We start from the raw sequence: 72,089 nt of genomic DNA on the forward strand, positions 1-72,089 counted from the left end.
CATCCCCGGCAAGGACGCCAGACATTGAGCCCACGCGCATGGAGGAGGAGGAGGAGGTGGACTTGGGTGCTGGCGGCCCCGTCCCGACAACAGATGTTGGCGGGGAGGAGGCCACTTCTTCTCAGCCCAACACGAGTGAGTCATCTGTATTCCTTTGCTCTTCTTCCTTCTTTTTCTTATTTTGATTTTGCCCCTGCCTCACTCTCTCTTTCGGCATCCAGACCCCCCACCCCCGGTGGACCAAGAGGAACCCGACACCATCATCAAGGAGGTCACCGCGGACGCCGTGGCTGAGGCTGACAAAGTCGCCGCCAAGGAGGCTGCCGAGACCGCGGTCGAGGATGCCGCCAAGGGGCTTGCCGGAGAGACCGGTGAGGGTGCCACCGAGGAGGAGGCCGGCAAGGGAGCTACCGAGGAGGAGGCCAGCAAGGCCGCTGCCGAGGATGAGGTGGTTGATGACCAACCCTCCTCGTCCGCTGCCTCCGGCTCAGGCAAATACTTAAAGGTGGGATGGAGAGCACCAGGGCGCCGGCTGAGGGGGAGGTGTTCAATGAGAAGAGCTCGCCGCCGCTGGGCTTGAGGTCGTCGAGGAACCGAGCGCCAGCGGCGGCGGCACCCAGGAGGAGAAGCTTCTTCAGGCCATGGGTGCCAGCTTCTGGAAGCTGCAGGCGCTCCATCGCGCTCGCCTGGACAAGGCGAAGTCCAGGGAGGCGGTGGTGGTCCAGGCGGAGGCGGACATTGGGAAGTGTGTCACTGAGGCGCAGGCCTGGTTTCAGCAGGCCCACGAGGAGCTGAAGTCCTCCCAAGGCCAGCTGGCGCAATGCAAGCTGGAGCTTCTCCTGAAGCAGGCCGACATCAAGAAAGCCCGGGAGGAGGCGAAGGAGGAGGCCTCCAAGGCTAAGGCCATCCGGTCCCAGCGCGAGGCCGAGCTGACCTCCCAGGAGGAGGATCTCGCCGCCCGTGAGGCGATGCTTGCCGCCACACTCCACGGCAAGGATGAGGAGGTCGAGAGGCTTGCCGCGGCGCGGACTCGAGAGCTGGAGCATAAGCACAAGGAAGCGCTTGATGCCCAGGCTCTGGCCCACGACAACAAGGTGAAGGAGCTGGAGGTGGAGGGGACGGCCTGAAGGCCAGGGCCGATCAGCTGGTGAAGGAGAGAGACTCGGCCCGCTGCACCTTGACGGTGGCGCAGGACGAAAACCTTGCCAAGGCCGAGCAGCTGTCTCGCGCCAACGACTCCATCTAGGACCTGAAGCTGAAGCTGGAGGGTCTTGAGAAGATGCTCACGGAGGCCAAGGCCCGGGAGGGAGCCTTGACCAAGAGCCTGGCGGAGGAGAAACAGCTGCGGAAGAACGACGCCGCCAACCATGCAGATTTCATGAAGGGCGAGAACCTCTGGATCAGCCGCCTCGCCGACGTTGCCAACAGGATCACCAAGCAGTTGGCCGACATGAAGATGCCGGAAGTGAGGTACGCCCCGGAACTGGGCACGAGCCCCAACGCTAAGCTGACCTTGTTCTTCGAGGGTGTTCTTGGAGCCCTAGAATGATTCGACTCCAACCGGGCGAGCTCCCTGGCCAACGAGGCCCGGATACTTTGCCAGGGCGCTATGACCAAGGTCCTCACCAAGTTGGCATACTGGAACCCTGAACTTCACTTCGACGCTGCGTTGGATAGCTTGCTGGGCGATGTAGACCTCTCGGTGCTCAAGGAGCGCATCGAGCCCATCATTAGCCGCGTCGGTGGAATTCAGAGAATACAGGGCCTGCGCCAGGATTAGGCACCCAGTTTCTTGTTGCCGTTGCGGGTTCACTACCAAGACAATTCATATCTTTAGTTCGAACCGTAGCAACAATTGATGTAATATAACTCTACAATGTTTTAAATTTAATGCATGTTATTCCCCTGCTCAACCCTTCCTTGTATGTCCACCCTACGCTAATTGGGCAGGCTTGCCGGCGCGCAAACCCAGACCACAACGCCTTGAAGGACGGATCCTTTAGAGGCCGACAAGGTGTGCTTGCTGCCATGCGAACCACCTTGCCGTTCTCAGTGCGGCCGGTTGAACTGTCGAGCAGACTCGAGACAGAGCGAGAGCGTTGCCAATAGCAGAAGACCACCCTGCCGTTCTCGACACAGCCGCTCGATCTGTTGAGCGGACTCGAAATAGACTTAAGGCGTTGCCAATAACGGAAGGGCCCCACTGCATGCAGGTTTCTTGTACAAAGGAAGATCTCCGAGGAAAACAACCTTATATAAAAACGAATTACTCAAAGTTTTGCACGACTTAGCTTTCTTGTCGCACGAGCGCTTGCGGCATCTGCCAACGGTGCTGCTCGTTCGGTCGCCTTCTTCTCTAGAAGCCACAGCGACGAAGAGCTGTTCGACCAGCTGCTAAACCAGATTCTCACTACTGCGCGGCCCCTACCTGGCGCGCCAAAGATGTCGGTGGGAAACGACACCTATGGGATCATAATAATCCCTACTACGATTGCGAGACACGGGGTGGTGAGAAGAGCAGGATTAGAAGTCAACACAAGCGAGGATGCGTAATAACCTAGTCCTGCTTTTGTGTGTATATCTGTGTTCTTGTAGTTCTTGAGCTAGCTACAATGAGTGTAACTTGTCCAAGGGTCTGAATCCTTCTCCTGGATGCCTAGGGCCTCCTTTTATAGGCAAGGGGATCGCCACAGTGGCACACATGAGGTGGCATCGGGGTACTATGGCTAAGCCTATCGCTTGCCATTACGGGACAAGATGCATTTAATGCGCCTCTGACGTGTCCCCTTCACTTTTTTCGCCGCCTCGCCCTGCCTTGACACGCGCTTGGGCCAGCGAGGCGGTCAGTGCCATGTAGGCTGGCAGGCTGCTGAGGTGGCACAGTGGTAGGGCCTTCACGAAGGTTTGCATGCTACCACGTAGGCATGCGCTGAGTTGGCTTGGAAGCCTCACGTCGACACGCAGGTGCCTGCCTAGCTGGTGGGCTGGCAGCTACATGGGAGCGGTGGTAGAAACTTGGCGGGTGCGGGCCTGGCTGTGGCCTCACGGATGTTCTCGGCAAGGGTCTTGTCGCGGCGTTGTGGTCGTCCCCGGCAAGGATCTTGCCGGGGGTCTGGTGGGTTTCCTCGGCAAGGATCTCGCCGAGGTTCGTCGTCTTCTAATCCTCTTCTGATTTGAAGTGTTTCTTGTCTTCACGAAGATCTGCATGCCATCATGGAGGCGCCTCCCGAGCCCAGGTCCCAACGTGGTTGGTGGTGTTGGAAAAACTGGGCTCAAGGGTGGCGCGCTCCGCTGGCGTCGGGTAAGCTGCCCCGGCAAGGTCCTCGCCGAGGTCGTGGGGGTCGCCCCGGCAAGGGTCTTGCCAAGGGAAACCACCTCACCTTCTTGCTCTTTATGCCTCCGTCTTGGCGTTGCTTTGGCCATCTTGCGGCTTTGATTCCCTGTCTCTGCCTTGCTCAAGTGTGGCCGTGGGCGTGGCTCTAACTGCCCGTGCACAAATAAGGGGTACAAAGGAGTGCCCCTACTTTAGTACACCGATAGCGGGCTGCGTACCGGCCATGAAGATTGCGACCCTATTTAGCGGCTCATAGGGGTCTGGAATACTGTCGCCATTGGAACAGCCCCCAAGCCTGCCGTCTTGCAGTTGATATAATGAAGTAGTCTCGCTTGTGGACGACTCGCCGTCAAAATAGATGGCCGTCTCATCGCCAGACATGGATCCTTCCTCAAATTCCACCCCATGGATGAATCCCATGAAGGCACGATTTATGGCGGGCTGAGCTCGGGCGGGTCGTGCACGCTGAGCCGTCTCGATGATGTCGGTACAGACGTCCGGCTCAAGGTCCGGCTCGCTGATCTTGCCGATGAAGATGTGAATTCCACCAAAGGGACCTGGTACCCGTACTGAATTGAGCCTGCCTCGGGGCCCGAGCCTGCATCGTCGATGTAGAGCTTGCCGCGACGACTCTTGGTCATCCGACCCACAGCGTATCCCTTGATCCCTTTGACGCTGTCCTTCAAGAACTCGAAACCACCGTGCGCTGGCCCCACGGTGGGCACCAACTATCATGGAATTGTCACGGCAGATGTCCTAGTGTGAGGACTTTGTCGTGGAGACATCGCAACTTGGTTAGTTTAAAGGGGTTAAACAGGACAAAGGACACAGAGAATTTATACTGGTTCGGCCCCTTGAGGTGAAGGTAAAGGCCTAATACAGTTTGAGGTGGTATTGCTTATGTCTTGATTACCAGGGAGCGAATATGCTTGACCTAGCTTTCGATCTCTTGTTTCTTGCCCTGAACTGCCACTAGGTCGTCCCTTTATATACACAGGTTGACGCCCAGCGATTCATGGAGTCCTGGGCGGCTCATAGACAACGTGTCCGGCTCGGTGACTAAATATGTTTGCCTTACAATATAAGTCATACACATATGGCGGTTTACCCCTATGGGCCTTAAGTCGCCCTTGGGCCTTGGGCCCTTGCTTCATGAACCATCATCTTCAACATCCTCATGGGCTTCGTATTGATGAACCACCATAGGTATAACCCGGCCCCTCCTGGGCGGGTCATATCTAATAGTCATATCCCCAACACCCTAGGTATTTGATACATGTTCGGTTGCTAAGATTAGTAACTCGAAATAAGAGTTGCAGAATAAATAGAGACTAGTTGAGGGTGAAGTGACGATGTGTGTTGGAAGTGGTTCCAAGATTGATATGATCATCATCACACACTCCCTATACTTTTGGGATTAGTGTTGGACCTAAATAAATGTTATTTGGTGTTTGTGTTGAGCATGAACAAGATAGGATCGTGTTTATTGCAATACAGTTATTCATTTAAGACAGAGAATACTTGTTATTCTGTTTACATGAATAAAACCTTCTATGGTCATACACCCAATGTTAATGGTTTATTGAATCTTGATCTTAGTGATACACATATTCATAATATTTATGCCAAAATATGCAAATTTGATAATGATAGTGCAACATACTTGTGGCACTGTCGTTTAGGTCATATTGGTGTAAAGCACATGAAGAAACTCCATACTGATGGACTTTTGGAATCACTTGATTATGAATCATTTGATACTTGCAACCATGCCTCATGGGAAAGATGACTAAAACTCCGTTATTTGGAACAATGGAGCGAGCTAATAACTTATTGGAAAAAATACATACCAATGTATGCGGTCTGATCAGTGTTGAAGCACGCGGCGGGTATCGTTATTTTCTCACCTTCACTAATGATTTAAGTAGATATGGGCATATCTACTTGATGAAACGCAAGTCTGGAACATCTGCAAAGTTTAAAGAATTTCAGAGTGAAGTGGAGAATCATCTTAACAAGAAAATAAAGTTTCTATGATTTGATCATCGAGGCGAATATTTGAGTTACAAGTTTGGCATTCATTTAAAACAACGTGGAATTGTTTCACAACTCACGCCACCTGGAACATGACAGGGTAATGGTGGGTCCGAATGTTGTAACCACACTTTATTAGATATGGTGCGATATATGATGTCTCTTACCGATTTACCACTATCATTTTGGGGCTATGCATTAGAGACAGCCGCATTCACGTTAAATATGGCACTGTTTAAATCCATTGAGATGACATCATATGAACTTTGGTTTAGCAAGAGACCTAAGCTGTCGTTTCTTGAAATTTGGGGTTGCGACACTTATGTCAAAAGGCTTCAGCCTGATATGATCGAACCCAAATCGGAGAAGTGCGTCTTCATTGGATATCCTAAGAAAACAATTGGGTACACCTTCCATCACAGATCCAAAGGAAAGATTTTTTGGAATGGGTCCTTTCTAGAGAAGGAGTTTCTCTCAAAAGAAGTGAGTGGGAGGAAAGTAGAACTTGATGAGGTGAATGTACCTTCTCTCGAATTGGAAAGTAGCGCATCAGAGAAAATTGTTCCGTGATGCCTACACCAACTAGAGAGGAAGCTAAAAATGATGATCATGAAACTTCAGATCAAGTTACTACTGAATTTTCTAGGTCAACCAGAGCACGATCTGCACTAGAGTGGTATGTTAATCCTGTCCTCGAAGTCATGTTACTAGACCAAGGAGAATCTACGAACTATGAAGAAGCTATGATGATCCCAGATTCCGGCAGATGGCTTGCGGCCATGAAATCTGAGATAGGACCCATATATGAGAACAGAGTGTGGACTTTGGTGGACTTTCCCAATGATCGGCAATCCATAGAGAATAAATGGATCTTCAATAAGAAGACTGACACTGATGATAATGTTACTGTCTACAAAGCTCAACTTGTTGCAAAAGGTTTTCAACAAGTTCAAGGGGTTGACTACGATGAGACTTTCTCAACCATAGTGATGCTTAAGTCCATATGAATCATGTTAGCAATTGCCACATTTTATGAAATCTAGCTAATGGATGTCAAAACTACATTTGTCGATCCTAAAGGTGCTAACAAGGTGTGCAAGCTCCAGTGATCCATCTATGGACTAGTGCAAGCATCTTATAGTTGGAATATATGCTTTGATGAGGTGATCAAAGCATATGGTTTTATACAGACTTAAAGTGAAGCCTGTATTTACAAGAAAATGAGTGGGAGCTCTGTAGCATTTTTGATATTATATGTGGATGACATATTGTTGATTGGAAATGATATAAAATTTCTGGATAGCATAAAAGGATACTTAAGTAAATTTTTTTAATGAAAGACCTCGGTGAAGCTTCTTACATATTGGGCATCAATATCTATAGAGATAGATCAAGACGCTTGATAAGACTTTCAATGAGTACAAGATTTTGAAGGAGTTAAAAATGGATCAGTCAAAGAAAGGTTTCTTTCCTGTGTTACAAGGTGTGAAGTTGAGTCAAACTCAAAGCCTGACCATGACAGAAGATAGAGAGAGAATGAAAGTCATCCCCTATGCCTCAGCCATAGGTTCTATAAAGTATGCCATGCTGTGTACCAGACCTATTGTGTACCTTGCCATGAGTTTGGCAAGGGGGTATAGTAGTGATCCAGGAGTAGATCACTGGATAGCGGTCTTATCCTTAGTTACCTAAGAAGACTAAGGAAATATTTCTCGATTATGGAGGTGATAAAGAGTTCGTCGTAAAGGGTTATGCTGATGCAAGCTTTGACACCAATTCAGATGACTCAGAGTCTCAATCTAGATATGTATTGAATGCGGGAGAAATTAGCTAGAGTATCTCCATGCAGAGCATTGTAGACATAGAAATTTTCAAAATACATACAGATCTGAATGTGGCAGGCTCATTGACTAAACTTCTCTCATAAGTAAAACAAGATCACACCTTAGTACTCTTTGGGTGTTAATGACATGGCGGTGTGAACTAGATTATTGACTCTAGTAAACCTTTTGGATGTTGGTCACATGATGATGTGAACTATAGGTGTTAATCACATGATGATGTGAACTATTGGTGTTAAATCACATAGCAATGTGAACTACATTATTAACTCTAGTGCAAGTGGGAGACCGAAGGAAATATGCCCCAGAGGCCATAATAAAGTTGTTATGTTATATTTCCTTATCCATGATAAAGGTTTATTATTCATGCTAGAATTGTATTGATCAGAAACCTTAATACATGTGTGAATACATAAATAAACAACATGTCCCTAGTGAGCCTCTACTAGACTAGCTCGTTGATCAAAGATGGTTATGGTTTCCTAACCATGGACATGAGTTGTCATTTGATAAAGGGATCACATCATTAGGAGAACAATGTGATGGACAAGACCCATTCGTTAGCTTAGCATAATGATCATTCAGTTTGATTGTGAAAGGATCGAGAAGAGGTGTCTAGAGGGGGGTGACTAGACACTAAGGACCAAAAGATGCAGTTTTTAACTTCTTTAAGTTTAAGTGGAGTTTAGGCACAAGTTTAACACTCACAATACATAACAAGCAAGCATGCAAAGAGTATATGAGCAGCGGAAAGTAAAGCATGCAACTTGCAAGAATGTAAAGGGAAGGGATTGGAGGATTCAAATGCTATTGGAGACACGGATGTTTTTGTCGTGGTTCCGATAGGTGGTGCTATCATACATCCATGTTGATGGAGACTTCAACCCACGAAGGGTAACGGTTGTGCGAGTCCATGGAGGGCTCCACCCACGAAGGGTCCACGAAGAAGAAACCTTGTCTATCCCACCATGGCCGTCGCCCACGAAGGACTTGCCTCACTAGCGGTAGATCTTCATGAAGTAGGCAATCTCCTTGCCCTTACAAACTCTTTGGTTCAACTCCACAATCTTGTCGGAGGCTCCCAAGTGACACCTAGCCAATCTAGGAGACACCACTCTCCAAGAAGTAACAAATGGTGTGTTGATGATGAACTCCTTGCTCTTGTGCTTCAAATGATAGTCTCCCCAACACTCAACTCTCTCTCACAGGATTTGGATTTGGTGGAAAGAAGATTTGAGTGGAAAGCAACTTGGGGAAGGCTAGAGATCAAGATTCATATGGTAGGAATGTAATATCTTGTTCTGAACACATGAGTAGGTGGTTATCTCTCAATAAATGTATGCTGGAAGTGTAGGTTCATTCTGATGGCTCTCTCCATGAATGAATAGGAGGTGGAGGGGTATATATATCCTTCACAGAAAATCTAACAGTTACACACAACTTGCCAAACTCAGTGGGACCGAATTGAGAAACTCGGTCAGACCGATTCAGCAAATCTAGTGTCCATTAGGATTTTCGGTGGGACCGACATGCAACTCGGTAGGACCGATATGGTTAGGGTTTGGGCATAACGTAATCTCGGTGAGACCGATTACACCAACTCAGTGGGATAGATTTTGGTAATAAGCAAACCGGAGAGTATTGGTCAAGCAAACTCGGTTGGACCGATTACACAAACTCGGTAGGACCGATTTTGGTAATAAGTTAACTAGAGAGTTTGCATTGTAATCTCGGTAGTACCGATTACTCAAACTCGGTGAGACCGATTTTGGTAATGGACATACATAGAGATTACAATCCCATCTCGGTGAGACCGAGATCCCTATCGGTGAGACTGATTTGCCTAGGGTTTGTGGCAGTGGCTAAGACATCTGAACTCGGTGGCCCTAGATAGAAAGAATCGATAGGGCCGAGTTAGACTTTTTGGTTTAGTTCATATGTGTGGATGTGAGAAGGTAGTTGAGGGCTTTGGAGCATATCACTAAGCACTTTGAGCAAGCAAGCCATTAAGCAACACCTCATCCCCTCTTGATAGTATTGGCTTTTCCTATAGACTCAATGTGATCTTGGATCACTAAAATAGAAAATGTAGAGTCTTGATCTTGGATATTGAGCCAATCCTTTGTCCTTAGCATCTTGAAGGGGTTCCACATCCTTTAGTCCATGCCACTACATTGTTGAACTTGTCTGAAACATACTAGGTAAAAGTGTTAGTCCAACAAGAGATATGTTGTCATTAATTACCAAAATCACCCAGGGAGCACTTGTGCTTTCAGTCTCCCCCTTTTTGGTAATTGATGGCAACATACATCAAAGCTTAAAGATATAGAGAATAACAAGTAAGGCTTTGGAAAGACATGTAACATGCATAGGCTCCCCCTACATGTATGCAATCATGTGAATATGGAATATAGAAGCATGTGAGAGCATAACCATGAAAGAGTAAGCAATGTGTTACATGTATCTTGTCTATGTGCATCAGAGCAAATGATGTGAATATGGGAAATGTACCATCATGCTCATGAGTCCTTCTTGCAAACAATATGTACATCAACAAGAATTCCTCATACACATGATTGTGATGCATATACTTACCTTGTGGTCTTGAGTTGGCTTAGGATGGAATGAACCTGTGAAAATAAGGTTAGATAACATAGATAGCTGGCCAAAGCAAACAAAAGAAACCACAAGAGTACCAAGACTAGGATGACATGTAGAGAGTGAGTACTAAGTACCACATTTAACATAGACATGTCCCCAAAGGTAAAGATGTGCAATGAATTTAAAGAATTTCTTTCCCTTAGATGTCTTTCTCCCCCTGAATCTAGCATGGGATATGGGGGAAGATAGGGAACAGAAAATTAGAGCAAAATGCAAAATCATGCAAAATCAGATCTCAAGGAAGCAAATGAACATAGCTAATGCAAATAGGCACATATGAACATGTCTTTCCCCTCAAGAAGACATGTGGCATCTCTCCTCTTGAACACCAAGCATCTGGGATCCTTGAAGATTACTCTCTCCTTGAGTATTCTCTCCCCCTAGAGATATCTCTCTCCCCCTGTTGAACTGATTAAGCTTTGATGTGATCTCTCTATCCCCCTTTGACATCAATTTCCAAGAAGGGCCTTCTGGAATTTGTCGTGAATGGGTTTTCTCCTTGAGTCACAGCACAAAGCACAAATATAAATGTGATGCTTGTAGAGGACAAGATTCATTGAGTGGAGCTGGATCAAGAGCAGTGCAGGAATAAATGGCAAAATGTTTTTCCTGTTGTGAAATCGGTGGCATTGAGTTGTATGTTTCGGTTGTACCGAAAGGAGTCGGACGGACCGAGGGCATCAAATCAATGAGACCGAGTTCATCGCAGAGAAAACACTTGTCACCTCAGCTCACTAGACAAGTAAGATCTCACAAGGATTTGCAAGGAATTAACTGAAAGAATTTGCAATGAATTGATGCAGGGAATGCAGAACAAATAGAAAAGAAAAGAAATCTAGACGAAGTTTTTTTTGAAAGCGGAAATGAATATGCATGAGACAAATGCAAGAGCACAAAAATAACGCAAGAAAACTTCATCTAGAATTGGTCGGCGACAAGGTCACCTATGTTAGAGTATATTGACTTAGGAGTCAAGTGAGATCACTTGATCATAGGTCATACTCATCGTTTAAGCTCAAAATGGGGTTACCATTTTTCGTTTAAGCATCTTGATGTATTCACATCTTGTCGAGTTGCTTTGACTCATGACTTGGAGTAAAGCTTCTCTAAGATGGAATAACATACCTTGGGTGGTGGTGTTGATTGTGATCATGTAGTTGAACTTGTGTGGGTTGCTCAAGGTTGATGTAGCTCATCAAGAGTTGGGAGCACCACTTAGAATTTGATTTCATCTACCTACATGGGTTAGTTCTTGCAAGGAAGAGCACTTGTGTATCCAAAATCATAGAGCGATAAACCTTTTGATCAACCGGTTCACCATCTTTGTTCAAATCAAGATGTCCACTAGTAGGCATGGGTGTAGTCATACCTTTGCATTCTTGCATATTGAACTTCTTGAATAAGTCCTTGGTGTACTTCATTAGAGAGAAAAAGGTACCTTCCTTAGTTTGCTTGATTTGCAAACCAAGGAAGAATTTGAGTTCACACATCATAGACATCTCAAACTTCTCCGACATTAGCTTTCCAAACTTCTCACTAAAATGAGGGTTAGTAGATCCAAATATAATATCATCGACATAAATTTGGCATACAAATAGTTCTCCATTGACCCTTTTAGTAAAAATAGTAGAATCTGTTTTCCCAATTTCAAACCCTTTTTTGATAAGGAACTTGGTCAAGCATTTATACCACACTCTAGGAGCTTGTTTAAGACCATAAAGAGCTTTGTGAAGTTTGTAAACATGATCAGGTTTATTAGGATTAACAAAGCCGGGAGGTTGTTTAACATAAACTTCCTCCTCTATTTCACCATTTAGAAAATCACTTTTAATGTCCATTTGGTACAAGGTGATATCATGTTGATTAGCATAGGCAAGTAAGATGCGAATGGACTCAAGTCTAGCAACGGGAGCATAAGTCTCACCATAGTCCATACCTTCGACTTGTGTGTAGCCTTGGGCGACGAGACGTGCTTTGTTGCGAACTACTTGTCCATCTTCATCTTGCTTATTGCGAAACACCCATTTGGTATCGATGATGTTATGGTTGTTGTTGGGCTTCTCAACCAATGTCCAAACTTGATTTATCTCAAAGTTGTGTAGCTCTTCATGCATGGTGTTTATCCAATCAGGATCTTCCAATGCTTCTTCAACCTTCATAGGTTAAATGCTAGAGATGAATGAATACTGTTCACAAAAGTTAGCTAAACGAGTTTTAGAGCGAGTGATTCTCCCGGTTTGGATATCTTTGTAGATTTGCTCGACGGGATGGTCTTTAGCAATTCTTGCTCGAACTCATGAAAGCTTTTGCTTGGGTCTTGGTTGAACATCTTCTTCATCTTGTTCTTCTTCTTGGCATTCTTCATTGTTGGCGTTGTCGTTCTCTTGTCGTGGTGGAGAAGGAGGTCGTTGACGTTCGTCTTGCTGCACTTACTCGTTTTCTTCGTCTTGGTGTGTCCCACTTGTGGATGCTTCCGTATCAACTCTTGGTTCACCTTGTCGTGAGGTAGAAGCTTCCACTTGGACAGACGAGGTACTCTCCTTCACCTCTGTTGGACGAATCTTTCTAATAGACAAGTCTTGGATTGCTTCCGAGGGGTCTTTTTCTCCTACATCAATTGGCAATTTCTCTACTTGCGAGCCGTTAGATTCATCAAACTTCACATCTACCATTTCTTCAACCTTTCGGGTGAAATTGTTGTACACACGGTATGTGTGAGAGTTTGAGCCATAACCAAGTAGGAAACCTTCATGAGACTTAGGAGCAAATTTAGAACGATGATGCTTATCAAGAATGTAGCACTTTGAGCCGAATACTCGAAAGTATCCAACTTGGGGTTTGTTACCGGTGAGAAGCTCGTATGACGTCTTGCCGAATAGCTTGTGAAGATACAAGCGATTTGTTGCATGACAAGCTGTCTCAACCGCTTCCGCCCAAAAGTGCTTCGGCGTCTTGTACTCATCAAGCATCATTCTCGCCATTTCGTTGAGCGTTCGGTTCTTCCTCTCAACAACTCAATTTTGTTGAGGTGTGTACGTAGCCGAGAACTCATGTGAAATCGCTTCTTCGTCAAGAAAGATGTCCACATTTGCGTGCTTGAACTCCGTTCCATTGTCGCTGCGAACCTTCTTGATCTTCACTTAAAATTGATTTTGGGCCTTCCTAGCAAAAATTTTGAAGATCTTTTGAACCTGTGATTTATCATCGAGAAAGAACACCCACGTAAATCTTGAAAAATCATCAACTATAACTAGACCAAAAGAATTTCCACCGAGACTTTTGTAGGCGTTGGGACCAAAAAGATCCATGTGAAGTAGCTCGAGTGGACTCCTTGTGGTCATGATGTTCTTCACGGGATGCCTCCCTCCAAACTATTTACCTGCCTGACAAGCACTGCAAAGTCTATCCTTATCAAATATGATTTCCTTTAATAAGCTTGTCAAGGTTTCGCATGCCAACATGATTTAATCGTCTATGCCATAACCAATCTTTAGAAGATTTAGCAATAAAGCAAGTTCTAGGTTGAGCCTTTTTAGTGAAATCAACAATGTATAGATCACCTCTACGTACACCGGTAAAGACCATTTTATGATTATCTCTATGAAACACTTGGCAATCTACTTCAGTAAATAGGACATTGAAACCGAAATCAGCAAGTCTAGATACTGAAAGTAAGTTGTAGCCAAGAGATTCAATGAGCATGGCATTTTGTATGGAGCTATCATGTGATATGGCCACCTTACCGAGGCCAACCACCTTACCCTTTGAGTTGTCACCGAAAGTGACATACTTTCGAGGACCATCATTTTCAGCAAGCTCACGAAACATATCTTTATCTCCGGTCATGTGATCGGTACATCCACTATCAAGAAGCCATTCCTTTCCTCCTGCCATATATCACCGAAGATTTGCCATAAGACCAAAGTGTCTCATTGCATCATCAAGATCAAAGTCACTACCATCATCCTTATCATAGTATCCATGTTCAACATCGTCATGTGGTGGATCAAATCCTAGAGAGGGTGATTCGTTAGAGTGAGTTTGACAATGATCTTGTTTATGATTTTTTATAGCTTCGGAAATAATATCACTAATTATTCCAACATCTCCTTTGGCACACATAAGGTTTGTAAGCTCAAATAGACAATCACCAAACATAGGATCATTGGAATTCATCTTACTCAAGGCAAAAGACTTATGGAGAATTTCATCTAGATTTTCCAAGGAATAATTCGAAAAGCGTTCCTCAAGAAATTTCCATATGGTGTAGGCACACTTAAGAGTAGGCAAACATCCAATCAAGTTTCTAGGCAAGCCTCTAGTGATAAGTTCAACAGTTCCAAGATTGCGAATCATGTCAATTGACTCATCAAGGGTAGGATGCACATGATCAACATGTGGTGCACAAGGGCTAGCAATGTACTTGTTCAAATGATATTGACTGAAAATCACAAGAATCTCAATTTTCCACTCATGAAAGTACTCTCCATCAAATATAGGCACTCTATGTCTAAGACTCCCGATAGTAGACTCATCCATCTTCCTCCAATGGTGTTTAAACCAAAGCAATGGAGACCAAAGCTCTGATACCAATTGAAAGGATCGAGAAGAGGTGTCTAGAGGGGGGAGGGTGATTAGACACTAAGGACCAAAAGATGCAGTTTTTAACTTCTTTAAGTTTAAGTGGAGTTTAGGCACAAGTTTAACACTCACAATACATAACAAGCAAGCATGCAAAGAGTATATGAGCAGCGGAAAGTAAAGCATGCAACTTGCAAGAATGTAAAGCGAAGGGATTGGAGGATTCAAACGCAATTGGAGACACAGATGTTTTTGTCGTGGTTCCAATAGGTGGTGCTATCGTACATCCACGTTGATGGAGACTTCAACCCACAAAGGGTAAAGGTTGCGCGAGTCCATGGAGGGCTCCACCCATGAAGGGTCCACGAAGAAGCAACCCTGTCTAGCCCACCATGGCCGTCGCCCATGAAGGACTTGCCTCACTAGCGGTAGATCTTCATGAAGTAGGCGATCTCCTTGCCCTTACAAACTCCTTGGTTCAACTCCACAATCTTGTCAGAGGCTCCCAAGTGACACCTAGCCAATCTAGGAGACACCACTCTCCAAGAAGTAACAAATGGTGTGTTGATGATGAACTCCTTGCTCTTGTGTTTCAACTGATAGTCTCCCCAACACTCAACTCTATCTCACAGGATTTGGATTTTGTGGAAAGAAGATTTGAGTGGAAAGCAACTTGGGGAAGGCTAGAGATCAAGATTCATATGGTAGGAATGGAATATCTTGGTCTCAACACATGAGTAGGTGGTTCTCTCTCAGAAAATGTATGCTGGAAGTGTAGGTTCATTCTGATTGCTCTCTCCATGAATGAAGAGGAGGTGGAGGGGTATATATAGCCTCCACACAAAATCTAACCGTTACACACAACTTGCCAAACTCAGTGGGACCAAATTGAGAAACTCGGTCAGACCGATTCAGCAAATCTAGTGACTGTTAGGATTTTCGGTGGGACCGACATGCAACTCGGTAGGACCGATATGGTTAGGGTTAGGGCATAACATAATCTTAGTGAGACCGATTACACAAACTCGGTGGGACCGATTTTGGTAATAAGCTAACCAGAGAGTTGGTCAGGCAAACTCGATTGGACTGATTACACAAACTCGGTAGGACCGATTTTGGTAATAAGTTAACTAGAGAGTTTGCATTGTAATCTTGGTAGTACCGATTACTCAAACTCGGTGAGACCGGTTTTGGTAATGGACATACATAGAGAGATTACAATCCCATCTCGGTGAGACCGAGATCCCTATTGGTGAGACCGATTTGCCTAGGGTTTGTGGCAGTGGCTAAGACATCTGAACTCGGTGGCGCCGGATAGAAAGAATCGGTAGGGCTGAGTTAGAGTTTTTGGTTTAGGTCATATGTGTGGATGTGAGAAGGTAGTTGAGGGCTTTGGAGCATATCACTAAGCACTTTGATCAAGCAAGCCAAGCAACACCTCATCCCCTCTTGATAGTATTGGCTTTTCCTATAGACTCAATGTGATCTTGGATCACTAAAATAGAAAATGTAGAGTCTTGATCTTGGCGTTTGAGCCAATTCTTTGTCCTTAGCATCTTGAAGGGGTTCCATATCCTTTAGTCCATGCCACTACATTGTTGAACTTGTCTGAAACATACTAGGTAAAAGTGTTAGTCCAACAAGAGATATGCTGTCATTAATTACCAAAATCACCCAAGGAGCACTTGTGCTTTCAGATTGCTATTGCTTTCTTCATGTAAAATACATATTCCTTCGACTATGAGATTATGCAACTCCTGGATACCGGAGGAATGCCTTGTGTGCTATCAAACGTCGCAATGTAACTGGGTATTTGTTCTACAGGTATCTCCGAAGGTGTTTGTTGAGTTGACATAGATCGAGATTAGGATTTGTCACTCTGAGAATCGGAGAGGTGTCTTTGGGCCCTCTCAATAATACTCATCACAAGCTTGCAAGCAAACGACTAAGGAGTTAGTCACAAGGTGATGTATTACGGAACGAGTAAAGAGACTTGTTGGTAAAGAGATTGAACTAGGTATGAAGATACCGATGATCGAATCTCGGGCAAGTAAAATACCGATGACAAAGGGAATAACGTATGTTGTCATAATGGTTCAACCGATAGAGATCTTAGTAGAATATGTGGGGTCCAATATGAGCATCCAGGTTCCTCTATTGGTTATTGACCGGAGAGGTGTCTCGGTCATGTCTACATAGTTCTCGAACCCATAGGGTCCGCACGCTTAACGTTCAATGATGATATTGTATTATATGAGTTATGTGATTTTGTGATCGAATGTTGTTTAGAGTCCCGGATGAGATCACGGACATGATGAGGAGTCTCGAAATGGTCGAGAGGTAAAGATTGATATATAGGACGATAGTATTTGGACCGGAAGTGTTCCAGAGGGTACCGAGTACATATCGGAGTACCGGAGGGGTTACGAGAACCCCTGGAGGGAAGATATGGGCCATATGGGCCATGAGAGGGGAGCACACCAGCCCACAAGGGGTGGTGCCCCCCTATGGAAGGAGGCCGAGTGGGAGAAGGAAAATAGGGGGTTCGACCCTGTCGGATTTCGGGTTCCGGCAGACCCTCAAGGTTCGAACTCTGGGGTGCGCACGGAGATCACACCTACTGCCTACCCGTGTCTCGTCGCCTCGCAAGAATCTAAACTACACGAAGAACAACACAAATGACACGAGGTTTATACTGGTTCGGGCCACCATTGTGGTGTAACACCCTACTCCAGTGTGTGGTGTGGTGGATTGCCTCTGGGGCTGATGATGAATAGTACAAGGGAAGAACAACCTCGCGAGGGTCTGTTCTTGGCTAGTGCGATGAACTGCTAGGGAGAGTCCAATTGCTTCTCTCTCTCTCTCTTGCCTCTCTTTCTCTGTTTCTACCCTGTGGGTGGCTAGTCCTATTTATAGGTGGAGGCCCTGGGCCTGTTCCCAAATATTGAGCGGGAAGGGCGCCAACAATTGGCCATTTCGAAGGGGAACATCTAGTACACTTATCCTGACTAAAGTTGGTCTTTGGCTGCCAAAGATCCTGACGGTGACGCCGGCTTGGGCTCCACGATGATCTCCATCCTGCCGCCCTGCTAGTCCTGGTCTTGTTGCACCGAAAGGGTTGCCTTTGCTTGATGCTCTTGCCTGCGCTTGCCCCCTTTGCACCAAAGAGGAAACAAGGACTCTGCGCAGGCCGGCGCCCGCCTGGCCTCGGTTATCATGGCTTGCGTCATGGGCACCTCGTGAGGTACCCCGCCTTGATCTCTCCGCCTCCTCGCGAGCCAGCTAGACGAGGCTGTGCCCGAGGAAGCCTCCTGTCGCCTGTCTCGCAAGGCTTGGCCCCTCACGAGGGTCTTGAGCATGCGTTGATGAAGATGGGCCATACTGGGCCACTCCCCGAGCCACGCCGCAGGCCGCAGGCAGGCAAGTCAGGGTACCCTCGTTCCCAAAACGCCGATAGTAGCCCCCAGGCCCAAGGCGCACCTGGACTTGGCTTAGCAGAGAAGCGAAGGGGTAAGTACGAAGCGCCGCGGGTCCCATCAGCTTGCGGCCTTGGGCGCCGCGTGGCGGTTGATTGGACGTGGGTGTCCTGGCTCCCCCACGTCGCCTCGGTAACTGCACGACTTGACAAGTCCCTGCACGCAAAACGGGTCATGATTACCTGTGATCATGGAGGCCAGCAGTTGGCCTTCCTCGGTTATATGTACGGAACGGCGCGAGCCCTTCCAGCCCATCCCTTCTTGCTACTCCCCTCTTCTTCTTGACCGCTCGCCATCCCCATGGCCCCGCCGAAGAGGTTCTCGGCCGCGGAGAAAGGGAAGGCTTGCCTGGAAGGGCCCGGCTCTCCTCCGGCCAAGCGTGGTCGGGGCCGCCCTCACAAGCACCCTACGACCCTCGCTGCAGCCTCCCGTGTCTGTGGAAATAGCCCTCTGCACAGTGGTGGGCGTCCGGCTGACAACTAGAGGTACGCTGGGGCTGCACGACCCCCAAGGCCGCGCTTTTGCTCGACGGAGGTGCTGTCGGAGTTCGTCGTGTGGTTGGCAGACCCGACCGGCACCTGGCTCCAGCTCCCCCGCTTCTTTTTAGGTGAGCTCCCGGCTGGTGCCCTGGGCGGCCTTTTGCTTCAGGCATATGCTTGCTGCAGCAGGGCCTCCTGGGCTACTTTGGAGGTCTCCACCGCCGGGGAGGCAGCCCTGACCCGCGGCTGGCAAACATTTGCCCCCGCGCGCGGCCTGAGCCGATGGTGCACTCTACACTTTAAGTTCGACGGTGATGCCACCCTCTATGTGAGGGTGTTCGGGGAAGACGGTCGCCGCGCCGGATGCTGCCCCGAAGACGATGTCCACGGCCGCGCGCCCAGCCCCGACGTTGGCCGAGATGAAGGTGGTGGGAGGCGCGCGGGCAGCGGTGCCCGAGGCCCGCCAAGCTTTGGTGACTCCCCCTCGGACGGCAGCTCCTCCAGTGGCGGTCGTGACCAGCCCCCTCGTTCCCGCGCTTGATTGGGAGAGGGCGGCGGGTCGGCCCGACACCGCACTTTGGTGAAGCGAGAGGCGGAATCCAGCTGAGCTCCGGAGGAAGCACGAGCCCTTGCCGAGAGTTAACGTTGGGCAAGTCGTGCCCCCTTTTGCTTTCCTTTCTTTCCTGCGCAAAAAGAATGTTGTCTGGTGCCCCACGGGGGTGTGTTGAACTGTCGCTGTTTAATTGGCACGCTGTTTCTACCGTTTCTGTGCTATATTTTTGTTCCGCGTGTTTATGCATGGAAATCGCTTATCTTGGGGGGGGGGGGGAGCTCGTTCCGATCCTCGCCTCCCGAGGCTAGGGCCTTGTCGTGCGCCTTGTGTCCTGCAGGATTTAGTCAGTAGGGGTGGTCTCCAGCCTCGGTAGCGAGGACAACCAACCCAAGTCCCGTGATTGTGTCGCGATGCCCATGGGGCACGGAATGGGAGGGGTGCTCCCGCAGCGGACTCGGATAAGGAAGTTCCAAATCACCGGGGCAGAAAACACTCGCAAGGGTGCCCATGTTCCTCCCTCGTGAGACTTCGCCCGAGAGAAAAAAAAACAAACAAGTGAAACGGACGAAGGGTCGCGAGTTCGAAACGGTAACAGTTCAGAAAAACTTCAAATAGAAACAAACAAGCCAACTGCGGAAAGCAAATGAAAGAAGCCGCGTCCGGCACCTAGTCTAGTCTTCGACGTCTTCTCACCAGCGCGGAGCTAAGTGCTACCACTGGGCGTGGGCGGGAGCCCCCGAGGCCCGAGGGCTGAACTCCGGAGACTCCGGGGCATGTACAGCCCCACTCATTATTACGTGAGAGTGTCACGGGCGGTGAGCTTCAAAGGCGTTTGCCTTCTTCACAGGCACCGGGCCTTTTCCAAAATGCAGCAACTTCACAAGCATTTGCCTTCTTCACAGGCACCGGACCTTTTCCAAAACGCAGTAACTTCACAGGCATTTGCCTTCTTCACAGGCACCGGGCCTTTTCCAAAACGCAGCAACTTCACAGGCATTTGCCTTCTTCACAGGCACCGGGCCTTTCTAAAACGCAGCAACTTCACAGGCATTTGCCTTCTTCATAGGCACTGGGCCTTTTTCAGGGGTAAAACCTTCGGAGATGTTGGATGTTCCACGCGTTCTGGATGGGCACCTCCTCCTGGGTCTCCAAGCGTGCGGAGCCGGGCCTGGAAACATGAACAACCTGAAACGGGCCCTCCCACATGGGAGAGAGCTTATGCAGTCCCTCCCTGGAGAGAACCCGTCTGAGCACGAGGTCCCCTACCTCAAGAGTCCTGGGGCGGATGTTGCGGCAGTGGTATCGCTGTAGTGCTTGTTGGTACCTTGCTGCTCGCAGTGCGGCTTCTCGGTGATGCTCCTCCCCTAGCACGAGATCCGTCCCCCGCATGGCGTCCTGATGCGCTTCATCGAACGCCAGGACCCGCGCGGAATGACGTCTCACCTCGTGAGGGAGAACGGCTTCAGCTCCATAAACCAGAAAGAACGGGGTCTCGCCAGTCGGCTTGGTCGCGGTCGTGCGGATAGACCACAACATAGACTGGAGCTCGTCGTACCAGCCCCTGCCGCAGGCCTCCAGCTTCTTCTTGAAGGTCCTGGTTTTGAGGCCCCTCGGGACCTCTGCGTTGGCTCGCTCGGCCTGGCCGTTGCTCCGCGGGTGCGCCACCGAAGCGTAGCATATCTGCGTTCCAAGGTTAGCACAGTATGTTCTGAAGAGGTTACTGGTGAACTGCGAACCGTTGTCGGTGATGATGCAGTTCGGCACCCAGAATCGGCTCACTAGGCCCTTGATGAACTTGACCGCGGAGCCTTCGGGGATGGTCCGGACAGCTTCCACCTCAGCCCACTTGGTGAACTTGTCCACGGCAACGTAGAGGTAGAGGTAGCCTCCTGGCGCCCGAGGGAATGGACCTAGGATATCCAGTCCCCAGACTGCGAATGGCCATGAGAGGGGTATAGTCTGCAAACCTCCCGCCGGCTGATGGATCTGCTTGGCGTGGAATTGGCAGGCCTCGCAAGCTTTCACCAGTTCCACGGTGTCATTGAGTGCCGTGGGCCAATAGAACCCGCTGCAGAACACCTTGCCAACGAGAGTCCGTGACGACGAGTGATGCCCACAGTCTCCATCGTGTATGTTGGCCAGTAGCTCCTTCCCTTGCTCCCTGGAAATGCAACATACGCACACATCATTCGGTCGTCTCTGGTAGAGCTCTCCATCCCTGAGGCAGTATGACGTGGCCTGCCGCGCCACACACTCCGCTTCCTCCTCCTTTTCCGGCAAGGCCCCTCGTGTCAGGTAGCTCCTGAGCTCTGTGATCCAGCACCCTTCCTGAGGCTCCAGCGCCAGGAGCAGGCACGCTCCTGAGGTCGGGCCGCAGACCGGGGCTCCCGAGGCAGGTGGCTAGGGGAGCTCCTCACGAGGCTGCGCCGTGATTGACAGTGATGGCATCGCTGAGGGCTTGAAGAGCCGCTCCTCGAAGACTCCAGGCTCCTGAGGTAGCTGTCTGGATGCCCTTTTGGCGATGTCGTCAGCCTCTTGATTGGTGCCGCGAGGCATATGCTGCAACTCCAGCCCCCAGAACTGCTTCTCCATCCTGCGGACCTCCGCGAGGTAGGCTTCCATGTGCTCGTCCTTCGGCTCGTATACTTTGTTGGAGAAGTTGACGAGGAGCTGCGAATCACCCTTGATGGTGAGGCGCTTCACCCCCAGAGTGACTGCGACTTTTAGGCCTGCTATCAGGCCTTCGTATTCTGCTATGTTGTTGGAGACCTTTTCTCCGTGCTGGAAACAGAGTTGCACGGCGTAGTAGAGCTTGTCTTGAGTGGGAGATACGAGCACCGCACCAGCCCCCGCGCCGTGTCTGGAGAATGCCGCGTCAAAGTACATGACCCAACCGTCCGGTGCCTCGCTTCCCAAGGAGAGTGATCGGTCCTTGCCAGCCTCGAGGCCTAGTGCCTCTGCCCATTCCGCTACGAAGTCCGCAAGCGCGGCCCCCTTGATGACTCTGGTTGTGCTGAATTCTATCTGAAATGCTTTCAGCTCGATGTTCCACTCAGCGACTCTTCCAGCTGAGTTGGGGCTCCTGAGGACCCTTTCCAAGGGGTACGCTGAGACGACCTTGATGGGATGGCCTTGGAAATAGTGCCACAGCTTGCGCGAGGCTACCAATAGCACGGGGAGGAGTTTCTGAGGAATGGGGTACCACGCCCTCGCGTCCTGTAACACCGTGCTGACAAAGTATACAGGGTGCTCGACGAGGTTGGGAGTGCTGGTGCTGCTAGCATCCTCCAGAGGCCGGGGCGCCTCCTGAGACAACGGAGCCCCCAGCGGCTGGTCGCTTGGAGGAGGGGCCTCTTCTGTTCCGGGTGTGCTTCCCTGCAGCGGCTGGTCCTTCTTGGCTGCGGTCGCGGCCTCTGTGGCCCTCTTGGTCCTGCCTTGCTATGACACAGATGGTTGCTGCGGCCTTGGTCTGATGCTCCTCCCTAACCGCCACCAGGGCTGCGCTGGCAGAGTAGGGGGTGGCTGCAAGGTAGAGCACCAGGGGCTCTTGAGGACGCGGAGCCACCATCAACGGAGGGCTGGTTAAGTACCTTTTGAGATCCTGGAACGCCTTGTCGGCCTCTTCAGTCCATTCAAAGGGGCCCTTCTTCTTCATCAGCTTGAAGAAGGGCAGCGCTTGTTCCCCCAGCTTGGAGATGAAGCGTCCTAGTGCGGTCACGCGCTCGGTGAGCTTCTGCATCTCTCTGAGGGTCTTCGGCGGGCTCATGTCCTCGACTGCTTTTACCTTTTCCAGGTTGGCCTCGATGCCCCGGTGGGACACGAGGAAGCCCAGGAGCTTGCCCAAGGGGACTCCAAACACACACTTCTCCGGGTTGAGCCGCAGGTCCACTTCATTGAGGCTCGCGAAGGTTTCCTCCAAGTCCTGAATCAGGGTTTGTGCCTCCCGAGACTTCACCACAATGTCATCAACGTAAGCCTCAGCATTCCTCCCGGGCTGCCGACCCAAGGCGATGTGCATCAGCCACTGAAAGGTCGCACCTGCATTGCGCAGCCCGAATGGCATGCATGTATAGCAGTATACTCCACACGGGGTCAGGAAAGCCGTTTTTTCCACATCTTCTACTGCCAGCTTGATCTGGTGATAGCTGGAGAAGGCGTCCAGGAAGCATAACAGGTTGCACTCAGTGGTAGAGTCGACGATCTGGTCGATGCGAGGTAGCGGGAATGGATCCTGCGGGCAGGCCTTGTTGAGGTTGGTGAAGTCGACACACATGCATTCCTTTCCCCCCTTCTTTGGCACGACAACTGGGTTAGCCAACCAATCTGGGTAACGGACCTCGCGAATGACCCCTGCCGCCTTCAACTTGCGGGTCTCTTGGACGATGAAAGCTTGCTTCTCAGTGGACTACCGCCTGGCCTTCTGCTTCACGGGGCGCACGTTGGGGCACACGTTGAGGTGATGCTCAATTACGCCCCTCGGGACCCCTACTAGCTGATCTGGTTCCCCCGCAAATACCTTCTTGTTCGTGCGTAGGAATTTCACCAGGGCCTCCTCCTGCTCGGGCTCCAGGTTGGCGCCTATGGTGAAGGTGGCGCTAGCAGATCCGTCCTCGTCGACCGGTACCTGCTTGGTTTCCGCCTTGTCTTGGGTGAACAACTGCTTCTTCTTGGCCGGTGCAGCCCCCTTGGGCTCAGGGGCGTCTGGGCCGGCGGGCTGCGCCACCGCCGCGGCCTTGAAGGCAAGCTTGAGCACTTGCAATGCATCCCCGGTGTCTCCAGACACGGTGAGGACGCCGCTACTCCTGGGCATCTTCATGAGGTTGTACGCTGGGTGAGTTGCGGCCATGAATCGGGCTAGTGCCGGGTAGCCGAGGATGGCGTTGTATGGGAGGCCGATGGGGGCGATGTTGAAGTCGATTAGCTCCGTGCGGAAGTTGTCGTAGGTGCCGAAGGTCACCGGGAGGCGGATCTAACCCAGGGAGCCGGTGGAGCCGCCCCCGACGCCCAAGAAGGGCTTGCTGGGCCGAAGCCGCTCCGGCGGTACGTGGAGGAGGCTGAAGGCTTCCACCGAGAGCATGCTGAGGCCAGCACCGCCGTTAATGAGGGTCCTGGTGATGGCCACCTGACAGATGGTGGGGGTGCACAGCATTGGGAGCGCGCCTGAGCAGGCTGAGTTGGAGGGGTGGTCATCCGAGCTGAAGGCCAGATCAACTTTAGGTGCCGCCCAGCCCGGAGGAGCCCCATGCAGCTCGGAAGCGGCGCCGATCTAGCGGACGAATGGCTTTATGTGGCGGCTGAAGGTGGTGCATGCGAGCCACCTAGGAGAGCTGCGACGACCGGGTGCGCCGGTGCAGCGTACTGGGCAAGGAAGAGGCCGGGCAGCTCCCCCCAAGAGGCCACGGAAGCCGTCGGTAGGTTGAGTAGCCACATGCGCGGGATGCCGGTGAGGGCCATGGGCAACCAGTTAGCCATGACCCTGTCGTCTCCCCCGGCCTCGAGGACGGCCTCCTCGTACGCCAGCAGGAAAGCCAGCGGATCGGTCATGCCGTTGTAGCGCGGTGGCATCTCCGGCTAGAACTTGTTCGGCCATTGCACCTGTCGCAAGGCGGGGGCCAAGTCTCGGAGCCCCCTGTCCCCCGCACTGGCGCTGGCAACCAGAGCGGGCGGCGCGTTACCCATCATGAGGGCGACCCACGGTGTTGGCGGAGAGCGGGTCGGTGGAAGGGAAAGCTCCGGCGCACCCCTACCTGGCGCGCCAAATGTCGGATTTTGGGTTCTGGCAGACCCTCAAGGTTCAAACTCTGGGGTGCGCGCGGAGATCACACCTACTGCCTACTCGTGTCTCGTCGCCTTGCAAGAATCTAAACTACATGAAGAACAACACAAAGGACACGAGGTTTATACTGGTTCGGGCCACCATTGTGGTGTAACACCCTACTCCAGTGTGTGGTGTGGTGGATTGCCTCTGGGGCTTATGATGAATAGTACAAGGGAAGAACAGCCTCGCGAGGGTCTGTTCTTGGCTGGTGCGATGAACTGCTAGGGAGAGTCCAATCGCTTCTCTCTCTCTCTCTTGCCTCTGTTTCTCTTTTTATACCCTGTGGGTGTCTAGTCCTATTTACAGGTGGAGGCCCTGGGCCTCTTCCCAAATATTGAGCGGGAAGGGCGCCAACAATTAGCCATTTTGAAGGGGAACATCTAGTATACTTATCCTGACTAAAGTTGGTCTTTGGCTGCCAAAGATCCTGATGGTGACGCCGACTTGGGCTCCATGATGACCTCCATCTTGCTGCCCTGCTGGTCTTAGTCTTGTTACACCGAAAGGGTTGCCTTTGCTTGATGCTCTTGCCTGCGCTTGCCCCCTTTGCACCAAAGAGGAAACAAGGACTCTGTGTAGGCCGGCGCCCGTCTGGCGCTCGCCTGGCCTCGGTCGTCATGGCTTGCGTCATGGGCACCTCGTGAGGTACCCCGCCTTGATCTCTCCGCCTCCTCGCGAGCCAGCCTGACGAGGTTGTGCCCGAGGAAGCCTCCCATCGTCCGCCCCGCGAGGCTTGGCCCCTCGCGAGGGTCTTGAGCATGCGTTGATGAAGATGGGCCGTACTGGGCCACTCCCCGAGCCACGCCACAGGCCACAGGCAGGCAAGTCTGGGTACCCCCGTTCCCAGAACGCCGACAGACCCCCCTTCCTTCTCTCTTCCCCTACCCTTTTCTTCTCCAGTGAAATAAGGCAGGGGGCGCCACTTGGGGAAACCCCAAGTAGGATTCGGATCCTACTTGGGGCTCTCCCTGGCTGCTCCCTCACCCCCACCTATATATATGTGGGAGGGGGGCGCCTAGAACACACAACATCAATTGTTAGCCATGTGCGGCGCCTCCCTCTACCGTTTACTCCCACAGTCATATCTTCATAGTGCTTAGGCGAAGCCCTGCGCGGATCACCTTACCATCACACTCACCACGCCATCGTGCTGACGAAAATCATCTACTACCTCAACATCTTGATAGATCAAGAAGGCGAGGGACATCACCGAGTTAAATGTGTGCAAAACTCAGAGGTGCCGTACGTTCGGTACTCGATCGGTGGATCGCGAATAAAGTTCGACTACATCAACCGCATTGTGAAACGCTTCCGCTTACGGTCTACAATGGTACGTAGACACACTCTACCCCTTGTTTCTATGCATCTCCTAGATAGATCTTGCATGAGCGTAGGATTTTTTTTGAAATTGCATGCTACGTTTCCCAACAGTACGTTGATTGATACATCTCCAATGTATCTATAATTTTTGATTGTTTTATCAATCTTGGAAGTTTATTATGCAATTATATGCAATTATGTATCCTTTTTGGGACTAACCTATTAACTTAGTGCCAAGTGCCCGTTGTTTTTTTGTCGTGTTTTGGTTTTCCAGCAAATCAGTACCAAACGAAGTCCAAATGCCACAAAACTTTTTGATGATTTTTTGGACATAAGAAACACTAGAAGCTTTCGGAGGAGACGGGAAGGCGAAGGAGTGGGCCATGAGCCACCAGGGCATGCCCTGGTGCCTCATGGGCCCCTCGTTCCTCCGTTTGACATAATTCCATCTCTATAAATTCTCTAAAATCCGAAAACCAACAAAGAGCCACCCAAAACACTTTTTTCGCTATCACAAGCTTTGGTTCTCGTGAGATCCCATCTAGAGGCCTTTTCTAGTACTCTGCCTGAGGGGGATTCAATCATGGAGGGATTCTACATCAACCTTGCTGCCCCTTTGATGATGTATGCGTAGTTTTCCACAGACCTACCGGTCTATAGCTAGTAGCTATATGGCTTCTTCTCTCTCTTGGATCTTCAATACAGTCTTCTCCTTGATGTTCTTGGAGATCTATTTGATGCAATCCTTTTTTGCAGTGTGTTTGTTGGGATTCGATGAATTGTGGGTTTATGATCAGATTACCCATGAATATTATTTGAGTCTTATCTGGACTCTTTTATGCATTATTTTATAGCTTTGTATTTCTCTCCGATCTATCTGTTCGGTTTGGCCAACTAGATTGATTTATCTTGCAGTGGAACATGTGCTTTGTGATGGGTTCGATCTTGCGGTGCTCAATCACAGTGACAGAAGGGGACATGACACATATTTGTATCATTTCCATTAAGGATTAAATGATGGGGTTTATTCATATTGATTGGATTTACTTTGTCTACATCATGTCATCTTGCTTAACGCGTTACTCCGTTCTTTATGAACTTAATACTCTAGATGCATGCTGGATAGCGATCGATCTGTGGAGTAATAGTAGTAGATGCAGGCAGGAGTCGATCTACTTGTGTCAAATGCGATGCCTATATAGATGATCATTGCCTTGGATATCGTCATGATTATTCGTTTTTCTATCAATTGCCCAACAGTAATTTGTGTACCCACCATATCCTATGTTTAAGAGAGAAGCGTCTAGTGAAAACTACGGTCCCCGGGTCTTTTCTTTATCATATATTAAAATCTAGAAATACCTTGCTGTAATTTTATTTACTTTATTTTATATAGTTTTTTTGTTTATCTATCTATCACTACGATATTTGATCCTTGCAATTAACCGCCGATGGATTGACAACCCTTGTTTGCATTGGGTGCAAGTATTTATTATTTTGTGAGTAGGTACTGCTAACGAGGTGTTGCGTGGCTCTCCTACTGGATTGATAACCTTGGTTCTTAACTGAGGGAAATACTTATCTCTACCATACTACATCATCCTCTTCTCTTCGGGGAAATCCCAATGCAACTCACAAGTATTAGGAAGAATTTCTGGCGCCCTTGCCAGGGAGACATCATCAACATCTATCAAGTACCATTGCATAAACTTCATCTCCTTGCATTTACATTATTTGCCATTTGCCTCTTGTTTTCATCTCCCCAGTTCTAAAATATTTTCACAAAAACATAAAAACATTTTCCGTTTTCCTTTTGGCTTGTTTACTTGCTTTGTCGTGATGTCTCAAGAAAATACAAAGTTGTGTGATTTTTCCAATACTAGTAATAATGATCTTATTAGTACTCCGATAGCTCCTCTCGTCACTTCTGCGGAGTCTTGTGATATTAATAATGCTTTGCTAAATCTTGTTATGAAAGAACAATTTCCTTGTAGTCCTAATGTAGATGTTGCGTCCCATCTTAAAACATTCGTTGAATTGTGTGATGCAATAGAAAAAAATGTGGATAATGATATTTTCGAATTAAAATTATTTCAATTCTCACTAGGAGATCGCGCTAAAACTTGGTTTTCATCTTTGCCACGAAATAGTATGGGATGAGTGTAAATATGCTTTATTGCCAAGTATTTTCCTCCGACAAAAAATATTTCTCTTAGAAATCAAATTATGAAGTTTAAGCAACTTGAGCATGAACATGTTTCCCAATCTTGGGAGAGTATGAAATTAATGATAAGAAATTGCCCTACTCATGGTTTAAGTTTATGGATGATCATACAAACTTTTTATGCGGGATTAAGCATTGTTTCTATAAATCTTTTAGATTTCGCCTTGGGAGGTACCTTTATGGAAATCACATTAGGAGAAGCTACAAACTTTCTTGATAATATTATTACAAATTATTCACAATGGCATACTGAAAGAACTCCTACTAGTCAAAAAGTAAATCATGTTGAAGAAATAAGTACTTTGAGTGATAAAGTAGAGGCACTTATGATAATGGTTGCTAGTAAATGATCCTAATGATGTGCCATTGTGTACTTTGATTGAGAAACATAATGATCCCGTAGATGTGAATGTTGTCTCATGAAACAATTTCAATAGTAATGTGTATAGAGGTAATCTAAATCCTAGGTCGTTTCCCGGAAATTCCTCTAATTATTATGGCAATTCATATGGTAATTCTTATAATAATAATAATAATAATAATAATAATAATAATAATAATAGTAATAATAATAATAATAATAATAATAATAATAATAGAATGCCTTCTAATCTTGAAAGTAATATTAAATAATTTATAATGCTCAAAAGGATACTACGATAGAGGAAAATTTGAGTAAACTTGATGATATGTCTAGAAGCATGGATATGATTGTTCATGATATGGCAAATCTTAAATATAAAATTTTACCGCTAAAGCTTGTTATTAATGATTCTACTAAAGCTCTCTATGTTTCCATGGATGAAAGCAAAGAACGAACCGCTAGGTTAAGGGCTAAGCGAGAATTCTTAGAAAAAGTGATTCCTCCCGGTTTTTATCGCAATTATGATGAATATATTAAAATGATTGGTGTTACACCCATTGAATCTTTGTTTGGAAATAGACTTGATGAAAAGGGGACTGAAGAAGAGTCAACTTTAGCTAGAAGGCGTCCCCATTGTTCAGAGGGTGATGATCTTAATGAAAAAATTGATAAAAGTGGGTTTGGAGAGGTCAAAAATTTAAATAGTGATTTGCCCACTACTTTGGATCACAAGGACTCTAATTATGATAGTTGTTCTTTAATTGAGTGTATTTGCTTGTTACAATCCATGCTAAATTCACCAAATGCTTATGAACAAAATAAGGCTTTTACTAAACTTATTGTAGAAGCAATGACGAAAGCTAGAATTGGGGTTTCAATACCTAGGAAATTATATGACGAGTGGGAACCTACCACTAAAGTTAAATTAAAAAGTATGAGTGCAATGCTTTATGTGATTTGAGTGCTAGTGTTAATACCATGATCTTTATATCATGTGTTAGGTTTTGATACGCCTCCAACGTACCTATAATTTTTGATTGGAACATGTTATTATAGTATCAATCTCGGATGTTTTATATGCAATGACAAGTGAATAAACACCTCATTGTGAGAATAACCAACTTAGCGTGGAAAATATTGGCCACCCCTGCCACCACATGAGTGGTACGGGCATACAAAACGGAAATTTATTTTGAATAATTAGAGTTGGCACATGCAAATTTACTTAGAACGGCATGGAAATACTGCATATAGATAGATATGGTGGACTCATTTGGAAAAACTTAGGTTTTAAGGAGTTGGATGCACAAGCAGTATTTCCGCTTAGTACAAATGAAGGCTAGCGAATAGATTGAGAAGCGACCAACCAAAAAACGAAAACGGTCATAAACATGCATTGAACATAATTAACACTGAATATTGCACCATAAGTAGGATATAACTTCGTTGCATAACTATTGACTTTACGTGCATGCATAGGGAATCACAAACCTTAACACCAATATTCTTACTAAACCACAATTACTCATTAACATGACTCACACATTATCGTCTCCATATCGCAAAACTATTGCAAGGAATCAAACTTATCATATCCAATTATCTTCATGAAAGTTTTTATTATATCCTTCTTGAATATTCATCACATTGGGACCACATTCATATCTTGTGAAAATTAACATTACTATTATAAACTCTAAAAAAGATATAAGTGAATCATGAGAGTGTAAATATTTATTCAAAATATAATCACCGTCGTGCTAAAAAAGATATAAGTGAAGCACTATAGCAACTGCCTAGCTCAAAAAATATAAATGAGGCACATAGAGTATTCTAACAAATCATGATAGATGTGTGTCCCTCTCAAACTGTCCAGCAAAAATGATTCTGACAAACTAAAAAAAATAAAGCAAAGAATCATATAACACATGACGCTCCAAGCAAAACTCCTATCATGTGATGAATAAAAATATAGTCCAAGTAATATTACCGATGGTCGTTAAAAGAGAGAGGGGATGCCTTCCGGGGCATCCCCAAGCTTAGTTGCTTGGGCGTCCTTGAATATTATCTTGGGGTGCCTCGGGCATCCCCAAGCTTAGTCTCTTGCCACTCCTTATTCCTTCGTCCATTGTGATCTCACTCAAAACTTGAAAATGTTAGCATACAGAACTTAACAAAACCTTCATGAGATCCATTAGTATAATAAAACAAATCACTAATTTAAGTACTATTGCAAACCAATTCATTTGTTTTGCATTATACCTACTGTATTCTAACTTCTCCATGGCTTATACCCCCCGATACAATCCATAATTCGATCAAAACAAGCAAAACAATGCATCAAAATCAGAATTTGTCAAAAACATAATAGTCTGTAGTAATCTGAACATTCACCATACTTCTATAACTCTAAAACTTCTGAAACATTAGTACAACGTGGGAAAATTTTATATAAATTATATGTAAAGAATTCAGATCAAAATCACATTCCAGTGAATTTTAGAAATTCTGCTACTGGGCGCAAAAGGTTCTATTTTTTCACAAAACCAAATCAACTATCATTGAAATCACCCCAAAGGTTGTACTTGGCAAAAACACTAATTAAAACCCCAAAACACGACCATAACAGTAGCATAATTTTGGGCACAAAAAAAATTAAAATGATAACTATTGGGTTGTCTCCCAACAAGCTCTTTCTTTATAGCCACCAAGATAGGCTTGAGATTTTATTGATGCTCACATCGAAGATAATAATTGTAACGGAAAGAGAGCATCATAAAACATGTGACAAACACATTTAAGTCTAACATACTTCCTATGCATAGGCATTTTATAAGAAAACAAATAGTTAAGGTTGGAAATATTTAGCATATGCATGAAAGAAGAAGGAAACAATACCAATCTTACAATGAAAAGAGGTAATGTAAGACATGATTTTATAAACCATATTTTCTTCTCTCATAATAATTACATATGGGATCATATTCAAATTCAACAATATAGCTATCTGTTGGTGCAACAGACCCTCGGCCTGTCGCCCTGATTGTGCACAGGCACAAGATCAAGATTGAAGCATCAGTCCAAGACAAAGGGCAAGAAACCAAGATATTCGAAGCATTAACAAGCAGATTAGAAGGGACCAAGGCCAAGTTAGAAAAGAAAAATATCATCAGGAAAGAAGCCTCCCTTGCCGGGCAGGCGAGCCCGGCAAGGGGCAAGGCCACCCCAGAAGAAGATGACCAAGGCATCCCAGCAGGGCCTGCCGGGACTCGTGGAGGCCATATCACCTCACGAACTACTCCACCATGACTCATGTCCTCGATCATTCCGGTGTCATGCTGTAGAGTGATTAAGTGGAAACCATTTGCCACATGGCAGCTACTCTCTACCAACAAAACCCATAGATGACACCCGTCCTATGACGTGTCAGACGAGAAGGCATGGAGCTGGCAAGATAGCCCGGCAAGCCTTGCCAAGCAGCCAATGACATGACATTAAGTGGCGCATTAAATGCGCACTGTCAGCCTGCAGAGTTAGGTACGATATCACTATTTGCTATCTAATCAATGTCTAACGACTAATTTGCCACTGTGGTGACCCCTTAGCCTATAAAAGGAGTCCCATGGCAATAGTTCGAGAGGTTGGAAAGTTAGACCACACGCACCCTCGTACGCGTGTAGTCGCTGCCGGCCTGAGGCAACCCTTGCCGGGCAAGTGTACTGCGCACCACCACCCCTTTTCCACCATCAATCCACCAAAGCAGGAGTAGGGTTTTACGCCTCACAGCAGCCCAAACCTGGGTAAAACTGCCCGTGTGATCTCTGTCGTGCTGCCCCCACATTGGTCTACTCTTTCTGCAACGTGACTCCCCCTGCTGAACCAGCAAGGGGCCGCCCTGGCCCCATAGGTGACTGTGGTTTCCTGCGACATGTTTGGTGCACCAGGTAGGGGGCTCGCTTGTGCGAACTTGAAGACATGAGCTGCACGTCACCTTCATCGCCATTTGCATCTTCAACGACACCGTGGACCATGGCGCCCAAGAAGAAACCTGCTTATTCGGCTCATCCACCCACCTCGAAGGCCCCGCCACCCACGGCCTCCAACGCTGCGGGGGGCACGGAGACACGCGAGGATGCGAACGCTGCTGGGGATGTGATGTAGGATGGAACCCTATAGCCTCGATCTTTCACGTTTGGAGTGGATCCTACGGGGAATCACGAAGAACACGCGGAAGCACAAAGGGGAAACACGGGGAAAACGAGAGAGAATCACTAAACTGACAAGGATTCAATCACACAAGTGCTAGATCATCACACACATAAGGTAGCACAAGGTTCAAGATCAACAAAGGTAAGGATACAAAGGAACCGTTCTTCTCCGCGAGGAGGCCTTGATGTTTTTCCCTAGAAGGGGTCTTGAATCCGCTTGGGGGATCTTCTCCGAAGAGGTCGTGAACTCCGAGGAGAAGTATCCAAGTGGATGAGCAAAGGCTCTCACACAAATGTGAGCTAATCCAATGCTAACTCTAACTACGAGGAGGTGGGCGAGTATATATAGTGCTAGCCCACGAAGGGGTAAGTGAGAGGGGGATACATGGGCCGTTGGCCCGTTCTCTGCGCACAGGCAGGCCAGAAGTTCCAGGCGGGGTCGGAAGTTCCGGGCTCCGGAAGTTCCGGGCAGGTTCCGGCCGGGTTCCGGGATAACCAGAGAGTTGGTGTGCTCGGGGCTGGTCTAGACTCCGGGGGCCAGAGGTTCCGGGCAGGCTGGGAGGTCCGGGGGCCGGAAGTTCCGGGCAGGCCGGAAGGTCCGGGCTTTCCAGAAGCTTGTACCTGCTTCTTCTTCCTTCTCCTCTTCCATGCTTGGCCTTGGTCCTTGGATCCTCCATGGTCGTCTCGGTTGTACCTGAGTGTATGCAAGGTCCATGCATGAGGTAGTAGCCATGTCTCACATGTGGAAAGTGACGGTTCGAAGAGGAGGGAGTTCACCTTGTGCCCAATGGCGTATGGTCGAGGTCTCGTCATATGTCCTCTTGGGGCTTGGAAAGTAGTCGGAGTGTACATGGGGATGAACATGGGATGCTCCGCATCATATCCCCCCCCTTGGGAAAGGTCCGACCTCGGATCGTGATCCTCATCACCATGGAAACGGGTGTCATGGACGGACATGTAGTTGGACGTAGGTGAAGGCATTGCGCAATCCAAGTACTCCAAGGTGTCTCCGGTATGTGGTACATGCAAAATGAGCAAACACAAGTGATACGCGGAAATATAATGGTTAGCGCACACAAAATGTCCATCAATTAAGCGTGAGTCCATGCGAAGGGATAGTGCGCGACAAAGCGCATGAAGCTTATCAAGATGATCTAGAATGGTATGCAAAGCATTCATGGAAACAAATGCAATCATTGTGCACACAATTGTGTTATGAGTATGAGCAATGCAACCACGATGCAAAATGATGTCATAATGGGATGGTGCATCAAAAGCATGAACATAGCAATGGATGCTCAATATGTATATGTTATCATGCAATTGATGGTGGGCAATATGATCATGATGTATGAATATGCCATCAAGGAAGATCACAACAAATTTGCTAAGGAAGTGAACAAGCTCATATATCATGGATGACATGGAAATAGATGCAAGAAGACAAGCATAATGTGAGTCAATCCATGCATAGGGTGCAAACTTGTGGTGAGTATGATAAGTCCATCGAGCATGACATGTATGAGCACAATCAACAAATATGGAGGTGTTGGTGTACCAAAGCTCGATGTCGAGGCATGAGTGGAGTTTCGAAGGTGTATCCAATAAATGCGAGCGCTCCTCAATGTTAAGGTCCATGTAGCCAATCTCCAATGTCGCTCCTCCATTCACGAGATGTATCATGTAGACAACAAGAAGGAAACAACAATGAAAGAGTGACCCATCCAATATGCGTATTTGAGGATGGCTCAAAGAGAATGAGGTCACCTTTAGGAGTTTCTCAAGGATGATGGAGTTGTGCATCTTGTATGCCTTCACATAACCAAAATGTCTTTTTATGGTACCGCGTTGTGAATCCTTCAAAATGAAAGAACATGACAAACACTCGGGAAAACAAATGAGGTTAGTGCAAATGCAAGACCTATCATTCGAGCGGCGAGATACCCAACAAGTGTTTTCATCATTCTTATCATAAGAAAGAACAAGGTGTGGTATGGTATGAAAGCATATGATGCAACTACAACCAAAGACAATAGGCTCAAGTAAGCAAGCATGCATCACAAGTAATATGTCCAAGTCTCCATGATCAATAAGCATAGCAAGTTGGCACTCAACACAAGGTGATATGAGAGATGCAACTAATGGAGACAAGAGACAATGATCAAGACAAATCAAGTGAGAGGCATGAACAAATATGTCATCAACCCAAGAAAGCGAGTAATGGTGGAACATGGGTGATGCAAAATAGCAAGCAATCATAGCGATCAATTCAAGCATGTCATGTGTGCAAATAGTGGGCATACAAAATGCACATGACATTTCACAAGCATAAGGGTAAGATATGATCAAAGTAGCATCAATAGCATGGGGCACATGATAAACATGGCAATAGCAACAAGGATCTCCACGAAGCATGCAAATACACATAGGAGTATCATAATGGTGCATCATGGGTAAATGCAAGTAAGGGTCACAATTGCATGGCAAAGGCATAGAAACAAGTATAACATGCAAAGCGAACACGCTAGTATGGGCATAAAGTGACAAGTGGTAAATAGCCCATAGCCGTGTGAGAGCCAAGTTGAAGAGATGCGTGTAGTCCTTGCGCGAAGGGAATGGTGGTAAGGATAGTCCATGGGATCCCAAAGCATCGTTGCTCTCAAGAGCTCGTTTCGTCAACTCATGGGATTGTGAGGTTGACGAGTGTTCATAAATACCTACACAAAACAAAGACAAAGGAAAAATTGTGTGTGCATGGTATATGTACACATCATCCATCATGATGCGCACATGCATGTGTCAGTTAGTACAAAATATCCAATGTTCAAATAAATGAGATGCGCGATATAGAAACATGTCATCCATCATGATAGGTTTGTTATTATGTATAGCATAATGGAGACTCAAATTGTGTAATGCATCACGAGCAATATCTAGAGCATTGTTATTCATGGAATGCATATGGTGCACGCAATTATGAGAATCATGCAAAGTATGAGATGCATCAAAATCTCCTAATATGTATGAGGAAACTATGGGTGTCTCCTCATGAGCATTAATGGAAACATCACATGGAGAATATTGACAACATCCAAAACAATGCATATTCGAAACAATGTGATCATGGCATGGCATAGTGGATGAATTGCGCAAATCATGTAAAGGAAGTATGGCAATATCATCACAAGAGAAGCAAAAGCCAATGACCATCATCTCGTCATCTATGCCATAAGTGCAAATGGGATATATTTTAATGGGGCATGCATAGTTACTATGTTGAAATTGTAATGATGCAATATGGAAGATCTCACTCATAGCATATGACAAGTTCAATGGGTTGTCAAACATGAAGTGACCAATAGAGTTTTCACAAGATATCCAATGAAGCATAGCATCACAACTAGGCAACTCAACATGCTCATCATCATATTCATCATAAATAGGTAAGTCAAGGAATGAAGAAGTCTCACTAGCATGAAGCATGGGAATAGGTGGGTCAACATCATGGGAGCAATCAATGTTAAGAGAGTCCACTAGTGGGACGAGAGAAGCACCATCACCTATGTTACCTTTGGAGCGTCGCTCATGTGTTGTAGGTGAGGTGTTGAAGATCCACTCGTTTTCATCTTCATCTTGATGGAACCATGTGGGGGGTGCATCATTGTCCACCATGGCCATCGGTTTCTCCATTGGAGGGATGGACTCGTCGAGGATAGGCATGTCGTCATGTAGGAGACCTAGCACCAAAGAAGAAAACACACTAGGAGTAGAGGTTCAATTAGAAATCATAGTGGCCTCACATGCCGTGTCAACTACCTCACTCTGTAAGTGTTGTGGCTCACTCACTCCCTCAAGGATGCTCTCACTCATATGGTTGGTGGAGTCACTCAAATGGCACTCAACCTCACATAGGATGTGTGGCATGCTCTCATGTGTGGGGCTAGTGGTGGTCACACTCATCCTCTCATAGGAAATGCTCTCAATGTCACGTATGGTGGAGTCACTCATGTCACTCATGTGGTTGTGGCTCTCCTCACATGGCACTTGGGGCATCTCTTCATATGTGGGTGTCGGAGAGATGTTGGTGCAAATGTCTCCATGTGTGGTCTCGTAGCTTGACTCGGAGTATGAGTCCAATATGGGCGCCGTCTTCATGTTGTTGAAGAGGTTCGCGCTCGTCGCCGTGGTCGAAGGGGATGGCCCTTGCTCGACCGTCTTGTCACCGTCTTGGTGTTGGAGGCCCATATGATGTGGCACCTCATAGCTCGTCTCCATGACCGAAGGGAATTTCCCATGCTCGGCCATCTTCCTTGAGGGGCTTCCAAAGATGGAAGTGTCGCCCTCGCTTGTAGGTGGTCGCCTTGGACTTGATGAAGTCGATGTAGGCGTACACGTGGGAAGTAGGCGAAGATGTCGTACGTCCAAAGGTGAAGATGCCTTGATAGCACTTGGCGAAGATGCCGAAGTAGTTGTTGTAGCCGTAGCGCCGTCTTGGTGGTGCTCGTCTCACGGTCTTCTCTTTTGCTTATGAAGCTTGGACTTGGCGTGAAGTAGGGCTTGTTGGGACTTGTGCATTTGCGCTTGTGGAGCATCTTCATGATGATGATGTCGTTGTCGTGCTTGAGCTCGTAGTAGATGTCGTTCGTCGTCGTCGTGCACATGATGCTTGGAGGTGACTTGCCCTTCATGACGATGTGGATCACGAACGTGATGATGGTCGCCATGTAGATGTGGACGCGGACGATTTGCACTTGCATCTTTTTCGCGCTCCGAAGACTTGTGGCTTGAATGTCGTCGTCTTGAAGATGATGAAGTGGAAGTAGACTTGAGCAAGGTACGAATCTCCTCCATCCTTGCATCTTGCTCCTCTTTATGTGCGGCAAGCTTCTTGTCGATGTAGTCCCTTTTCCTTGCTTCGGAGTGATGAATGTCGATGGAGATATTCTCGATGCGCTCTCGCAATCTTGATTGTGCGCCTTGCACTTGTCGTTGTAGATTGCAGATAGACGCTTTGGAGATGTAGTTGTTCACGCCGTCGTTGTTGTCGTAGACCGGAGAGGGAATGCCTTGCCTATCCATCACAAGACTCTAGCAAATATGAGTGGGAGAAAGAGAAGAACTTATACCAATGTACCTTGACCTATGTTGACAATGAATCAAGTTCACTCAAATGCGGACAATGAAATAGCACTATTGGTACCAATTCTTGTCGGTTCTCACACCTACACAAGTAAAGCTTATAGTGGAGCTCGGTGAGGATAGTGGCACAAAAATTTAATGCAAAATGTTAGCAAGAGTCAATAATGTTGAAAGAAATTCACAAATTCGCAAGTGAAACAAGTAGACCAATAGCAATATGTGGCACACGGAAACACACACGCGGATAGATAAGTGGGGTCGTGCAACCAAGGAATGAGCACAAAATGTGGAATCCACGGAAAACGCTCGTGTTGCACAACTCAAGAGAGACGCTAGCACGATTGCTCAATAGGCGGATACGACACTTGTGCACAACATATAAGATGCAAAATGGATAAACTTTCTATCCCAAGTATGGTATGTATGTATGGTTCCCGGTGTTTCTCTCAAGATGATCCAAGATGATCGAATATGACAATCTTATGTGCAATGTGGTATGATGCTATGGCACTTGCTTACAAGCTTCTTTGCTCTCTTTCTTTTTCTTTGCTTAAAAGCTTATTCTTCTTTTTTCCTATGGCCACTTTTGCATAATGCACAAACGAAGATAGCAATTGTGTATATGCGGGAACAAACTTGTGACACAAGATATGATAGCAATATATGCACCACGATGATATGGTATGTATGCTATGGGAAGTATGATCACTAATGTGCACAAGTAACGTTGCCGGCAATACTCAAATGGCTAGTCTCGATAGGGAAGTAACACAAAATAGGCTAGGGGTTAACCATGCAATGGCAAGGGGAATATACAATGGAGGGATACCATGATACCAAGATGATATGGAGGTTACCGTCGGCGATGATGAGTGGCGGTGTTCTTGATGTAGAAACCAAGATGATGGAGTCTCGTCCCTAAGTAGCCGAAACACCTTAGGAAACGGAAAAACCGTGAACTCAAAATCTCAAATGTCAAATGTCAAATGGTGGTAGCGGGAATGCGGTGGTGGTTTGCACTTGGCAAAACGGAAGTATTGGATGATGGGCTATACACGTGTCGGAGTTAAAGTTGCCGTCCCTAAGTAGCATAAACACCTTAGGAGACACAAGCCACAACTCAAAGAAGCTCAAACAACTATTGGGTTAAGTTGGGGGTGGCGGAAGTGTATGGTGGGTAAGCCTATGCGGAAGTTATGGTGGTGGTTGAGGAAGAAGCAACCGTCCCAAAGTAGCCTAAACACCTTAGGAGACTCAAGTCACTACTCAAACAACCTCAAATGCTATGGGGATCATAATGGGTTAGGTTGCGGAAGTCGGTGGTGGCAATGCGGATGTTATGGTGGAAGGCCTAGGCAAAGATGCCAAAGTTCCAAAAATTTGATGGAGTCAAATGGTGGTGAAACCAATGTGAGGACCTCAGGCACGTTGATAGCTTCAAAACGAGCCAAAGAACACTCAAATCGGAGTTCAGAGCGAAAAGTTATGATGAAAAAGGTGAAAGAGGCTGATGCTGAAATTCTGGGGAAACTTTCTGGTTAGGCCGGAAGTTCCGGGGTTAGGGCCGGAAGTTCCGGGCTCCGGAAGTTCCGGGGGTGGGCGGAAGTTCCGGGGGTCGCGGAAAAAATGCCGGGGACTTTGGATAAACTCTCTATTTAGCCCGGAAGTTCCGGGTAAGGACGGAAGTTCCGGGGGACGGAAGTCCAGGGTGAGGCCGGAAGTTCCGGGGTCGTGGAATTTCGTCCGAGACGAACCCTAAATTCCAGATCTGAGAATGGGGGCGGAAAAACTCGATTTTCGGGGTCAAAATTGGGAAGATTTCATGGATGGAAATGGGGGAAAAGAAGGGGAATGCTAGATCCACTCATAACACAACGAATCCATGGATCAAAATCAACAAAACATCATCCAAACCAACAAATCACAAAAAAATTTGGGGGCTATTTTTGGTGGGGATTTTCGGATTTAGGACGAAATCAACAAAATCAAGCTAGAAAAAGAGGGGTAGGGGCTCCAAAAACATGATCAACGTGGCTCATGATACCAAGATGATGTAGGGTGGAACCCTATAGCGTCGATCTTTCACGTTTGGAGTGGATCATACGGGGAATCACGAAGAACACGCGGAAGCACAAAGGGGAAACACGGGGAAAACGAGAGAGAATCACTAAACCGACAAGGAATCAATCACACAAGTGCTAGATCATCACACACATAAGGTAGCACAAGGTTCAAGATCAACAAAGGTAAGGATACAAAGGAACCGTTCTTCTCCGCGAGGAGGCCTTGATGTTCTTCCCTAGAAGGGGTCTTGAATCCGCTTGGGGGATCTTCTCCGAAGAGGTCGTGAACTCCGAGGAGAAGTATCCAAGTGGATGAGCAAAGGCTCTCACACAAATATGAGCAAATCCAATGCTAACTCTAACTAGGAGGAGGTGGGGTAGTATATATAGTGCTAGCCCATGAAGGGATAAGTGAGATGGGGATACATGGGCCGTTGGCCCGTTCTCTGCGCACAGGCAGGCCGGAAGTTCCGGGCGGGGTCGGAAGTTCCGGGCTCCGGAAGTTCCGGGAAGGTTCCGGTCGGGTTCCGGGATAACCAGAGAGTCGGTGCGCTCGGGGCTGGTCTGGACTCCGGGGGCCGGAGGTTCCGGGCAGGTCTGGACTCCGGGGGCCGGAGGTTCCGGGCAGGTCTGGACTCCGGGGGCCGGAGGTTCCGGGCAGGCCGGAAGGTCCGGGCTTTCCAGAAGCTTGTCGCTGCTTCTTCTTCCTTCTCCTCTTCCATGCTTGGCCTTGGTCCTTGGATCCTCCATGGTTGTCTCGGTTGTACCTGAGTGTATGCAAGGTCCATGCATGAGGTAGTAGCCATGTCTCACATGTGGAAAGTGACGGTTCGAAGAGAGGGAGTTCACCTTGTGCCCAATGGCGTATGGTCGAGGTCTCGTCATATGTCCTCTTGGGGCTTGGAAAGTAGTCAGAGTGTACATGGGGATGAACATGGGATGCTCCGCATCAGGATGTGGTCGGAGCGGGCGGCACCGCCACCCCTTCCCCCGTGGCTGACGCAGGAGCAGGAGACACTGAAGGAGAGCAACATTAGCAACGCCTCGACGGCCACCCTCTACTTGTCGACGGACACAACCGCAGTGAGGACGCTCGGTCCGGGGCAAACCGCCGCCCTCCGGCCGCCCCTGTCGCGGGCGCGGCCGCTGTGCGAGCACTATCCCCTGGGCGAGTCGACCCAGCTGCTGCGCCCAGCGGAGCCATCGACCCTTGAGCGCCTCCATCGCACCACCTCGTCACCCAGGATACTGCCGCCATTGGCTCCGTCGGGAGCCGAGCAACAGTGCGATCGACTTCATTATCATCTTTGCCAAGCACAGCCTCGGAGGCCATGGCGCAGGCTCAACTGTTGCCGAAGTTAACAACGGCGGTCGAGAAGATGGACGAATGGCATGCCATCATCCAAAGTCTACTCGGTTTCGCTGAAGCCGAGGGCTCATGACGAGCTGGCCTGCCGCGACCTCCCCAAGCGACGGTGACAGCCCATGCTGCTACCCATACGTGGCACGGTGTACCGAATACCCGTTAGGTATTTCGGGAACCCTGTTCACATCGTTCGGGGCCGTATGGGAAACCTCGGCCGGACTCCCTGCGGATGGAACCTGGATAGGCGATAAACCTGGACTGGAGGCTTAGGTGATTAGGTAGGTCGTGGCCGACACCCACGTTGGGCTTCCGCTTGAAGGTTGCCGAGTACATGTCGTGTAAACGACGGTAAGTGGTGGGAGCGTGTATGAAGGAGTACACCCCTGCAGGGTTAACATGATCTATTCGAATAGCCACGTCCGCGGTAAAGGACTACTTGGTTGCCTATACAGTTCATAGACAAGTAAATGGAAACTGTTAAAAGCCTCAAGATAAGTGTGAGTGCCGAGGATGGCTCTTCCGTAGGAAGACGGAGGTGGATCCTCGGTAGTGTATTGAAGTGGTGAGTAGTGGACTCGTGTGCGCAAAACCATTTCAAGTTGGAGTATCGTAGGATAGTCTAGCCAAGAGTCAAAGCTGGCTTGCTGCAATACTCCACCAACCCTTCTTGATAATATGCATGTATGTAGGATCTGATGTAAGTCTTGCTGAGTACCTTTGTACTCATGTTGCTATAATCTACTTTTTTACAGAAGACGCTGCAACCCCTTCTGATGGGTTCTATGTAGACGTTGACATCAACGAGTAGGCTAAAGACCCAGGTGGTGACCCTGAGCTTGTGAAGGACCTTGTAGTATAGCTAGGCTTTCCAAGCCTCTTTTATTTTACTAGTTGTCTGTACTCAGACAAGTTACTTCCGCTGCTGGTTTGTATGACTGTATGACTTGTATGTTGGGTCGTGAGACCCGTACCTTTGTGTATGTTATGTATGGCTCCCTGAGCCTTAAATAAAGTACTTGTGTCGTAGAGTCATGTTGTGATGCTTCGTTGTATTTGCACATATCGAGCATATTGTGTGTATGATTGAAATGCTTGGTATGTGTGGGATCTGACTACCTAGTTGTTTATCTTTAGTAGCCTCTCTTACCGGGAAATGTCTCCTAGTGTTACCGCTGAGCCATGGTAGCTTGCTACTGCTCTGGAACACTTAGGCTGGCCGGCATGTGTCCTTCTTCGTTCCTGTGTCTGTCCCTTCGGGGAAATGTCACGCTTTGAGTACCGGAGTCCTGTTAGCCCGCTACAGCCCGGTTTACCGGAGTCCTGCTAGCCCAGTGCTACAGCCCGGACCCACTTGCTGATGACCGACACGTTCGGAGCTGGGTCATGGATGCCTGTCCCTGTAAGTCTGTGCCACTTTGGGTTTATGACTAGTCATGTCAGCCCGGGCTCTTTATCATATGGATGCTAGCGACACTATCATATACGTGAGCCAAAATGCGCAAACGGTCCCGGGCAAAGGTAAGGCGACACCCGTGGGAATACCGTGAGTGAGGCCGCAAAGTGATATGAGGTGTTACCGGCTAGATCGATGTGACATCGAGTCGGGGTCCTGACAGCGTTGGCATCAGAGCCGGACTGCCTGTAGGTTCTCCAAGCCAAACTGGTCGATGTTGAGTCTAGAAATTCTTTAGTTATATGTAGGGGAATTGTTTGTGGGTTGGAACGTAAGGCTCTTTTTACTTCTTTATCTTATGACATTCTGATCTGAGTCAGTCCATTTTTCCACCGGGGGTTAAGGAATTAGGACCTATTCTCTCTATCAGGATCACGTGTTACTAATCAGTAGTACCTTATAGGTTTGATGGATACAAGCCTAGTTCAGTTCTACTACCACATTATGTTGTTAGAATGGATTCAAAACTTTGATATGATGATGTTGAGTGTGTACGAAATCCTTTGCCAAATGTCTCAAAATCCTTCTTGAGCATTTACAGCTGTTATGCTGCCGAAATTTTGCTAGAAATTCTAATGCCTTTGCATTATGATTGTGCTTTCAGATGGCCACTCGCGACCCCAATCAAGTGGTTCGCCTGACTCGATGCCTAGATGTACCCGGCCATACTGCCAAGTTGGTCAGGGTAATGACTGAGGCTGGATACCGCTGGTATCCCGAGTACACGGTCGAAGAGCAATTCCGAGACTTTAATCAAAGCCAGTATCTCTGCACTGTCAGGATATTTCCATCTTATCCTGGATCCACCGAGCCTCTTCACTGCTCTTATGGACTCGGGGTTACCATTGAGATGGCTGTGCAGGACGCCGCCTACTCTATGATGACCATTATGCGAGTCAGATCTGGTATATTTCGGGACTCTGATTTCCGGTATATGCCAGGATCACTTCCGGGAGCACAAGGGTATCTCCAGGCTATCTATGCTGACCCCACTCAGGAGGATTCACGGACTCGCACCACTGACCGTGAAAATCGGGCCTTAAGGTTAGAGCTCTTCAATACCCGTGCTGACCACTGGGCCACTTTGACTCGGTTCGCACCGGTGGTGCAAGCTGGATATTCAGATATGCGCGATCTCTACCCTGTGAGATCTGCTCTGCCAGACGTGATGGTTTGGCGTGATGTAGGAGGCATCACCCCACCTCGCGGTCCCCGCAGGCCACCGTCTGTTGGTCCAAGGCCTCATCCTAGCCCCTATGGTCCACAAGCTCCGCGAGATCGTCTGTTTCCGGATGATCATGTTGAGCTTCCAGGCTATGGAGGTGACTTCTACGAGGACTACTACGGATCGGTCTGAGTTAGTGGTAGTATCACTAGTTCGCACTAGCTGTGTCTTCTATTGTCCCGCGTGACTCGTGGGATATGACCTAGTTTGTACTCTTTCCGGAGGTGTAGAAAAATAATGTATAGGAGCTTGGAATGCCTCCGATGAGATGTAATCCTCTTTTCACCGTAATAGTACTTTGTTTGGTCTTGTACTAAACCCTGTATGGTGTGTATGACGATGGAATAAAGAAGCAGTTTCTGTATCTACCATGTCATACGGATGATCATCTTGCATTTCGAGTTATTCCTTACATTTTATCCTATGTCGGAATCTTATCATCCTGACTAAATCATTGTCTTGTTTACCTAGGATGGTCAACACGCGCGCCAACCCTGCTTCTCAAGAGCAGGCCGAAGGCAGTGAAGGCAGGAATGAAAATCTGCCTCATCCTCCTTCACTAGCCGAGGTTATGATGGAAGCTGAGAGAAACAAGCGGGAGACCAACCGTTTGTTGGAGCGTATTGAACAGAACACGGCACACCATCAGAGGACTAACGTGGTGTCACTCAGTGATTTTATCAAATTACATCCACCCACGTTCCACCACTCCGTCGAGCCTCTCGACGCTGATGACTGGCTTCGCAGTATCTCTCATAAACTGCGTTCCGCGCTGGTAGCGGAGGCTGACAAGGTCACCTTTGCTGCATATCATCTTGAAGGCCCCGCCAGTCTATGGTGGGAAAATTATGGAGCTATGCGCCCAGCGGGCCATGTCACTACTTGGGCTGAGTTCAGCGAGGCTTTCCGTGAGCATCACATTCCGGAGGGTCTCATGGACCGTAAACATGAAGAATTTTGCAGTTTCACCCAAGGCCGACTTTCTGTGGATGTTTACAGCAGGGAGTTTGGTAATCTCGCACGATATGCAACTGAGGAAGTGTCTACCGATGCCAAGAAGCAAGCAAGGTTCCGTAAGGGCCTTAGTCCTGAGCTTCGCCGCGACCTCCGTCTGCATGACTGCACATCCTTCCAGAAACTTGTCAACAAAGCCATTAGTGCTGAAACTGGTCAGACTGACTATGACGCAACACGCAAGCATGACCGTGATATGGGTTCCTCATCCGGTGCTGGTCCTCAGAAGCGCCGCGTGTGGGTACCCAACACCGCCCTGCCACCCAGGTTCACACCGAGGCCATCCTTCCAGGCGCCTCGCCCCGTTCAACAGTCTGCACCGGCCAAGCCCTATGGGGGTCCAACCAACAATGCTCCTCCACGTACCAGTTCCGTGACTTGTTTCAAGTGTGGGGAATCTGGCCACTATATGCGTGAGTGTCCCCAGACCAACCCCAATCAATCTGCTAAAGCTGTTGGCCGTGGCAAGCCGACAGGAAAAATATTCCACGCCAAGCCGGTCACCGCCTCACGTGGCCATATCAACTGTATCTCTGCCGAAGAAGCTCAAGAGGATCCCAACATCGTTCTTGGTACGCTTCTTGTTAATTGCCACCCGGCATCTGTTCTTTTCGATACAGGAGCCTCTCATTCTTTTATATCTGAAAATTATGCTCGTTTGCATAACGTCGCATTCGGTGATATGCCAACCTCTATGGTAATTCAAACTCCGGGATCCAAATGGCAAACTTCTAGAGTAAGCCATGGAAATGAAATCCAAGTCGACAGACTTGTTTTCCTTGCCTCTTTGATAGCCCTTAAATTTTCAGATATTAATATCATTTTGGGTATGGACTGGATGTCAGCTCATCATGCCAAAATTGATTGCTTCTCTAGGACTGTTCAACTCACTCACCCTTCAGGAAAAATAGTCAATGTCTTGACCCGAATAGCCAAGCGACAATTATATTCTCTTAACGCCAGCCCTTTGCCAGACCTTGAGGACGTTCCGATAGTCCGTGACTTCCCGGATGTCTTTCCAGAGGAATTGCCAGGTGTTCCACCTGACAGGGATGTTGAGTTTGTAATAGACCTCATTCCAGGAACCGTTCCGATTGCTAGAAGAACTTATAAGATGGCACCCCTAGAACTAGCCGAGCTTAAGAAACAACTCGATGAGTCCTTGAAAAAGGGTTTCATCCGACCTAGCTCTTCTCCGTGGGCTTGCCCCGTCCTATTCGTCAAGAAGAAGGATGGTACGGACCGGATGGTTGTAGATTACCGACCTGTCAATTTGGTCACAATCAAGAACAAATATCCACTTCCCAGGATCAACGACCTGTACGATCAGCTCGCTGGATCCTCAGTCTTCTCCAAGATGGATTTGAGGTTGGGCTACCATCAAATCAAAATCAGAAATGGGGACATTCCTAAAACGGCTTTTGTTACTCGTTATGGCCAATACGAGTACACCGTCATGTCCTTCGGTTTAACCAACGCTCCAGCCACCTTTTCTCGGTTAATGAACTCAATCTTCATGGAGTATTTGGATAAATTCGTCGTGGTTTACCTCGATGATATACTCATCTACTCCAAGAACGAGGAAGAACATGCCGAACATCTAAGGCTAGTGTTGCAGAAACTTCGAGAGCATCGCCTTTATGCCAAATTTTCTAAATGTGAATTCTGGTTGCCAGAAGTGACCTATCTGGGTCATGTAATATCTGGTAAAGGTATTGCTGTTAACCCTGAGCGAGTTCAAGCCGTCCTTAATTGGACTCCACCTGAATCGGTCAAGCAAGTTCGGAGTTTTCTGGGCTTAGCGAGCTATTGTCGTCACTTTGTCGAGAACTTCTCCAAGGTTGCTAAACCTCTAACCGAACTCCTCAAGAAAGATAAGAAGTTCGAGTGGACTCCACAATGTGAGCACAGCTTTCAGGAACTAAAAAGACGCCTGACTTCTGCTCCCGTACTGGTACCGCCAGATTTCTCCAAGGACTTTGTTATCTACTGCGACGCCTCGCGACAAGGACTAGGTTGCATTCTCATGCAAGATCGACACGTAATTGCCTACACTTCATGGCAATTGCACCCACATGAGGAGAATTATCCTACTCATGATCTAGAGCTTGCAGCTGTAGTCTATGCACTTAAAACCTGGCGACATTACCTCCTCGGTAATCGTTGCGAAATATTCACTGATCACCAAAGTTTGAAGTACATCTTCACCCAACCGGATCTGAACCTCAGGCAAAGACGTTGGGTTGAGTTGATCACAGACTTCGATTTAGGGATAACCTACACCCCAGGGAAAGCCAACGTCATGGCTGATGCGCTAAGTCGTAAATCTTATTGTAACAACCTGATGTTACAACAAAGTCAACCGCTTCTCCATGAGGAATTTCGGAAGCTTAACCTTCACATTGTTCCTCAAGGTTTTCTTTCCACCTTGGTGGCAAAACCTACCCTTACGGATCAGATTATCAAAGCACAGAAGGTAGATCCGGGAATCTCCCGCATCAAGAGAAACATTCAGAAAGGAATTGCGAATTGCTTCTCCATTAATGATCAAGGGGTCGTATACTTCGGGAATCGACTAGTGGTTCCCAAAGTGCGGAACCTGAGGCGTTTGATCCTTAAGGAAGCTCATGAATCCCCTCTCGCCATTCATCCCGGTAGTACTAAGATGTATCAGGATCTACGCCAGAGGTTCTGGTGGACTAGGATGAAGAGAGAAATTGCTCAGTATATTGCTAATTGCGACGTTTGTCGTCGTGTAAAAGCAGAGCATCAACGGCCTGCTGGCACCCTTCAACCCTTAGCTATTCCTGAATGGAAATGGGATAAAATTGGTATGGATTTCATTACCGGTTTTCCCAGGACCAAGAGAGGGAATAATGCTATTTTCGTCGTGGTCGATCGTCTTTCCAAAGTAGCCCATTTCTTACCTGTTCGTGAGAGTATAACCGCTAGTCAGCTGGCAGACTTATACATCTCCCGAATAGTGTCTCTCCATGGTGTTCCTTTGGAAATTAACTCGGATCGAGGAAGTCTTTTCACCTCTCGATTTGGGAAAGTTTCCAAAATGCTATGGGAACCCGTCTCTCCTTTAGCACCGCCTTCCACCCTCAGTCGAATGGTCAAGTGGAACGCGTCAACCAGATTCTAGAAGACATGCTTCGAGCCTCTGTTATCTCATTCGGAATGGATTGGGAGAAGTGCCTTCCATTTGCCGAATTCGCTTATAACAACAGCTATCAATCTAGCTTGGGTAAAGCCCCTTTTGAAGTTCTCTATGGACGACGGTGTCGAACACCCCTTAACTGGTCAGAGACCGGGGAAAGACAATTCTTTGGCCCGGACATGATTCAGGAAGCAGAAGAACAAGTTCGCATCGTTCGTGAAAAGTTGAAAACAGCCCAATCTCGTCAAAAGAGTCAATATGACCGAAAACATAAGGCTATGACTTTCGAGGTTGACGAGAAGGCTTATCTTCGGGTCACCCCTCTGAAGGGAACCCATCGTTTCGGTATCAAAGGCAAATTGGCTCCTCGTTACATTGGACCTTTTCGCATTCTCGCCAAACGAGGAGAAGTTGCCTACCAGTTGGAACTACCTCCGCATCTCTCCAGAGTCCACGATGTCTTCCACGTTTCTCAACTCAGGCGTTGCTTCCCGGATCCTATCCGTGAAGTGGACCACGAAACGCTTGATCTCCAAGATAATCTTACATATCGAGAGTACCCCGTTCGTATCCTCGATCAGGCTGAACGTATCACCCGACGTCAGAACATCAAGTTCCTCAAAGTACAATGGTCGCACCATTCTGAGGATGAAGCAACTTGGGAAAGGGAGGATCGTCTTCGACTCGAGTACCCCGCCTTCTTCCCGGAGGAACCCAAATCTCGGGACGAGATTCTTTTGAGTGGGGGTGAGTTGTCACACCCTAGCTAGTCATGCATCAGAGTGTGTGCATCATGTTTAAAATTCCATTTAATTTGAAATGGGGATTTGTGAAACCCTCAGAATCATTTTGAAAATGACCCAAATAAAAATTTCTCCAAAAGGGTCCAAGAAAATTCTCATGTTGCTCTCTGAAAATATTGGACAGAGATAATAATCAAACCAATATTTTTAAGAGCTCATAGGTATTTATTTTGGGCATTTGGAATTAATGCATAAATATTTGCTTTGGAAATATATTAATTATATATATTAATATATGTCCAAATATTATGCCATTTATAAAGGAGCTCTGAAATAATATATCTAGCCCCTGCAAAAATTGGCATAAGTTAAATAAATGATTTAATATATTATTTAAATCAAAACAAATGTCAGAAATTAGAAAACAGAAAAAAATAAAAGGGAGAAGCTTACCTGGGCTCCTCCCTGTGCAGCCCAGCCAGCTGGCCGGCCCAGCCAGCAGCCGGCCCAGCCCACCTCCCTCCTCTGTTGTCTTCGTCCTCGACAGAGGGAGGGGAGTGTGGCCGGCGTGCGCGTGCCACCGCGCCACGCCACCTCTCTCCCTGCTTGCCTGCCCTCCCCTCCTCGCTCGATGCCCCGGACGACGCCACGCCTCCCCCCTACTCTCTCTCACTCTCCCTTGGCTCTACCCTCCTCTCCCTCGCTCTCTCTCTCACACGGCCGAACACCACCGTCGCCGCCGTTCGCCATAGCAGCCGTCACCGGCCACCCCTCGCTCCCCCGACTAGCTCAGAAGCTACGCCACAACCCCCTCTTCCTCCCCACCGCTCCACGGGCCTCCGGAAGCCCCGCATCGCTGCCACGTCGCCGTTCCCCTCTTCGGGCTCCGACCATCATCGCCGTCGAATTCGCCATCTCCAGCGCGTCTCCGAGCCCGCTTCGACGCCCACTGCAATCGCGGTGAGCCCCCGAGTCGTTTCCCCCTTCTCCCCTGGTCTCTTTCGACCTCTAGGCCTTAGCCCCACCTTGGCCGAGAGCTCCACACCGCCGGCGATGTCGCCGTCGTGGCCACGGTCACCGTAGTGCCCAACCGAGCACACTATCATGCTCCACGCCTCACTAGGAGCACGCAGCACGCACCAACGCCTCCGCAAACACCCTGCAACGCCGACTCCGACCGCACCCGAACTCCGGCCGCCACTCACGAGCTAGCCATCGACGGTACCGGCCACCCCAGGCTCGGCCACCACCACCGTTCGACGCGCGGGAGCAAGATCTCTCCAACGAGCCCAAGAAGGGCCTCGCCCGTGCCCTGTAGCGCGATCCCGCATCGCGCCACCGTCTCGGGCCTCGCCGGCGTCACGTCGCCGGTGGGTTTGACCCACTTTGACCACGGCAGGACCCCCCTGAGTCCCTGACAGGTGGGCCCAGCCCTGTAGCTAATTAGGATTAGCGCTAACCACTGTAGTTAACCCCCTGACACTGACCAGTGGGCCCCAGCGCCACTAATTAGTAATTAGGATTAATTTAACCCTGTTTAACCCCCTGTCAGTGACGTGTGGACCCCACACGTCAGGTTTGACCTCAGCCAGCCGCAGTTGACCACTGACGTCATGATGACGTCATGCTGGCGCAATATTTATATTTCTGGATTTAAATTAAATCAGGAAATTCCAGAATATTATTTAAACTTCAAAAATTCATAACTTTTATTCTGTAACTCCAAATTGGACAAATTATATATGAAAAATGATCAGAAAAATCCAATCTATCCATCTGTACTATTTTCATGCATGATCAAACAAGTTAAAGTGATGTTTTAAGCAGAACAAGGAAAAGCACTTTAAAAGGCCATGTTTGAGTTTGAAATTTGAATCTTTGATTCAAATTTGTTCAAACCCTTCTGGTTTTAGTTGCATTAGCCCAACACACTCATATTGCCATGTTTCATGCATGCATCATTTTGTTGCACATTGTTTGGTAATGGTTGTGTATCGATGTCCTTTGCGACAGGTTCTGCCTCCGAGGAGTACCGTGACTACCCTAACGAAGAACCGTATCAGTGCATCGAACCATCAGGCAAGCAACCAACCATTTGATCATATCGATACAATCCCATGTTCTCGCTCCTGCTCCCTTTTACTGCATTAAGACAACGCGATTCAAACTGCTGTGTGCTATGGTAGTTGAACCCATTTCCTCTGCATGACCTGTCATCGCCACAGTAACTAGATGAAACCCACTAGCATGTGTAGGAGTTGATTGAGCCCTATGTATGTGTTGTTCCTACCTTGCTATGCCTGCTATGCTTAGAGTCGTGTCAGGTCTGGTTCATCTGGGTGATGGGCTAGAGTGAAATGATTATGTCGGTAATGAGAGTGGTGTGGTGAACACGATTTGGTAAAGGTATCGATGAGAGGCCATGTAGGAGTACATGGTGGGTTGTTTCATTGAAGCCGACCTTAAGCACTGAGATCTGTATGTGTGATTTAAGAATCAGCTACTACCATCCATTGGGCCCGAAACCAATGGACCCTCTCGGCTTCTTATTCACCCTAGTTCTCCGTCCAGGAGTTGCAAGTAGTTTCTGGTGTTTGTAGCCTACTGGAGGCCGTGGACAGCGCTGACCGTAGGGGTGGGCTGTGATGCGGTAGGTACGTGGCACGGTGTACCGAATACCCGTTAGGTATTTCGGGAACCCTGTTCACATCGTTCGGGGCCGTATGGGAAACCTCGGCCGGACTCCCTGCGGATGGAACCTGGATAGGCGATAAACCTGGACTGGAGGCTTAGGTGATTAGGTAGGTCGTGGCCGACACCCACGTTGGGCTTCCGCTTGAAGGTTGCCGAGTACATGTCGTGTAAACGACGGTAAGTGGTGGGAGCGTGTATGAAGGAGTACACCCCTGCAGGGTTAACATGATCTATTCGAATAGCCGCGTCCGCGGTAAAGGACTACTTGGTTGCCTATACAGTTCATAGACAAGTAAATGGAAACTGTTAAAAGCCTCAAGATAAGTGTGAGTGCCGAGGATGGCTCTTCCGTAGGAAGACGGAGGTGGATCCTCGGTAGTGTATTGAAGTGGTGAGTAGTGGACTCGTGTGCGCAAAACCATTTCAAGTTGGAGTATCGTAGGATAGTCTAGCCAAGAGTCAAAGATGGCTTGCTGCAATACTCCACCAACCCTTCTTGATAATATGCATGTATGTAGGATCTGATGTAAGTCTTGCTGAGTACCTTTGTACTCATGTTGCTATAATCTACATTTTTACAGAAGACGCTGCAACCCCTTCTGATGGGTTCTATGTAGACGTTGACATCAACGAGTAGGCTAAAGACCCAGGTGGTGACCCTGAGCTTGTGAAGGACCTTGTAGTATAGCTAGGCTTTCCAAGCCTCTTTTATTTTACTAGTTGTCTGTACTCAGACAAGTTACTTCCGCTGCTGGTTTGTATGACTGTATGACTTGTATGTTGGGTCGTGAGACCCGTACCTTTGTGTATGTTATGTATGGCTCCCCGAGCCTTAAATAAAGTACTTGTGTCGTAGAGTCATGTTGTGATGCTTCGTTGTATTTGCACATATCGAGCATATTGTGTGTATGATTGAAATGCTTGGTATGTGTGGGATCTGACTACCTAGTTGTTTATCTTTAGTAGCCTCTCTTACCGGGAAATGTCTCCTAGTGTTACCGCTGAGCCATGGTAGCTTGCTACTGCTCTGGAACACTTAGGCTGGCCGGCATGTGTCCTTCTTCGTTCCTGTGTCTGTCCCTTCGGGGAAATGTCACGCTTTGAGTACCGGAGTCCTGTTAGCCCGCTACAGCCCGGTTTACCGGAGTCCTGCTAGCCCAGTGCTACAGCCCGGACCCACTTGCTGATGACCGACACGTTCGGAGCTGGGTCATGGATGCCTGTCCCTGTAAGTCTGTGCCACTTTGGGTTTATGACTAGTCATGTCAGCCCGGGCTCTTTATCATATGGATGCTAGCGACACTATCATATACGTGAGCCAAAAGGCGCAAACGGTCCCGGGCAAAGGTAAGGCGACACCCGTGGGAATACCGTGCGTGAGGCCGCAAAGTGATATGAGGTGTTACCGGCTAGATCGATGTGACATCGAGTCGGGGTCCTGACACGTATCTCAGTTCGAAAGAGGTTGCTATGTCTCATTCTGTGAATTGATCTTGTGATCATTAAGACGATCCATCCATGTAGACATGTTTCGCTCTTTTGCTCTCGTATTGGATGAATATCTCAAAAGCAAAGACGTCAAGATCAACTTGCGTCAACAAATCGACAACCTCGAGAAGACAGTTGGATCATGAAGTTTGTGATACTTAGTGTCCCCTTTGTCTTCTTACCTCACGTTTTGAATCTCGGGACGAGATTCTCGTTTAGTGGGGTGAGTTGTCACATCCCTAGCTTCTGGCAATGCACTAGTGCTAGCCTTTGGTGATGCATCTCGTTTACTTTTTACAGAAAGTTGAAATGGGGATTGCCTAAACCCTAGCATTAAATGAATTCACTAGGTTCACCTAAAATATTTTCAGTAAGTCCAAATGGCTTTCAAAAATGTTCATCATTTATGGAAAATACTGTAAACAGTAGCCAGAGGTGATGCGCATTTTACCATGACATATTTGGGCTCTGAATTAAATCATACTCTATTTGAATTTGGGCATTTAAATACTATAAAATATTTAAAATGTCCAAATAATCCTAAACTGAAATGTTCCATATTGGATATATTCCAAACAGTGGCCATGAGCAGTTTGGTGATTTTTGAGTGTGCCTAAGTATTTTTAATAAAGCCATCAAGTTGCGGAAGAAATAGAAAAGAGAAATAAAAATAGGAAAAGAACAGAGGCTCACGTGGAACTTACCTGGCGCCCACCAAAGCCCACCTGGCCGGCCCGGTTGGCCAGCCCAGCCAACCTCCTCGCGCGTCATCTTCCCCATGCCTTCTGGCATCGTGCGTGGCGCGTGCACAGCCGAGCCGCGGCCACCTCCTGCTTCCACCTCTTGCTTCCTCACCGCCCCCATTCAAGGGCCCAGAGACACCCCGTGGCCCTCGCTCCTCTCCCTCACTCTCTGCATCTCCCCCTCCTCTGTTCTCCCCACCGAGAGTCGCCGTCGCCGCCGCTCACCATTGCCGCGCCCAGGGCCACCCCTCGCCCTCTGACGTGCCTAGGAGCTCCACCTCTGTCATCTACACCTCCTCGGCGAGCCAAGCAACCGGGGACGCGCCGTATCGCCGCCATCGACATCATCTTCATGCTCCAGCACCGGCGACCGCCGTCGTCGCTCCGTCGCCTCCAGATCTCCCCCGAGCCCGCTGAGCATCTCATCATGATCGCCGTGAGCCCCTCTTCCGTTCCCCTCTCTCCCTGCCGTTGATTTCCTCCTCTAGCCTCACTAGCCACCGCGGTCGAAGCTCACCGCCGCCGTGCCTCATCGCTGTCATGGCTAGAGCCATAGTGGCTCAAAGCCAAGCACACCACTGTGCTCAGCACGGCTCCAGGAGCGCGTAGCGCCCACCAGCTCCTCCTCCCATGCACCGTAGCGCCGAACCCGTCGTTGCCCGAACTCCGGCGGCCGCAAAAGAGCTCGCCGCCGTCAGCTCCGGCCACCCCAGCCGCTGCCGCTTCTTGCTTTGGATGCGCCGCACTCTGAGGAACCCATAGGAGAAAACCGTGCATCGAATGGTGCTCCGTAGCGAGCAAACGGTGCACCTCCGTCGTCGGCTGGTCATCACCGGCGACACTCCGGCGTGCTGACGTGGCTCCGTCATTCGAGGCTAATGACCCAGCTAATTAACCCTCTCTCACACTGACAGCTGGGTCCCACTTCCTAACTAAACACAGTTTATTTTCTGTTGAAGTTTAACTAACCCTAGTGGGCCCACGCGTCAGCTTGACCAAGCTGATGTGGCCGTTGACTGGGCCCACACGTCAGCGACTCTAGCCAGCACTGTGACACTGACTAGTGGGACCCACTGGTCAGGTTTGACCCGGGGCAGCCCTGTTGACCTGCTGAGGTCAGCATGACCTAATGCTGACGTAGTAAACATTTTTTGGAATTAAAATAAATCAAAAATGATTTATAAATTTCAGAAAATGATCTAAACTTCTAAAAATCATAGAAATTCAACCGTAAATCCAAATTAAATAATTTATATATGTAAAATGATGAGAAAAATCCAATCTATCCATATGTACTAGTTTCATGCATGATAAATCAACTTAACCTTGCTGTTTAGTGCAAAACATGATAAGGCACTATTTAAATTCATAAATTGAGTTTGGAATTGAACCTTTGGTTCAAAATGACCCAAACCCATGTGGTTGTAGTTGCATTAGGCCAACACACTCATATTGCCATGTCATGATCATGCACCATATTGTGCATTGCATTGATTGTGTTTCCTTCTATGTTGCCGGTGCTTGTCCCCTCTCAATAGACGACGTACCGATGATGAGTTCGATGACACCGATCAAGAACTATGCTATCTTCAGAAGTGCCAGGCAAGAAAAACCCCCTTGTTCATTCCGATACAATCCCACTCTCTCGCTCCTACTCTCTTTTATTGCATTAGGACAACAACGATTCATCTATTACTTGCTGCGGTAGTTGAACCCCCTTTCCTCTGCATGACCTGTCATTGCCACAGTAAATAGATGAAACCCACTAGCATGAGTAGGAGTTGTTTGAGCCCTGATGTGCCTACTTGTTCATGCTTGCTTGTCATGCCTGCTACTGCTTAGTGTTGAGTCAGGTCTGATTCATTGGGGATGAATTGGAATAGTGATGAACATGTCCTACTGTGTGTGAGCTAAGTGTGTGAACACGATTTGGTAAAGGTAGCGGTGAGAGGCCATGTAGGAGTACATGGTGGGTTGTCTCATTGAAGCCGTCCTTAGGAACTGAGTTCTGTGTTTGTGATCCATGAAACAGTTACTACCACGCATTGGGCCCAAAACCAATGGACCCTGTCGTCTTCTTAATCACCCTTGTCCTTTGTCTAGGAGTTGCAAGTAGTTTTTGGTGTTGTAGTATGCTAGAGGCCGTGGGCAGCGCTGACCCGAGGGGTGGGCTGTGATGCGGTAGGCACGTGGCACAGTGTACCAGGCACCCGTTTGTGACGCGGGAACCCTGCACACATCGTTCGGGGCTGTATGTGGAAACCTCGGCCGGACTCCCTGCGGATGGAACCTGAATAGGCGATAAACCTGGACTAGAGACTTGAGTGTTTAGGTAGGCCGTGGCCAACACCCTCGTTGGGCTTCCGCTTGAAGGTTGCCGAGTACATGTCGTGTAAACGATGGTAAGTGGTGAGAGCGTGTGTGAAGAAGTACACCCCTGTAGGGTTAACATCATCTATTCGAATAGCCGTGTCCGCGGTTAAGGACCTCTGGGTTGCCTATACAGTTCATAGACGAGTGAAACTGGATACTTTAAAATACGCAAGATAAGTGTGAGTGCTATGGATGGCGTTCTCGTAGGGAGATGGGAGCGGATCCATAGTGGTGTATTGATACGGTGAATATGTGGACTCGTGTGCGCCACCTCAAAAGAGTTACTTGCAGTCGTAGTTCAGGATAGCCACCGAGTCAAAGCTGGCTTGCTGCAGTTAAACCCCACCATCCCCTTTGTTGATAATGATGCATATGTAGATAGTTCTGATGTAAGTCTTGCTGGGTACATTTGTACTCACGTTTGCCTATTTTATGTTTTGCAGAGAGACTTCAGTCTCACTAGTAGTTCCGCATGGACTTCAATGTTTAGCTTGTTACCTCAACTACGATCTTGTCATTTGCATTTCGAACAAGTCAATATAGATCTGATAATATGGTACAGCAAAAAGAGTGAAACAATAGCTAATTACAAGAGCATCGCAGTGTCCAATATAGCTATGAGATCCTGTCGTCTGTTGGAATTTCACTTTCGTACGGTTGGCCTTGTTCTTTGAACAGTTCACCTACAAGAAGATAGATTTGTGTGGCACATGCATAAATAGGACTTCAACATGTGATTTGATCACATATATATAATGTGCCTGATACTTCGGATCAGACCAGTGTTTAACAAGTCCCCTCCAGTCTTCATCCGATATATTTTCCACTGGAGATGTTTGGGAAAGTTCACTGTTAGCCTTGCCTTCAAAGTGAGTTTTCCTCAAGTTATACCGATACTGTCGTAGAGCAGACTTGAAAACATGGGTGCAAGCTTGTCTGGTTGCATCATCTTGGCTATCCAACTTGAACCTCATCTGTTGAAAATTATTGGAGTCTCATTATCAGCAACCTAGAAAGTATGGGACAGAGCAAGACGATATTACTAGTTTGCATACATAACCATACTTACAGATAAATGGTCAAGGAAGGTGTTGAACTGGGTTTCATCTTTGTCATTCATGTACTGAATCCATGTTGGGAGGATACGTACATGACACCTAACGGCAACCGCTGCCTCTGATACTAACTTGGCTGACTCTGTAGCATCACGTGGCCTTTTTAAACCTGTCTCAAAACGGATCTCCATTCTTCCTCCTCTAGATTTAGTTAACCTATCGAGCATTATCCCTGATGTTTGTTTCCTCTTGCGCCTAGGTGCTAGTCCAACAACGAACATAGGAAGTGTTAGTGTACATCAAAATGTGAGACTACATATAAAGAAGCATGCAACTGTAACTTGACTCCAGCAACTACCTTCTTGCTGTTGAAGCTCACAAGGTTCATCTGATATTGCCAACTCGTCTTGTGTCAAGAGTGCTTGGGAAGTAGTCTCAGGTGGCAAGGGAGCTTGGGAACGTGCTGCTAGCTCAGTTGACGCATGAGTAACTCGTGCAGCTGGTAGTACTATGGTAGGTGTTGCAAGAACTAGGGTTGTCTCTGCTTGTTTGGTGGCAGCTATTTGTTTCTGTTTGCTTTTTTTGCAGCTCGTGTAGCATGGGATGCCGTGTTTGTAGAATTTTCCGCTGGACTTTGACCTTTTCTTGCACCATCAGTACCAGCAGAATCTGCAGGATTCATCCGCTTCTCATTCCCTACCATTTGGTGTTTCTTCCTCTTTCTCTGTGCCATGTTAAGTCAAGCCGACAAGAAAAACGAATAACAATTTAGTTCTTCAGAACAAATTGATGCGTGCTGCAGACGAACTGAACTTTGGTGTTAGACAACCGCATGATAGGAGGATGTAATATGTATGAAAAACAGGACGGAAGAGATAACCAGAACTATGATGTGTAAACTAAGAAGAAGACATTTCACCAAATTAGAAGCAATGCAATGGAAGGTAGACACCATATGAAAGATGCTACAAATATCGCTCTGCCAAGTTAACAGTGTATCATCATAAATGGCGTTTAAACAAATGTGAAGCAGTACAAGAAATAAATCATATGCAAGATGAAACAACATCACACTACCATGTTAGAGGTCTCTCGTCATTAGTGTCATTGCATATTCACAACTTATGATGTGTAAACTAAGGAGAAGGCATTTCAACAAATTAGAAGCAACGAATATCAGTCCACCAAGTTAAAACTGTCTCGTCATAAGTGCCATTTCAACAAATTAGTAGTACAAGCTAGAAAAGAATGTGAGATGTAACCTATATCACACTCCAAAGTGAAACTTGTCTTATGATAAGTGATTGTTGCAGGTTACACAACAGTAGTAATTTGATGTAAGAACATGGTGTGATAGACAGATATTGTATGTTCTAGAAATAGGAACACGTGTCTTATTCAAGTATAATGTGTAAAGTAAGCAGATGGAATTCAACAAAATTAGAAGCAATACAAGCTAGACATCACACATAACATGCAACCACATATAACAGTGCCAAGTTAGAGGGAGCACCAGTGATGCTGCACTAGGGGAGACGTGCTCATCATAAACACAGCTTTGTTGAGTGTCTATGCATGTGTTGTCTTGGAAATCATCTTGGGGGTGTGGAGGAGTAGAAACTGTAGAGGCCCTCCGTTCGGAAGGAGCACCTTTATCCGCTGCCTTGCTAACTTCCTTCCGCTTTATTGATTTTGAATTTTCAAGTAAAACCGACAAGAACAAGCAATAAAATTCTCTCTTCAGAACTCATTCATGCATGATACTGACAATCACTACTTTGATGTAAGGCAAACACATGATACCAGGATGGAATATGTACGAAAAACAGGACGGCATGGCATGTTCACAACTGTTTGTGTAAACTAAGCAGAAACCATTCCAGCAAGTAAGAAGCAATGCAAGCTAGACACCACATGAAAGATGCAACCAATATGACTCTTCCAAGTTAAAAGCGTCCCATCATAAATGGAATTTCAACAAATTAGAAGCAGCGCATGCTATAAATCATATGAAAGATGCAACTAATATCGCACTGCATATACTAAAGGTGTCTCGTCATATTGATTGATGCGGGATACAAAAAAAGTTTTATGTAAGGACATGCTTAATAGACAGATGTACTATGTACTAAATACAGGAAGGCATGTCACATTAACAGGTATAATGTACTATAAGCTAAGCAGACTAGCACATGCAGTTTAACCAGATTGGAAGAATTACAATCTAGACACCATATGCAACATGCAACCACATATCATGCTGCCAAGTTAGAGCAAGCACCTGCGATGCTAGTGTAGGGGAAATGCTGTAATCAACTACAGAGCTACGTTCACTATCTTCATCTAGCATTTCTATTTCTTGAGAATCATGTCGGGGGGCTGACGCTGCATTCTTTAAATGAGGAGTAGTCCCCTTGCCTGTCTGCCTCGTCATAAGTGATTGATGAGGGATACACAAGAACATTATTTTGATGTAAGAACATGGTTAATACACAGATGTACTAGTATGTACCAAAAACAGAAAGGCATGTCATATTCAAAGGTATAATGTGTAAGCTAAGCAGATGCAATTTAACCAAATTGGAAGCAATACAAGCTAGATATCCGGCTGGAGTGGTGAACATGATCATCTAGGACCTGAGAGCCTAGTGGGAGGCGGGCTGCTTCGCCACCATCGCGGCTTTTTAGTTGGCTTCCAGGTGATGCCTGTCTTTGCTAGGCTTGTCACTGGCTCGGCCAGTGCCCTGACTAGCTATTTGTCTTCTGGTGCTCACGGGATGGTGGTTCATGTAAAAAATATCTTTCCTTATCTTAATAAAGACCGACTTCGGCCCTTCGAATACAAGCTAGACACCATATGGAACATGCAACCACATATGACACCGCGAAGTTAAAGCAAGCACCTGTGATGGTGGTTCATTGCGAGCGAGGTCATCAACTCTAGAGCTACATTTACCGTCTCCATCTGCTGACACTGCACCCTTTATAACGCTGTAACGTGTCGTGCCTAGCCGCGTAGAAAGCTGGCATGACTTGTCTCTTTTATTTTTTGCTTCTGTTTTGGCAGACTCTAAAATACCCTTGCATAAAAACACAATAGTGAGAGTATGGGTGAAGTGTGTGCAGAACTAGTGCACTGTAAAAGTAGCAGATACCAGGTGGCTGAAAAATAAATGACATGAGACATATGATAGCTCTACAACATTGCATGGCAAACAAAATTAGATTCTACTCCGTATGATTTTGTAATATATGAGCATAGAAAATGCAGGTACTCCTCCAGCACACCACCACATGTGGTCATATCTAAGATAACAGTCGACTGAAAATAAATAGGTCAGTCGATTTTTTAATGAACTGTCCGATCTATAAGGAACGGGCAGATGGCCTTCGTCTACCTCCCGCACGACAAAAAAAATACACTTCCGTGATGATACGTGTTTGTCACAGTAGGTCGTGTTTTTTGTCATGCATGTACATCCATGACAAATTTATGACAGAATCAAGATAGTCATACCTGTGCTGTCTTAGAAGTGTTCCATGACATTACCAAAATTATCATCACGGAAGTGTCCACTTCCATGACGATAAATCGCGCATCACAGAAGTGCTTTCGTCAAGGGTGACCGACACGTGGCATCCATCGTAACGGAACGCCGTTAAGCTATCGGGTCGGATTTTGGATCCGATAACCCGTTAACAGCCATGACCAATGCCGATTTTCCACGTGTAAAATTCTCATTAGCTGATGGATCCACGTGTCAGCTCCGCGTGGGCACAGGTGTCACTCATCCAACGGTCGAGATGGGCCTATGATATGTTGACACGTGGAACGGCCCAAAAGTGGCCCACAAAGTTTAAATGGGCCGGCCCAACCGAAGGCCCATAATATTTAGCGGACCATAATGGGCCAGCCCAGGTAAAGGCCCACCAAATTTAGCGGACCATAATGGGCCAACCCAGCTAAAGGCCCACAAGATTTTGCGGACCACAATGGGCCGGCCCAGCTAAAGGCCCACAAGATTCTGCAGACCATAATGGGCCGACCCAGCTAAAGGCCCAACATTCTCTGTCAAATCGTCCCGTCAACGGCATGGTCTAAACTTGTCATCAATGCGGCCCATGGTCACTTCTGGCCCGTTAACAGTCCGCTAAGTAATTGGGCCGAATTACGGCCCGGTGTATTTCCGGCCTGTTAAAGGTCCGACTTCATTTGGGCCCATTTACAGGCCATCAAAACTTTTGGCCCATAAACGACCGTGAAGGATTTGGGTCATATTCGGCCATGTCTGTCATTCGGCCTGTTAGAGGCCCACTATAGATTTGGCCCACTTTAGGCATGTTGTCATTTTCGGCCCGTTAACGCCGGATGTAAACCATGGGCCATATGTGGCCCAACATCATATCGAGCCCATTAACGGCCCATATAAAAATGATGATAATCTAGCCCGACCGAAGTTCCGGCCTGTTAAAGGCCCGTGTATTAGGTCGGCGCATTTACGGCCCGTCCGAATTTCGGCCTGTCAAATATCCGCATCGTAAATGGGCCACCATTTCGGCCTGCTAAGTCCAGTGGGTTATTTGGCACAATCAGGGCCCAATCTCACTTTCGGTCTATTAAAGGCCCATGTTTTTTATGGGCTCGACATATTTACACCTGTAAACGGCCTACTTTTACTGAGGGCCCAAATTATGTTTAGGTCTGTTAAAGGCCCACTATGGGCACAGGCCTACCAGAAAAATTTGAAAGCTTATGCTAATTTAAGCCCAGATATTTTTAGTGGGCTACATGCCAATTTCGGCCCGTAATCGTTTTTAGCCCAATTGGAATGGGCCCGACGAATGTTGGCATGTTTGGCTCCTACGAAGCTTTCGTCCGAATACATGACTAAGATAAACCTACACTATACAAAAATAGCGTCATAATTACTGCAGCCTGTGGCGGCATCATAAATGTTGTATCACAACAAAATAAATTCCAATCATACAACAAAAGGCCTATTGGCATAAAGTTTACAGACCTTCCAGATAAAAGCACCATCAGATGTATAGAAGCACAGATCATTTGACCTGAGTGCTAATATTTCAGGCTGTAGAATCTGATGGAGCAGCACGATCTCCACCTTTTTTCCGCCATTGCTCTTCAACAACGAAGCGAATGTCTGATAGTCTGGTTTCAAAACCATTCATATCTTGACGGCATTTCCCAACCACTATTCTTGTTTCCGAAACAACGTCCATTAGGGATTGGACTTGTGTCTGGAGCACAGATATATCACTCTGTCTAGCAGGAAGATTTTGTTCTCTAGGCGATTTGGACGAGGTTACCTTGACAACCAACCCAGAATTACGCAGGAAGGTGCTTTTTGCACTGTTAGTGGAGAGATACTGACGCACTGCAGCAAGAGGTGACATTGTGCCTGTAGTAGCCTCGTCACCTTCAGGTGGTTGTGGCTGTTCAATCATTTGTTCGATAGCTTAGTGTACCAGTGAGTTACTAATGTGAAAGTTTGAACTTGTAGATTAGTGTACCCGTGAGTTACTAATGAGACAAAAACAAACAAAGTAGGTTAAACGTTTATACATAACTTATTTTGGTGAACTACTGTAATACATTAGCATGTATTGTAGTGCCAACTACATAATAAAATCACTTTTCGAACATATGTCCATGTAGCATGCCTACTGTATTATCTATTTCCTCACATTCGTTGACATCTAAGGATAAAGAGACATGGTTTAAAGTAGGATGAACATAGTATGACATCATTCATATCATGGGCAAACAGATATAAAACAAACATGCTATTTTATCATTGTGTGCGCACGTGAACATAACAACTAGATTACAGATCAAGACCAAAAGAATATCCTTCATCTCTTTTAAACCATGTAAGGTGAAATGATACATTAAGACAACTGTGTATAAAAGTGAACAGAGTAACTGACATTGGCTGCAAACCAAGTAGTTAAATGAACACATCACAGTACCAATCAGTTCAAGGCAGGAGGAGTAAGGACTTACAACAGCGGCTTGAACTGGTGTGCTCATGCCCTTCATCTTGCTGGTGTGGCAATCCTTGAAGATTTGCACTGCATTCGTTCAGGTTCTTTTTGGTCCGCACGGGCTTTTCGCTGTATTTGGAACAAGTCAATATAGATACGACAATATGGCACAAAAAAAGAAGGAGGTAGCAGCTATTTACAAGAGCCTCGCAGTGTGCAATATAGCTATGAGATCCTATTGTTTGTTGGAATTTCACTTTAGAATGGTTGGTTTTGTTCTTCAAACAGTTAGCCTAGAAGAAGATACACTTGTAAGGCACATACATAAATACAAGTTCAATATGTGGTCTGATCAAATACATATAGCCTACCTGATACTTTGGATCAGACCAGTGTTTAACGAGGGCTGTCCAGTCTTCATCTGTAATATATTCCACTGGAGATGTTTGGGCTATTTCATTGTTAGCCTTGCCTTCAAAGTGAGATTTTCTAAGGTGGTACCGATATTGTTGCAAAGCAGACTCAAAAACATGAGTGCATGCTTGTTTAGTTGCATCATCTTTCGGATCCAACTTGAACCTCATCTATTGAAAAAAGAATGTGAGTCGTATTAGGAGGAAGCTAGAAAGTATGGGACAGAGCAAGACAATATTACTAATTGCGAAGAAAAACATTACTTACAGATAAATGGTCAAGGAAGGTGTTAAACTGGGTATTGTCTTTCTCATTCCTGTACTGGATCCACGTTGGGAGGATACGCGCATGACACCTAACGGCAACGGCTGCCTCTGATACTAACTTGGCTGACTCTGTAGCATCACATGGCCTTTTTAAACCTGCCTCAAAATGGATCTCCATTATTCCTCCTTTAGATTTTGTTAATTTGTCAAGCATAATCCCTGATGTCTGTTTCCGCTTGCGCCATGGTGCTAGTTCAACAACGAATATGGAAAGTGTTAGTGTACATCAAACTGTGAGAGTACATATAAAGGAGCATGCAACTGCAACTTGACTCGGTCAGGTACCATCTTGGTGTTGATGCTCATGAGGTTCATCTGATCTTACCAAGTCCTGTTGTGTCAACAGTGCTTCAGAAGTAGTGTTAGGTGTGAAGGAAGCTTGGGAACTGGCCAGTTCCTGAGCAAATGAACGAGTAACTGGTTGAGATGCTGGTACAATTGAAGCGGATGCTGCAGCTGGTGGAGCAGGTGATACTGTGTTTGTAGATTTAGCCGGTGGACTTGGACCTTCTACTGCACTATAAGTACCAGCAGAATCTCGAGGGCAGAGCCTTTTCCGTTTCACCCGACGAGTAACAGCACTCCCTACTATATTATTTTCCTTGCTCTTTTTTGACTTTGCCATGTCAAGATGTACCCACTACACAAAAGAATAAAATCACTCTTCAGAACTCATTGATGCATGATACAGACAAGCAATACTTTGATGTAAGACAACCGTATGAGGATGGAATATGTAAGAAAAACAGGACGGCATGATATATTCACAGCTATGATGTGCAAACTAAGCAGAAGGATTTTCAAGAAAATAGAAGTAATGCAAGCTAGACACCATATGAAAGATGCAACCAACATTACTCTGCCAAGTTAAAAGTGTCTAGTCATAAGTGGCAATTCGAAAAATTAGAAGCAGTACAACGTAGAAATCAATGCAAGATGCAACCACTATCAAATTGCCATGTTAAAAGCGTCCAATCATGAGTTACTGATGTAGGATACACAACAACAGTACTTTGATGTAAGAACATGGTATGATAGATAGATGTTGTGTATTCTAGACACAGAAAGCCATGTCATATGCACATGTATAACGTATAAACTCATCAGGTGCAATTTAATCAAAATAGAAGAAATACAGGCTAGACAACATATGCAACATGAAACCAATTATCACACTGTCAACTTAGAGCAAGCACCTGCGATGGTGGAGTGCGGGAGATGAACTCATCATGTAGACTTGGGACTTCAACTTCATTAGCAGTAGCAGTGGCAAATCTAGAGAGTCTCTATTTGCGTCGGTGCGGAGTACCACCAACATCCCCTAAATTACTCTTTTCCTTCCTATTTCCTAATATTGCCTTATGAAGTCAAAACCACAAGAAGATGAATAAAATTAGCTCTGCATAACTGGTTGATGCATGATACAGACGAACACTACTTTGATGTAAGGCAAGCGCGGGAGGATGGAATATATACAACAAAATACAGCATTTCATATTCACACGTATGATAGGAGGATGGAATATGTATGAAAAAATAGTAAGCGGAAGGCATTTCAACAAAATTAGAAGAAATGAAAGCTAGGCACCATATGAACATGCAACCAATATCACTCTATCAGGTAAAAAGTGTCTCGTCGTAAGTGCCATTTCAAGAAATTAGAAGCAGTACAAGCTAGAACACAATGCAAGCTGCAACCTACATCACAGTCCCAAGTTAAATGTGTCTTATGGGTAAGTAATCATTAAAGGTATAAGTTGTAAGCTACGCAGATGCAATTCAACATAATCAGAAGCAATACAAACTAGACATCATACGAAAAACCCAACCACATATAACAGTTCCAAGTAAGAGCAAGCACCTGTGATGGTGGAGTAGGGGAGATGTGCTCATCGTGTACACGTATGTTCTAGAAACAGGAACACGTGTCATTCACAGGCATTATGTGTAAAGTAAGCAGATGCAATTCAAGTTAGAAGCAATACAAGCTAGACATCATACGCAACATGCAACCACATATAATAGTATCAAGTTGGAGCAAGCACCTGCGATGGTGGAGTAGGGGAGATGTGCTCATCATCTACACAGCTACGTTGACTGTCCAACCTTGTGTTGTCTTGTGAATCTTGTTGGGAGGATGGTGGAGTAGAATCTGTAGAGACCCCCTGTTTGAGTTGCTCCGAAGGACCACCATCATCCACTGCCATACTAATTTCCTTCAGTTGTAATGATTTTGCATTGTGAAGTCAAACCGATAAGAAAAAGGAATAAAATTCGCTCTTCAGAACTCATTCATGCATGATACTGACGAATACTACTCGTATGAAAGGCAAACACATGATGCGAGGATGGAATATGTATGAAAAACAGGATGGTGTGACATATTCACACCTATGATGTGGTAACTAAGCAGAAGGCATTTCAACAAATTAGAAGCATTGTAAGCTAGACACCATATGAAAGATGCAACCAATATCACTCCGCCAAGTTCAAACTGTATGGCGTTTCAACAAATTAGAAGCACTATATGCTAGAAATCATATGCAAGACACAACCAATATCACAGTGGCGACTTAAAGGTGCCTTATCATAAGTGACTGATGCGGGATATGCAAGAATAGTAGTCTGATGTAGAAACAGGAACACATGTCATATTCACAGGCATTATGTGTAAAGTAAGCAGATGCAATTCAACAAAGTTAGAAGCAATACAAGCTAGACATCATACACAACATGGAACCACATATAATAGTGCCAAGTTAGAGCAAGCACCTGTGATGGTGGAGTAGGGGAGATGTGCTCATCATCTACACAACTACGTTGACTGTCTAGCCTTGCGTTGTCTTGCGAATCTTGTTGGGAGGATGGCGGAGTAGAATCTATAGAGAACATCCGTTTCAGTTGCTCGGAAGGACCACCATCATCCAATGCCTTCCCAATTTCCTTCAGCTTTATTGATTTTGCATTGTGAGGTCATACCGACAAGAAAAAGGAATATTTTTCGCTCTTCAGAACTCATTCATGCATGATACTGACGAACACTACTCTGATGAAAGGCAAAGTCATGATATGAGGATGGAATATGTACGAAAAAATGGACGGCTTGACATATTCAGACCTATGATGTGGTAACTAAGCAGAAGGCACTTCAACAAATTAGAAACACTGCAAGACACCATATGGAAGGTGCAATCAATATCACTCTGCCAAGTTAAAACTGTCTCGTCATAGGTGGCGTTCATCAAACTAGAAGCAATACATGCTAGAAATCATATTCAAGACGCAAACCAATATCACACTGCCAACTTAAAGGTGTCCCATCATAAGTGACTAATGCAGGATACACAAGAAGAGTAGTCTCATGTAAGAACATGGTGTGATAGATAGATATAGTATGTACCAAAAACAGGAAAGCGTGTCATATTCACATGTATCATGTGTAAGCTAAGTAGATTCAGTTTACACTAATTAGGAGCAATACGAGCTAGACACCATATGCAACATGCAACCAGATATCACACTGCCAAGTTAGAGCAAGCACCTTGGATGGTGGAGTAGGGGAGCGGAGACTTGGACCATGTAATGCACTATCAGTACAAGGAGAATCGGTACAGATGCTCCATTTACGTTGCTGCAGAGGACCACCATCATCGCCTTCCTTACACTTTTCCTTCCTCTTTCTTGATTTTGCCTTGTCAAGTCAAACCCACAAGAAAAAGGAATAAAATTTGCTCTTCAGAACTTATTGATGCATGATACTGACGAACACTACTTTCATGTAAGGCAGCCGCATGATAGGAGGATGGAATATGTATGAAAAACAGGACGGCGTGACATGTCGACATGTATGATGTATAAAGTGTAAACTAAGCACAAGGTGCTTGAACTTGTTAGAATCGATGCAAGCTAGAAACCATATGAAAGATGAAACCAATATCACTCTGCCAAATTAAAAGGGTGCCCTAACAAATGTATTTGACCAAATTAGAAGCAATACATGGCAACAAGCTAGAAATAATATGCAATATGCAACGAATAAAGGTGACTCATCGTAAGTAATTGATGCAGGATACAGAAGAGAGGTAGTTTCATGTAAGAACAAGGTTAACACATAGATGTAGTGTGTACCAAAAATAGGAAGGCATGTTATATTCACAGGTATAGTGTGTAAACTAAGCAGATGCAATTTACCCTAATTAGAAGCATTACAAGCTAGACACCGTATGCAACATGCAACCACATATCACACTGCGAAGTTGGAGCAAGCACCTGTGATGGTGGTGTAGGGGAAGTGCTGTCTTCAGGTACAGTCAATATCTTCATTTAGGCTTGCTGTTTCTTGAGAATCATGTGGAGAGGAGGAAATTGCATTCTTTATAAGAGTATTGCGTCTCATATTAACCCACGTGTGTGACTGTCTCATCATAAGCGATAGACACAGGATACACAAGAATAGTAGTTTGATGTAAGAACATGGTTTGATAGGCAGGTGTAGTATGTACCAAAAATAGGAAGGCGTGTCATATTCACATGTATAATGTGTAAGCTAAGGAGATGCAATTTAACAAATTAGGAGCATTGATGAGGGATACACAAGACAAGTAGTTTGATGTAAGAACATGGTTAATAGAAAGACGTAGTATGTACCAAAAATAGGAAGGCATGTCATATTCACAGGTATAATGTGTTAACTACGCAGATGCAATTTACCCTAATTAGAAGCATTACAAGGTAGACACCATATGCAACATGCAACCACATATCACACTGCCAAGTAAGAGCAAGCACCTGCGATGGTGGTGTGGGGGAATTGCGGTGATCAACTAGAGAGCTACGTTGACTATCATCATTTAGCCTTGCTGTTTCTTGAGAATCATGTGGGGAGGATAACACTGCACTCTTTAAACGAGTAGGGCATCTCACAGTAACCCACCCGGGTGACTGTCTCATCATAAGTGATTGACGAGGGATACAAAAGAGCATTAGTTTGATGTATGAACATGGTTAATAGACATAAGTAGTATGTATCAAAAACAGGAAGGCATGTCATTATCAAAGGTATAATGTGTAAAGTAAGCAGATGCAATTTAACCAAATTGGAAGCAATACAAGCTAGACACCATATGCAACATGCAACCACATTTGACAGCGCGAAGTTAAAGCAAGCACCTGGGATGGTTGTGTGTGGCAATTGAGATCATCAACTGCAGAGCTACTTTTACTGTCTCCAACTGCTGACACTGCACCCATTAGAGCGTTGAAACGCTTACTGCTTATCTTCGAATTACACTGGATCGACTTCTGTCTTTTCTTTTCTGCCTTCATCAACACTCCGCCAGAGTCTGAAATACCCATGCATAAAAAAACAATAGTGTGAGTACGGGTGAAGTGTGTGCACAATTAGTATAGTGTAAAGGTAGCAGATAGCAGGTCGGTGAGAAATAAATGATGGGAGACATATGATAGCTCTACAACATGCATGGCACACTCAATTACTACAGGATTCTATGAAAATAACAGTCGACTGAAAGCAAATAGGTCAGTCCATTTTTTCTGCATCGTCCGATGTACAAAGAACGGGGAGATCGCCTTCATCTACCTCCAGCCAGTCAGTGTTGACGATCTTCCTCAAAATGCCAGCGACCACCGGCCCAGTATTCCTCCCCTGCCTGCGCCCTCCCCTCGACCTCACCGCACCGCCGTGCTTGGCACCGCCCCTGGCCATCCATTCAAGCCCCGCCGACCTCCAGATCGGGCGCAAGCAGCTCCTGCGCCCCACACCCCTATGATAGACACTGATGCGCCGCTTCCCCGGGGAACAGGCGGACTAGGTGATCCGCGCGCCTAAGCGGGTGCTGCTTCTTTTAATTGCGGTTCGACTGACCCTGAATTGAAATCTAGGCGGGCTACTGACCTCTAGCAAAGGTGAAATAGTAAAAGGGAGGAAACCTTGTGCATTTAGTATCACGAACAAGATGCAGTAAGAAGCGCTCAACTAGTTTCTTTCGTGGGATGAATACGGTGTGAGCGGAGACGTAAGATTTGCACGAATAAGGGAAGAGGAGTACCTCTTTCTGCTGGTAGTGCTGTGTCCTCCTTCTGTTTTTCCGACGATCTTGTTGTTTGCCGGAAACCAGAAGTTGTGGAGGACGGTGCAGCCTTGGACGAACCCATGGCCAAGTTGTTGAGTGTGGTGCGGTGGCCGTCTGTCGGCGGCGGGGAAGAAGATCCGAGGCGGGGAACGACAGCGTAGCGGGAACAGCTCCGATGCGGTGGACGGTTGCGACAGTGGAGCCGCAGTAGTGAGGCGCAGGACGGCGTGGTCGAAGTGGTTCTGGTACGGCGCACGTCGGTGTCGACGTCGTGGAGGCAGCTCTGCCTCGGCTTCAGCTGCTAAGTCCTTGAGGGCATTTTGGTTGCGGTTGCGTTGGACGACGACGTCGGGGTACCGGCTCCGGCGTGACGGAGGAGGGCGGCGGTGGATTGGCCGCTATGGGGTGGAGGACGGAGGAGGTTGGGGTTTCGCGGCTGGTGGAGAGGGCATTTTCGCGCCCATGGAGTATGAATGGGGAAACGGAGGGAGGCGGGGAACTAAGGGGGAACAATATTTCGGTTTTAGACGCGCTTGTTTGAAATTTGGGGAAAGTTACAAACTTTGCCCCCATCTAAAATTTCGGACATATTGCGGGTTGGGGGTAGGACAGTCATGTCAGGTGTCCCAAATGTGGGCGCGATAGATTTCGGCCGAGCGCATGGGTGTTTAGGCGCCCACGGCGTATGCATGCTTCTCGAAGGCGGTTGAGACTGGCGTCTTGTTGAAGTTACAAACCTACCCCGGTTTAGACCTTTGGACATCGGGCCGATAGGCTACACGGGCCAGAGTCAGGACAATAATTTCCTACCACCAAAACATTAGTCTCGCGCGGTTTCGGGTGACCAGAGGCCTATTTGGCGCTTCGTTCAATATTTGGGAGCAGAAGCATTAACGTTTTCGGTTCTCTTGAATTGAACTTTCAGGATTTGTCAAACTTCACAACTCTTTACTCTTGAAAATCCTAAAGCTACGATTATTTTGGAATGGAGGGGGTACATTTTAATATACATTGTACACGAGTATATATTAAAAAATATGCAACTTACCTCAGTTCATGCATGGTTCCAGGTATAATCTCCTTGGTTGCAAAAAAAAAGTTAGATATGCGTATGAATATATATACCATGTTCAAACTCACAACAAAGATTGATGCCCCCTTTGACATCTGATTTACAAATGCCATTATCTCGGGTTCAAATAGATGAATGCACTTCCTATGAATTCGGATCTTCGAAACCCCCTTTATGTTGAATTCGACATGTATTTTATTTCGTAGCTAGCAATTTGGAATGTATCCATGCAAGTGACAAATGTATAAAGTGCTTCACACTAACAACATAGAGTGCACTAATTAATGTTTATATATGAATTGCAAAAGCATCCATTGCCTGTATTTCAAACCGCTCTCACTCTATGGATCGATAATATGAAATAAACACATGCACATGCTAGAATTCAATAGAGTATGGGTGTCTGATAGACCAATTTTCGTCCATACGCAATTTTGCAAAATTCATGATCTCATTCAAAAATAATAATGCCATTTATATTTTAATTTAATGCGTAGAACCGCCTTTTACACGTAGATATCTCTCTATCTAACGCATAAGTGCACACACTTTATATGCATCGGCATTTCTCTTTCACACATGCTCACAATCTCTCTCAGGGTGTTGGGGTGTCTCACGCACATGCTCTCTCTGTTTCTCTATCTCTCTTTCTGACTACTATGTACCACTCTTTTCACTGATCTCAGTTGGAAAACACTATTTCTCTCACATGCATATATACACATGCACGGTCTCTACTAGCCCTCTATATGCACATATATGTGCCT

This window comes from Triticum dicoccoides, chromosome 5B, assembly GCF_002162155.2.
Source record: "Triticum dicoccoides isolate Atlit2015 ecotype Zavitan chromosome 5B, WEW_v2.0, whole genome shotgun sequence".
NCBI lineage: Eukaryota > Viridiplantae > Streptophyta > Magnoliopsida > Poales > Poaceae > Triticum > Triticum dicoccoides.